The 50,892-nt window shown below is 41.2% G+C and overlaps 1 protein-coding gene across 1 annotated transcript; it reads right to left on the reverse strand.

Annotated features, from left to right (window-relative positions):
* Positions 1-5,480: 5,480 nt before the first annotated feature.
* Positions 5,481-49,284, reverse strand: LOC142348014 (uncharacterized). The gene is made up of 3 exons (XM_075399181.1): positions 49,146-49,284; positions 10,779-10,965; positions 5,481-5,850 (listed from the first exon to the last, which is right to left on the reverse strand). Exons 1-3 carry the CDS (start codon positions 49,201-49,203, stop codon positions 5,481-5,483), a joined length of 615 nt encoding a protein of 204 aa, XP_075255296.1. The 5' UTR covers positions 49,204-49,284.
* Between the last annotated feature and the right edge of the window lie 1,608 nt (positions 49,285-50,892).

Below are 50,892 nucleotides of genomic sequence, written 5' to 3' on the forward strand. Positions count from 1 at the left end.
GAATGCGGTGAATGCGGTGAAAAAAAATAATTCACCACATTTTACCGCATTTCTTACAAATTTTCACCGCGAAATTCACCGCATTTCTTACAAAAATTCACCGCATATGATTTCCAAAGTTTACTCAATCTGATTTAAATTCACAAGAAATTCAAAGATGTAAGTGACAGGTGGCGCAGTGGACTCAGAAGTGGAAGGCATGCAGCAGGGCAGAGGTTCGAACCCGTGTGGGGGACGATCCTTTTTTGTAAGAGTACTGAGAAAGCGGTGAAAATAAATAATTCACCGCGATTCACCGCATTCACCGCAAAAAGATGTAAGAAATACGCGGTGAAAATTATTTTTTTTTCACCGCATTTCACCGCATTTCTTACGAAAATTCAACGCCAAACCTCGACCCGGGAGACATAACCTTACGCCCCCGCACGCTTACCTGCTGAAACTTACTTCTAAAGATGCTCTACAACACATAACACCACAATCAGTACCGCCCATTTGCGGGTCGGACTCATACCCCGCAGTATCTTATGCTCGATCATTAATATCTCCTCGCATTCATCACCAAACGAGCTTTAAGTGAACAGTTATTAATGTTGGTCCATCTGGAATACCAACAATGTTCGGTGTCCTAACGCGAAATCTTTAGAAGCTCCTCAAAAGCTGGGTCAAATTAAACAAGATACTGCTCATAAAAATTGGTTTTTATTTAAGTTTCAAACCATTTAAAACTATTAACTGTGGGCCATCGACATACCCAAGATTTTCGGGTTTCACAACAATAAATCTTTAATAACTCGTAAATTAATGCGTCATTGAAACCGCTATTGGTCGTTATGATGGGATCTGCTTTATTGAAACCATAAATAACACACTAAAATTTCATCACTGGTTGAAAAAAATATCATCAACTGAGCTATGCGTACTTTGATACTTTTCGTTTGCCCAACCAAACAGCTTTGCCCGTTTTTTGGTACTACACTGCATAAACTAGAAATGCACAGTCGAAACTAATAAGAGTGGTTAGTATTGGCTCTCGCAACAATCGATAAACCAGAACTTATCGCCGAATTATGCAATTTCATAAACTTGCGCTCATCAAATTTGGTACACATTTCGACTACCCATTGAGTGGCCGAAATATTAATTGGAACCTATCCTATTCCCACCTCTCACAAGCATAGTGGGCATATAACCTTATGCCCCGCCAGGCGCACATGCTAATTTCCACTTAAAGATATGCTATACACCAACAGATTAATAGTAATTGTGGGGGGCAGTTATCTATCCTCTAAAAACATATGAAATTTGATTACTTTGGTTGAAAAAATATCATTAACTAAGCTATGCATACTTTGACATAATTCATATGCCTGGCCCAACTGCTATGCCCAATTTTTCCGACACTACACTATATGCACTGAGAACACACAATCGAAACTAACAGTGGTTATAATGGACTCTTGCTACAATCGGTGAAAACTCATGTCATCGCCGAGTTATAACCAATTTTGGAAACTTGCCACCACCCCATCGAACTTCGGTACTAATATCCACTACCCATTGAGTGGCTGGTACGTTTTAGGGCTCCTCCCAGTTTTAGCCCTCCCTTGACCGAAAATAACACTTAGCTATAATGAGAAAGACCTGTAATTGGAATCTATCTTTTCACCCCTCCCAATAGCATAGTGGGCACATAGTTTTTACGCCCTTGCAGGCTTGCTTACCAATTTTAACTTATATAGATAATCTACTAAAACACATATATTGTAATTGTGGGTCAGATAAAGACTGGGCCCGGGTCGAGGTTTTAGGCTAATTTTTGTAAGAAATGCGGTGAATGCGGTGAATTTTTGTAAGAAATGCGGTGATTGCGGTGAATGCGGTGAAAATAAATATTTCACCGCATTTCACCGCATTTCATACAAAAGTTCACCTCAAAATTCACCGCATTTCTTACAAAAAATCATCGCATCAACTTTTGTGGCAAAATAATGTAAGAAATGCGGTGAAAGCGGTGAATGCGGCGAAAAAAAATAATTCACCACATTTCACCGCATTTCTTACAGAATTTCACCGCGAAATTCACCGCACTTCTTACAAAAATTCACCGGGTATGATTTCCAAAGTTTACTTAATCTGATTTAAATTCACAAGAAAATTCAAAGCTTTAAGTGGAAGTTGGCGCAGTGGACTAAGCAGTGGAAGTCATGCAGGAGCGCAGACGTTCGAACCCGTGTGGGAACGATTCTTTTTTGTAAGAATACTGAGAACGCGGTGAAAATAAATAATTCACCGCGATTCACCGCATTCAACGCAAAAAGATGTAAGAAATACGCGGTGAAAATTATTTTTTTTTCACCGCATTTCATCGCATTTCTTACGAAAATTCACCGTCAAACCTCGACCCGGGGGGAATAGTAGAGCCTAATTATAAACCACAACAATTTCCGCCCATTTGGGAGTCCGACTCATTTCCCAAGGTACCCCATCATTAATCTCGATCATTAGTATCTCCCCAAGAAATTAATATCGTACTAACTTTCCAGTAGAAAATTTTTGAGGATGGATTATCTGGAATAACTAGGATTTTCCGGTGTCATAACGCGAAATATTTAGAAGCTCCCTAAAAACTGTGTAGAGATACCAAAAATTAAACGCAAATAGCTGATAGAAAACGGTTATGATCTAAGCTTTCAAACCATGTATAGCGCATTGAAATTGATTATGCGACCAATATGTTTGTTGAGATAGAAACCAGTGAGGATTGCGTACCTTGACCCACCTTGAGCATCTCTCCCGCTGTGTCTTGGTTAGAAAAGTTATCAATCCCAATTAAGCCCGTTGAATTCGCCAAATTTCTGATGGGAAGTTATTAGGTTCGTCGGTAATTGAATTGGAAAAGCAGGACCATTTTTTTCACTGTATTTCTTGACCGGATGTTTCCAAAAACATGACAACTGCACAAAAACAACTGTGATAACCAGCCTATGTTTCTATTTGGACCGTGTTGTTCTGGAAATAAGAAAAGATCTTGAATGATTTTGATGATATTTTCATTTCGGTGTTTTACGATAGCTAATTTTTTTTACAACTAATTGGAATTTTTTGTCCATGCCACCTTTGATTGCTTTTAAATGACATTAACCATGTAAAACCTTTCATCGGGAGAGAAAACACAAATCGGGAGAGCAATAAGTGTTAAAAATGTAATGTTTGCTCCTTTCATAAACATTAAGTTTTTAAATCACTATCCTCAAGACTTTGTGCAAATAAACAATTTTTTTGTCCTCTGGTTCTTGAATTAGTTTCTGTTTGTCAAACATCAACAAAAAAACTCCCTTCAAACGCAATCACAACGGTTTTTATTTCAATTCCTATTTTTTAAATGTTACTTTGGGAACAAACGTTGAAAAATGGTGATTTGTTGAAGTCTATAAACAAGTGATATTAAACTGTGTCAAAAACGCTTTTGAATATGAAATCATTTCATAGGTATTGACCAACACCCAATGAGCAAAAATAACTCCCATCACACCTTCATTCCTCTGAATAAACACAAAAAAATCATGCAGTAAAACCGCAGAACTATTATTTTCCATTCAATGTTATACGACTTTTGGTTCTCAGAAAACATATTTTAAATTTACTTGTCTTCTGATGTCCCTAATTGCTGAAAATTGAACCCCTACATGGCTAAAAAATTTTAACTGATATAAATGCGGGGAGTGATACGTAATCAGATTGTAATAGTTCAACTTTTCATTAACAGTAGGTTTTTAAATTATTCTTTCAAGATTTTGCGCAAAAAAAATTTTGTCCTCGGGTTCGTAAAACCATTTCTGCTGGACAAACATTAACAAAAATACCTTCGAAACTCATAGACAACGGTTTTCATTTCACTGCAATCAATTCTTAGTTACAGTTGTTTTCGAATCCACAATGTGCAAAAATAGATCCCAATAGAGCTCCATTCTTATCACAAAACTGGAAATTAATTCACTCAGCAAATCTAGTCCTTCTCTGAATCAAAAACAAAAAATCTTATCCTGCAAAATTTCAGTATTTTGACTACGATACTTCCTTTCTGTATGTCTATATTTTAGAATGAAATGTTTGCCGGTTTTTTTGTCATTATTTGGATGCTTGCTGCCGATTCAGTGTTATAGAGGCGTTTGTAACCAGAGCTCAGAACAAAAATAAGCGTTTATATTCAAAACCGTTAGCTACTACAACCAAAGCTAACGACTTTGGTTCCCATTTGGAGAATTTTTTTTGGATTCAAACATAAAAATTGTCGGTTTTTGTCGATTTTAATTCGCCAAAATCGATCAAAGCCCATCGTTTTGATCGTTTTTCGTCGGTAATAAACGTAAGAATCGTCGGTTTTTGATGTTCTAAAAACCTTACAAAAATGACAGTTCCTGTCATGATTCGAACCTTCAAAACCTATATTACTATCCACCTTCTCCTCCACAGCACCACCAGTCACTTAAGTCTACTCTACTTCTCTTGTATTTAAAACAAAATGAGACTGACAATACTGACAAAAAACGACGATAATCGATACTCCCTACATCAAATAACGACAATACCGACAAAAACTACGCAAATCGACACTTCTTACATCAATTACCGACAATACCGACAAAAAAGACAATAATTGACAGTTCCTACATAAAAAATCGATGAAATCAACAAATTAGACAAAAAAACGACTTTTCTTGCGTCGGTTTCGTCAATTTCCTCAACCCGGGTTGCAGCAATTTTGTTGAGTTCCGGTTACCTTTTCTTAACAATTTCTTGGCGTTTTTAACGACGTCCTGACCAATTTCTGTTAATTTTTCCGGCTATTTATGGCGAACTCAATCCAATTTTTGTCAATTCCTCGGTTATTTTTGACGATTTCCAGAAAATGTTTGTCAACTTCCCGACTACTTAAAAAACTTTCAGGCTCATCCTGGCGTTCTCCGGACCTCTTTTTGGCTTTTTTTCGGCCAAATCTGCGGTTTTCCAGGCCCATTTTGGACGTGCCAAGACTTGGATTTAGACTTGCCATGTCTTATCCAAGACATGAATTTAGACTAGCCAAGCCTGGACTTGAAATTAGACTTGCCAAATTTGGAAAAGATTTGGATTTGCACTCGCCAAGTCTTGGCCAAGACTTGGATTTAGACTTCCAAGTATAAAAAATGACAGAATCATGGTTCTGAATCAGTAAAGAAATAAGACTTGTAATTAGACTAGCCCCTTGCCCAGTTTTATAATTCCGCTCGAGCTCATTTCTTGCATTTTTTTCCGCTCAAATTCAGCTCATTCCGGTCAAAAAAGCAAGTGCTTTGAGCGGATTTTGCCCAACTGTCCGCTCAATGTCCGGTCATTTTTCGCAATTTTTCCGCCCATTCCTCGACTAGGGATTGCTGGAAGCGGTAACAGATCCGTGAAGCGGACACAGTTAAAAAGAGCAACTAGATAGTTTTGAATTATAAGTTCAGTTTGAACTCACACAACCCATAAGCATGGTATTCCTCTATTTTACGCTGATTACATTCAGTGTTCCACACTTCAGAATATACAGCGCTCGCTACGCATAGCTTCTTTTCTTCTTTATTTGGTTCCCACTCAGTGAACATAGTCGTATTCATTTCGATAAGATCGATTGAATTCCATTGGCTTATCCACTTAGACAACTTTCCAGTCCCGTTACAGTGTCGAGGCATCACATATCCCAACCATAACCAGGATCCCTTTGCTTCATCAAAACCCTCGATTATCTCCTCTCTATCCAGCCACTTCCGAACAGCATTCACCTCCTCAAGGCTTTTGGGAGTAAACACCTGCACTCGATGAGCCCTAGAAACGTAATCTTGTCTTTGAATTCCTGCCATTTAGTTTTTATTAATGAATGGCCTCCACGGCCAAAAATAACCCAAAATACAAGAAAAGTAGCGGCAAGAGCAACTTGAGTAGCAGAATAGAGATATGACGTTACTCAAGTTAACGCTCTATGAGATACTTAAGTGATTGAACCCATCATCTCAACACGTTGCCAATGTCGAAAAATTGAGTGTACATACTGTCATCGCTGGTAGATATCTCATTATGGTTTGGTTCGTGTCATCAGTAAACACATTTTGTATTTATAGCCAACATAATTATTTTTTAATATGTTTTGATGTGTTTGGACAATACCCACATATCAAATCGGCCAATTATCCAATTTACAACACACCCAAAACATACTGGAAAATTTCAAAAACTTGTTCGTTGGTTCAACTATAGTTTTTTTCCGACAGAATTTAACCTATTTTAGCTCTCGAAACGTCCCCTGATCAGACTAGTCTCCGTTCGAAACCTCCCTTTGATCAGACAAAAGTGCGGTCGAAACGTCGCTCTGATCAGGCAAAACTGCGTTCGAAACGTCCTTTGATCAAACTAAAAAGCTCTCGAAAACCTTTCCTGATCAGACTAGTGTGCACTTGAAAATCTCCCTGATTAAACTAGTGTGCGTTCGATATTGTCTCTCATAACACTAGTGTGTACTCGAAACTGCCTCTGATCAGACCGCCCAGACCGAAGTGATCTCTGATCAGACAAGTTCCTGACCATTGTCCAGACTAAACTGCGTTCGAAGCTTTTTCCGGACCATATAATTCAACTGGGAACGTGTGTGCACTCGAAGTTCGTCTGATCAGGGGTCACTTTGGTCTGGCTACCTCGACCTGGGAATCTTATCTTCGAATTGTTGACAATTAATTTTGTAATTTTTTGGCCTCAACTTCCAATTATAACCCAGGTTGAGCCAAATACAAGACCGAAGACAAAATGAGTACAGCAACATGAATTGTAGAAAAGCGATATGGTGATAGAGTAGAATAGTGTATCATAGAATAAGATAACGCTCTATAAAGAAAACTTTTTCGATTCCCTCGCTTAGCCAAACAACCGAGCTCAGAAATCCGACAGATCTCTGGCAGATAAGAGTGTCCCTTCCAGATCAGACTAGTGTGCGCTCGAAGACCTCCCTGATCAGACTAGTGTGCTTTGATATTGCCTGATCACAATAGTGTGTGCTCAGAACTGCCTCAGATCAGACCGTCCCAATCCGAAATGACCTCTGATCAGACAAGTTCTCGACCATTGTCCAGACTCAGGTGCATTCGAAACTTTTTCCAGACCCTGTAATTCGAGCGCACTGGGAAAATGTGTGCGCTCACAGTTCTTCTGATCAGGGATCACGTCGATCTGGTCACCTCGACCTGGAATCTTATATTGAAAATCGTTGCCAATTAACTTTGTAGGATTTCGGCCTCTGCTTCCAATCATAACCCAGAATAAGTAGAGCAACTTGAAGCGTAGAATAGCGATATGATGTTTGAGTAGAATAGCGTAGAATAGCTTAAGATAACCCTCTATAAAAAAACTCTGTTCCATTTCCTCAACTAGCCAAACAACCTGGCTCAAAAATGTAATAGTTAGATAACAGTGTCAGTTTTTGATCAGACTAGCTGGGCTCGAAAACTTCCCTGATCAGACTAGTGTGCATTCGATTTTGTCTCAGATAACACTAGTGTGTGCTCCAAACTGCCTCTGATCCGACCAACCCAGACCAAAATGATCTCTGATCAGACAAATTCCTGACCGTTGTCCAGACTAAACTGCGCTCGAAGCTTTTTCCGGACCATGTAATTCGAGCGCATTGGGAACATGTGTGCGCTCGAAGTTCGTCTGATCAGGGGTTACTCTGGTCTGGCTCGACCTCGACCTGGGAATCTCAGCCTCAAATTGTTGCCAATTAATTAGTTGTAATTTTTTGGCCTCTACTTCCAATCATAACCCGTAAGAAACGCGAAGAAATGCGGTGAAAAAGAATTTTTACATCTTTTTGCGGTGAATGTGGCGAATAGCAGTGATTATTTTTTTTTTCACAGCGCTCTGTGTTCTTACGAAAAAAAAATTCAATACAAGGTTTTGAACCAGTTACCTCCTGCATTCCTTCAACTTCTTATTTCACTGCGCCAGCTGCCACTTAATTTTTTGATTTTTCTCATGAATTTAAATCAGATTCAATAAAACTTGGAAAGCAAATGCGGTGAATTTTTGCAAGACATGCAATGCAGTTCGCAGCGATTTTTTGTACGAAATTCGATGAAGTGCGTTGAATTATTTTTTTCACCGCATTTCTTAATTTCGACACTAATGACCACTCGAAGGACTGATAATCAACTCAAACCAACAACTGCAGAAATTCTCAAACATTATTTTAGCCATGCGAGTTGATCTTGGTCATGGCATTTCAATTGGTACTTCAAATTCTACTGACCGCAACTGTCATCCTGGATCCAAAACTGACGATTGCCTAATGCTTGAAAAGCAGAAAGGAATGAATCAAGTTGTTGTCAAATCACTGTTTGAGGAATTCTTTCTAAATCAGGTTTGTTGTGGACCCAAAACACTATGAGCAAAACATAAAATTTGCTAAAAAAAGAGATGATGAAATTTACTTGACCAGTGAGTTAACAGTGTTCTTGCAGCTTTTTTCAGGAAACGAAACACTGCTCAATCCACATACAACATATCTTTTTTCGATTAAGAGAACTTGTAGTGACTATTATTTGGATTCGCTTAAAAAACCTTTTATTGAGAAACGAATGCTTAAATCTGTGACCATTTTTGTTGCAATGCCGAACCAGCTGTAATATGTTAACACGCTTGCTAAGTTGATTGAACTTTTTGATTACCTCTTTTTTATTATGAACATTGCCATCCATTTTTTAGAACCATATACGATAAAATAAATTTTTGAAACAATTGAGAAATCAGTTGTTCCCCTCAATTGAAAGAAAACTCATCAAAACAGCTATAAAGAACGTTTTCTCTAAATACATAAATATCAAATTTTTTCGATCCCCCAGTTTGAGGAATTTTCATGATTCCACCGTGAAAAATCGGACATAAAAGTGGACACGATTCTCCAACGTTGGAAATTTGGATTGAGAGGGGAATAGTGGACAGATTGGATTTTCCCTATTAGTTCACCCTTGAATCACCACAATTTCACCTTTATTTCACTTGAAAACCTTTCATTTGACAGAGCTGATATTACACTTTACGTCCACTTTATTTACACTATTGATCCACAGTTATTCGACCCAAAATTCATTATAAGTGGACTTTGCTTGATTTCATCAATAACTCCACTTTTGATTCACCATTTTCTCCAATCTTTTGTCACTTACCCAGGTTGAGGTGTGCGCTCGATAACGTGCTCGTCCAGAACATTTCGAGCGCACGCCTGTCCACCGTTCGCTCGAAATTAACAAGCATTTTAGGTCGCACGAGCGAACTTGAGTCTGATCACAAGCGGCTCGAACGCAGCTGGGTCTGATCATAGACTGTTCGTGCGCACTTGAGACTAATCATAGGTGATTCCGTCGCAACTGGTTCTGATCATAAACGGAAACGGTTTGATCGCATTCGAGTCTGTCCAAAAGAGGTTTGAGCGGACTTGAGTCTGGTCATAAGCAATCCGAGCGCAATTGTGCAAGGGACACCGTGATTCAACGTAACAAATGCAAGATGAGCAGCGAATGCGGAAAACTTTGTAAGAGAAGAGCTGAATGCGGTGAATTTACATAAATCAGGCGTTGAATGAATAAAAAAATTATCGCCTGGTAGCGGTGAGATTACAGAAATTCATGGCATAACCTGGTGGTGGAATTAAAAAGATTCACCTCTAAGAATAAAATGACAGAAAGATATAAGACTAGGGGTAATTTAAGGGGGTGAAATGACTTTAGGGATGTAAATCCAACAGTTTCCACATTACTATCCATTACCCTTCTTATGTTGCATTTTTCCCCTAAAGTTACCCCCTATTCATCCATCTTTTTGACAATTTTTTTTCTAAGCTGTGAATTTGTGATTTCGTCATTGGAGTACGCGATGAAGTTACAAAAAATCACAACATTCACCGCTAAAATATGTAATTTACCGCTATAAATCGCAAATCATACAAAAACTCAGCCCGCATGTTTTAAAGAAAGTAGAGTGAACTTGGTTTAAATTCAACACAAATATGTTAGAAGTTCGTGGCGCAGTTGAAGAGGAAGGGGCTGAATTTTAGGAGGTGAGAGGTCCTAACCCGTGTAAGGTCGGATATTTGTAGTAAACGGTAAAAATATTATTTTTGCGTGAAATGTAGTGAATTTTTTCGAGAAAATTACATTACACTCTAGCGGTGAAATTATACAATTTCACCGAATTTTGGAGCAAATTTATGAAAACAATTTGCGGTGAAAAAAAGGGATTTTCATCGCTTATCTTGCATATTTTTCCGACTTTTCCTCGACCCGGGCACACAAATTCCGGACCTATATGAATGCCTTTGTTCAGACAAATCAGACCAATTACCAGACACCCCAGACAACACAGTCAACCCAGACAACGAGTCATCATGTCCAGACAAGCCAAACCAACAGCTAGACAACCTGCATAACCCAGAAAACCCTGGATAAAATTCGGAACCCAAAAAAAGTAGTGGCCAGAACCAGTTGGCTCATGGACAGGGAGACAGGCGTACGATACCCAAAAAAAGAGATTGTCCAGACCGAATGAATTTTGGCTACCCTTCGCCAGACCAAACAGACTTTGGTCACCATTTTTCACTCTTTTCACCGATTTTTAATTACGGAAGCCCCGACGGGGGCTGAGAATTACAGTTATTGATTGACACCCGAACGCACGTTGCTTCTTTGCACGATTCAGTTCTATTTGGTTACCTTCCTTTCTCCTCGAAAGAGTTTTTGCAGATAGGAAGAACTTCATAGAAAGAGGCAAACTTCTCCTTCAACGCTCTAAAGCAACGCGTAGCTACGATGCCCCCTTCAGTTAGTATTTTTGAGCTAGCTGCGCTGACAAAGCCTTCGGGGCATTGAGCCAGAGATCCATATGCTGCAAAATTGATTGCTGAAACAAAAAAATTTCCTTCTAGGTAAGTAATCAAATGCACTTCTAGAAGCAATACAACTGTTACAGACATACAAAAATATTCAACTTTTTATACTTGCATTACTATTGTTAAAAAAAACTGGCGTATGAATAACAAAATAGTTCCTGACTCATATCACTTAGTAATGTAAGTAACGCCATATTAAAGGGAAAATAGGTCCTGTTATTATTTAGAAAAAGATACAGGACAAATATTAAAAAATCAAATAACAAAAACGGACAAAATTATATCCAAAATTCAATCTATTCCTTTTGAAAGAAACTTTACTAATACAGACAAATTATTATCGAAGGCCGTATACTAAACAAGTTAACTTGTATTACCCTACACAGAACCTGGGAGCAGTCATTAATGAGACTCAGAAACAAGTAGAAGAATGAACAAAAACGGTGAAGTTAATCATATGATCTTATTTTTAAAAAATAATTTCAAATAATGAAAACCATTAGATATCAAATGAGAACTCTAAATCATATAATTTTCAATCAAACCCCAAAGACACCCCACGGACACGGAGACTTGTCATTTACTAAGCATGTCATACGTCTATAAAGTTAGACGACAAATACCGGCAAAAAAGCAAATATTCGATTAAATTTTGCAATAAAAATGTGTCTGAGCATTTAGAACTTTGTTCAATTGAGGAAAAACTTTGATAACGTCCTTTTCGATACCTTCGAAGTCAAATAACGTGACCCAATAGCCGAATAATGAAACAAGCTAAAAATAGACGAGGGAAGAAAACAAATGGGCGAAATTGAAAAAAAAAACGCAATTGTACACTTTGAATAAAATTATGATCAAGCTCAAAAGAACTTTTGCTATGAACCGACTACAATATATAAGTTTTTTGTCCTCCAAATAAATAATAACAAAATAAATAACAAAAAAATATAGTTTTGTCATTATAAAGAATATGTTATACGTCTACAAAAAGTACTACACTCACAGAAAGAAATGAACAGTTGAATAAAATTTTGATAAGAAGGGGTGTTCAGCCCAATGAAACAATAAGCAATGAACCAAAAAACAAACAATTCAATTTCGTGTTTTTCAATAACAATAAGCTGACCAGTAATCAATTAATTTAGGTATCAAGTAGATAGAAAAGTGAAATAACAAAAAAATATGTCTATGCTTTTTAAATCATTTGATTTCAAAGCCATGAAATAATCTTGCTAGCAGCTTAAAAAAATACGTTTCTCTATTGAGCCACAGAAAACTTCCAAGACTTGCACTTATCCGGAATTTTTCATATGTCTGCAATTATAATGACAATTAGAGACAGAATATTAATTTGAATTTTGCTCGAAACCGTTGAGAATGTATAAAAACCCTAATCCAATCACTGAGAAAAGTGATATAATTTTGTTTAAAAGCGAGTACTGTGGTATCTGACTGTCATTTACTTGACAAGGGAAAACAAGGAAACCAAAAAATGAAATAAACCAAAAACTGAATTTTTTGCTGCAAATTGTAGTATCAAAACACTGAGACCACTATAAACCCGAAAAAAATATTATTTTTAAATCCTTTAGAGAGATAACTTGACTTTTTGTTGATGACTTTAACGTAAAAAAGAACAAAACGTTGACATAAAAAGAACAAAATTTTAAAGCTCAATAATTTGCTCTACATGTTGAAAAAAAAAAGATTTTTGAAAAATTAATGACCATAACTTTACTATGAGAAAAACTTGACCAATCTCTTTGAAACTCCTCGGGATACCATTTCAACTTGACAATAACATAGTTCGAGTGGAATTGGTCTGTAATTAACATTAAAAACGAGCAAAAAATCGAACATTCAAACAAAGACAGCAAAAGGTTACAGTTTGAATTATATATAGACTGTAATTGGCAAAGCATGCCTTGCCATTGCTCAGTTTCCAAAATGATCAAAACTTTGCCAAAATTGTTGATGAGGAAAAATTGCTAAGTAAGCAAGGAAGCGGAATAATTGAGTCAAGCACTTTTGTAATTATTGAGTTAAATTAGCAGAAAAGCCAGCAAGTTTTTAACTCAAAAACACCCACAAAGGAAAATTGAGGGAAACAAGTAGCCCTCATTGGATTTAAAATTATTGTGTCACCAATTTTGTAACAAACATGACTAAAATATTTTATTCTGGTCAAATTTTGATGAAAAAGGCTGCAATTTGAAAAATTAAGGGACAATGATAGCCAGAAAATTAAAATTAAACAGTTCAACAATCTTTGGAGGTAAAACCATTAGTACAATCGTTGACAATTTTAACATATGTTTCAGCAAAATGGGCAAAATTTGCGTGAAAACGCCAAAAAGCGAACAAAAACTACAAAAATCTGTCAAAAGTTCCCGAGAATTTGAAAATTGATAAACCCTTGGACAAAAAGAAAATCAAAAAAATCTTTTTATTTATACACTCTGACTGGACTGGTCTTCTAGTAATATCGCCCGCAGCACTCTGCATTGATTATATAAACCGGCGAATGGATTTAAGCAAAAAAAACATCTGAGTACCGGGTTCCCCCCGCACAGTATTGTAAAAATTTCAAATATTTCCAATTGCAAATATTTCCCACATCTTTGAGTTCACTGCTGTCTGTGCTATATTCCTGACCACATCCACTAGTTTTATATGACATAATAGGTGGTTTCAATTAATTGAACTGTTCACTTTCACACCATTGGAACTAATTTATCTTTTTTTGAACGCTGCAGGATAAACAAAACAAACTATTTTCTATATTTAATTTTGACGTAATTAAAAATCTTGAGTTTCCTGTAGCTTTTTTCCGTGAACGAACGGCATTTCTCTGTCTTGAAGCCATGTGCTCGCACCATGCATCTCGAGATTGATAGAAGATTTGAAGATTAGTTAGTCACACGAAACACACCTCTAAAATCACATTGCAACTGTAGTGTTTGAGGATATGCTTATCCTCAAACATTCTCTATCCCGCACTCTCGAAGCCTTACCATCAGGGATTCTGACCACTAATTGAATGAACGGTCGCACACTCCAAGAATTTTTTCAATATTTGATCTGTGCAGCAATTATTTAGTAGCTTGCCTGACGTCTTCAACTGGCATTGAGCTGCCAAGATCTTATCATCTGCTGTATCCAATGTCGGATTAATAACCTTTGACTCAAGTTTGCTTCCATATTGTTTTCTACTGTATGCCCCGCTTAAGTGACCGTTCTCGCAATCTTTGGCGTTTTGTCTGCCCTGTTGCTACTGGGGTCACTGTCAAATTGTCCAGGGATCCTACGCATGAAGCAATTTCCGTCCTTGGTTTCCCTCTTGAAATCAAGCTCACTGCTAGTGCAAATAAACTCTTCTGTCTAGTGTTATTCTTTTGAAATGTAATCGAAACTCTGGAAATTTTCTTTAATTCTGTGACTTTTTTGCCGGTGTGAAGTTTTCCTGAACAATCTCCTTAAACGTTTTCTTTAAGCATTGAAGACCAAGCTTTTCAAGAGGAAACCCGAGAAAAGCCCCTGTTCTTTGAATTCGGTTGCGCACCTGATGTCCATTGATAAAGTTGCTGTCTAGATACGCAGATTTGACGCCTTGCATTTAAACTAACTGTGCTACCAAAGTCACCACAGTCAACTTCTGCACCCTTTGAAACCTCTTCTTTAAACTAGCAAAAGCTTTTGAAAAAAAATTGAACATATAAACTTCTGGTTGTCAAAGAACAAACAGAGTTTAGTTTAAAATTCTTTTCTTATATGGCTCTTCTTCGGATTAGTTTTTGTGTGGTTTTCAGCAGTGTGTGGTTTTTCCGATTAATTGACTTAATTGGTCCATCTGTCAATTTTATTCTCATCTCCCTTTTCGTCTGATTAACTTTTGAGCTTGTTTGTTGGATTTCCGCTCAATTAGTTTTTGAGCATTGGTCATAAGAGTTAAACATGTATTTTTATATCTCTTTTATGAAAAAAAATAATTTTGAAAAATTCCAAATTTTCATGAAACCTTATTCACAATTGATTAAATTGTAAATTATTCTTTTGTGATTGACATTTCTTTCTCAAAAGATTGTTTTCTACTAATAGATAATGTAAAGTCAATGAGTTTTGGCTAGGCACATATAACATATTTTGTTCCAACCCACTTTAATAGTTTTTTTCAAATGGGTTTTGTCCGTCAATTTTGGTCAACCGATATATTCATTGCAAATGGTTGTAAGTAGCAATATTAGAAAACCGTCCGGCGTAGAATATATAAATCAAAGGATCTTTTTGAATTTTGTTTTTTCCACGAAGTTTTCTCCGCCTAATTTTTAAGCAAATTTTTGCCAATTTGCAGAAGAGAATTGTTATTGATAGTTTGTTGGTTTTAACTCTGAAAATGTAAAATTGTTGTTGAACTGATCTTATTTTAGGCGATAACTTTGGTTAAATTTTTCAAAATTTTGCTATTTTTTTTAGCAAAAATGGCAAAAAATGAGATCGATGTTGTTTAAAGTTGCCGGCACATTCTTCAACAAATCTCAAGAAGAATATTTTAATTGCGCTTCATTTCACAGTGTTCTTGAGTTAGAATTTCGCCGTTTTTTCGCAGTTACAACTCGATAATTATAAAAAATTCTCAATTAGTTTGGATATTTGTACTCTTTTTTTCGAAATATCCATATCTATACTATTCGAAACAACCATGCCTTCCTAAAGGATGAACAATGAGAGCAAGGCTAGTCCTGGTCTAAATGTTCAATCAGTTGCTGTCTTTTTTTTTCAAAATAATTGCGCATTTTTTTTTACTTTTTTCAAATAAAAAAAAACACGAAATCAACAACATTTTCGATGAAAGACAGGTACAATTGCGTTCTCAAGGGTTTCAAGGAAACCTATCTATTTTCTGCATTGGAAAGCTAATTGTCGTCTTGACTTTAAAATACTTGATTGATTCCAAAGCAGAAAGAATTAATGAATTATGCATCTTCTTCCTGTTTTTGGGTCACTTTGCAGCTAAAAGGCAACACATACAGATCACAACGTCTCTTCTTTTTTGTTGTTTAACGGTAAAAGCAACTATTCTTTTGTCAGATGATGGTTTTTTTGGTTCAAGTAACGGGTTTTCAGTTTTGTTTTGTCGCAATATTGACAAGTCAGATATTGCTTTTTAACATTTAAAGAGACAGCACAAGCGCAAGTATCATTTTTTCAGTGATTTGATTACAGTTGTAACGGCTTGGACACCATCCTCTAGCAGACTTTTTTGGAATTTCCTTTTTTGCTTTAATTGTTTAATTTGTAGTCGAATGAAAAAAGCTGGAAAGCTCCAGATCTAAACAGGATCTTAAAATTGATCAAGGAACCTGTGTCTTTATGTTAATTGATAGCGAAAGCTTTTCAAGACTTTGCAATCAAACGTTTTGAAAAAAGACCGTTTTAATTTTGCAGATTGCAATTAATTTCTGTCTGCTTGTCACCTACTCTCTATAATTACTGGTCGAATAGGGAAATAATTGTATTCAAAAACAATTGTTAAGATTTGTTATGATTTAGTGCGCTGGATATTTTTTTACGGCTTCGACAACCGTTTTTTAAACCAAAACTTTTGCAAAGTATTTTTTAGTTTAAAATTTGCTTTGTTTGTCGTTCTATTTTTAGACGAATGATAGATTCTCAATTTTAGAAGAAATGAGTGGTTTTCTTCGAGTTTTAACTGAACTCAATTACAGTTGTTACCTAATATTTTTGACATTGAAATTAATTGTTTTCGAAAAAAATCAAATAAAGTGTTTTTTAACCTTGACTTTTATTCTTTATATGCTTACTGATAACTAATCTCATCATTCGGATGTCACATAGCTCCTTTTTGGTTTTCTAAGTTTAGTCAAGTTTTATTTCTAATGGATAAATGTTTTGACGGCTTCGACCTGGTTTTCTACCAAAAACTAACTGAACGTTGGTTTTTCGCCTGTCTTTATGGCCTTTGTGGAATTTGAACATTTTCTAGATAATAAAAAGTCTGAATGTCTTCATATGTTGGTATAAATGAACATAAACCTAATTAATGTTTTCTGTTGATATCAATTGCTTTTCTATATTTGATACTATTTTATTTTGATAAAAATAAACCCATTCTTCAACTATGCCTTTTTTGTTTCCTTTGTCTGCTTGTTACTGATTCTCATTCATGACTGCTCCCACGTCTTTTTCTGGGAAATTAAAGATAAATTCCTTTGTTTTACGTTTTTTGACAACAATTTGACTCTTAGTTAATTAGGTTTTCCTTCAAAATGAAAACGATTGAATTTTGGATCTAAATTTTGATCGTTTTGTAATTTGAGTTTTTGATGTTTTCTTGACTCGTGCAGAATATATTTGAGGAGTGGTTTTATGATTTTTTTACCAACGGGAAAATTAGTTTGTTTAGTTAGGTTTTTTAAAACACTGTTACAATTTTTTTTCTTCGTTTTTTTTCGAGAAAACAGACGCACTGATTATTGGATGTAAATAACGTTTGTTTTCTGTATTTGATTTTGTTGTTGTCGAGTATCGTGGTCTTCATAATGGCAGGTCTTGTCCACCCTGTAATTTGGCATTTGTTATTTTTCCTAGCGATTTGAGTTGTAAGCATTTTTTGTTCATACACCATTTAATTTTGAACAGAACTGGAAAACTTGAATGTTTTCTATCTATTCCTCCTTTTGTTGACAATTGAGCCAAAGAAAGTATGAGCGCGGTCGGAACTCTACGTGAACGCACTTTACCGAGCCTCCTTGTGTTTAATCTGCTTTCATGGTGTACAACTTTGGGGTGAATTGAGTTGGAGTTGTAAGTATTTTACAATTAGACATAAAATTTCAAATAGATTGATTTCTAGACGGTTACTTCTAGTGGAGGCTCCCTCTTCTCGACAGAACAAGCGAGGATACTGGCAAAGTTATATTTATTGACTCCGGGTCGAGGTGTCACCGCTAAAAATCGCTAAAAGATGTAAGATTTGCGGTGAGTTTGAGTAAAATGTAGGACTTGCGCTCAATGCGTTGAATGCGGTGACAAAAAATATTTAAGCGGTCAAATAAATTTTTACCGCTTAAGCGGTGAAAGAAAATTTTTCACCGCTACCAGCAGAATGCGGCGAAAAACAATTTTTCACCGCTACCAGCAGAATGCGGTGGAAAAAAAATTTCACCGCTACCAGCAGAATGCGGTGAAAAAAAAATTTCCACCGCTACCAGCAGAATGCGGTGAAAAAAAATTTTTACCGCTAAAAATGCAAACCATACAAATATTCACCGCTAATATCAACGCTTATTTTAAATTCACATGTAATATGATTCAAAGATGTGACAGATGGCGTAGTGGAATAAGAAGTTGGTGAAAAGCAGGAGTTGAGAGGTTCGAACCCGTGTACGGGAGTTACTTTTTTGTAAGAAATCCGGTGAATGCGGTGAAAAAAAAATTTCACCGCTAAAAACCGCAAATCTTACAAAATTCACCGCTTAAAACCGCAAATCTTACAAAAATTCACTGCTTTCAACGCATTCAACGCTAAAAGATGCGGGCGCTTTGCGGTGAAAAAAGTTTTTTTCACCGCTATTCACCGCTAATCTTACATTTTTTTTGGCAAAACCTCGACCCGGGCTGTCGCGTGGAAGCACTTTGTCTACATTTATTGCACTTTTTGTAGGCTGCACCTTTTGTGGCAAGATTTGATTTGGATGTGAAGTCCTTCGGCGGTGTCTGCCTACTTGACAGCTATTAATGTTCAGGACTGTTCCCGTACTTTGAATTGGATCGTCTCTGAACACGGACTGGATTTAGTATAGGTATTCTGGAGTTTTCCCTTTGACCGGAGACAGTTGGCACAAAGCTGATGGTCAGTTTTACTGGTCTATGAGATTGGTTCCATTGGCCGAAGGTAGAGTGTGTTTGAGTAGATCTACATCAGGGGTGCACAGCTTTCCTGGAACACGGCGAAGAGAAGCTTGTATTCAATACTGCTGACTTTACCTGATGCTAGTTGCCTTCCTGTAAGACTAGAATTAAGTAACTACAAACGGTCATCCGTATGTTTGTTTGGCTTAATTGGAGCAAAGCAGGAGGCAGTTGATTTGATTACAAAGAACGAAACAAATTCTGTTATTGAAGGACAGAGGCTTTTTGGGGCGAGTCAACTTTGACTCCCGGTTGTTTGAAGCGTGAAAGACAGCATTGGTTACTTATTGAAGTCGAATCTGCTGCATGACCATGGAGACTCCAGGTGTGAAATGATCAAGTGTGGTTCGCCGAAGTGCAATGACCGCGTGTCGGACGACAGCACTTAATTACAATTTCAAGAGAGAGTTCTTTTGGCAGAACGCTCAATTAACAAGCTGTTGGTGTGAACTGGTGTCAACCGCAGAAGGCCGCAGTACAAAGACTAGACACATAAATACAGTTGTCTTTTCAAATGAATGGTAATCGTTCTGTCACTAGAGACTGCTTGACTGAGCTGAGGACAGCTCCTGTTGGCTTGATTAGGCTGGCTGCCCGTTTTGAGGACAACGACGAAAAACCGACAATCTTTTTGTAAGAAAGTGTCGTTTTCGTCGTTTTGTCGTCGTTTTCTTTGTTTTCATTAGTTTCCGTCGTTTAAGTCATCTTTTACGTGTAAGAAATGATCGTTTCTTTGTCGTTTTTTGTCATTTCTTACGTAGTTTTTTTTCAAATGAAATCTTCGTTTTTTTAATCGTTTTTGCGTCGTTTTTTGTCGTTTTTTACATCGTTTTTTTTTTCAAAAGAAATCGTCGTTTTTTGATCGTTTTTTCATCGTTTTTTGCCGTTTCTTACGTCTTTTTTTTCAAAAGAAATCCTTGTTTTTGATCGTTTTTCGTCGTTTAATTGCGTTCAGAAGTGCGCCCTAGTGCAAGAGAATTCTGGGAGAGCACTGGAGGGCCGCTGGGGAGTTTGATGACTCCGGTTGACCGATGCGCGCCGCTGTAGCATCAACTTTTTTTGCCTGACTAATTATTTTTGTTACAACAATTTTTTGTAAAAAACCAACAAAGAGCAATAACAGTGGAAAAGTGTTTTCCTTTAAATCTTTAGACCGGTGGACTGAATTTCTGACAAAGTTGTTGCATTTTGCTTTCACGATAGTTTAGCTCATGCTGATAATGTTAATGTTTTGAGCTGTGGTTAGAGCCATATTCGAGTTAATATGAGTTAGTGAAATATCAGTGAAAGTGAGAGGTTTTGGGGGCTGCCCAGGTGATGACATGAGTTCTCAATAGTAGAATATTAAATTGTTCAAAAATCACAATGTCGAGAAAAACAATTTCTTCCTCTATGCGTTTTTAATTGGACTGTGGGATTTTCCCCTGTCTGTCCCATTACTCTATAAATCCCAGTTACAGAGCGCTTCCCGGGTCGAGGTTTTGACAAAAAATAATGTAAGATTAGCGGTGAATAGCGGTGAAAAAAAAACTTTTTTCACCGCAAAGCGCCCGCATCTTTTAGCGTTGAATGCGCTGAAAGCGGTGAATTTTTGTAAGAATAGCGTTGAATTTTGCGGTGAAAAATTTTTTTTCACCGCATTCACCGGAATTCTTACAAAAAAGAAACTGCCGTACAAGGGTTCGAACCTCTACCTCATTCGTGTGACCAACTTCTCAATCCACTGCGCCATCTGTCACTTACTTCAATAATATTTCCTGTGAATATAAGATAAGCGTTGAAATTAGCGCGGTAAATTTTTGTAAGATTTGCGATTTTAGCGGTGAAAAATTTTTTTTCACCGCATTCTGCTGGTAGCGGTGAACAATTTTTTTTTCACCGCATTCTGGTGGTAGCGGTGAAAAAATTTTTTTCACCGCATCCTGCTTGTAGCGGTGAAAAATTTTCTTTCACCGCTTAAGCGCTGAAAAAAAATTTTTCACCGCTTAAAAGTTTTTTCTCACCGCATTCATCGCATTGAACGCAAATCTTACAATTTTACTCAAATTCACCGCAAATCTTACATCTTTTAGCGATTTTTATTGGTGACACCTCGACCCGGGTTGCCAATTACAGTATAAATCAACCCGGGTTGAATTTTTCCGCCCAAAGTGATGTAAGAGTGGGGCTGCAGTGGGAGGATTTTTTAGGAAAATGCAGCCCAAAAAGAATAAAGAGATTTCAGCTGCATTTTCCAAAAAAAATTCTCCCATTGCAGACCCTCTCTTACGTCATTTTACCCCCCTTAGCAGCCCACATCTTACATCATTTTACCCCCTCAGTTTTACATTGTTTTAGCGCCCATACCTGAAGACTGCCAGTCTTGAACACACAACCTCTGTACCCTCAGCTGCGTCGCCCTAACCTCCAGACCATCAATGCCTGTCCAACTCTTGACAGTCTATATATATGAGTAATAATTTTTAGAATTGCCACCTCAACACAAATTCTCCCCTCACTCTTACATCATTTTACCCCCTCAGAAGAAATTACCCCTTCACTCTTACAATTTTTTACCCCCCCCCCCCCCGGCAGCCCAACAGTTACATCATTTTACCCCCTCTGGACAAATTACCCCCTCACTCTTACGCCATTTTACCCAGCTTGGCAGCCCACATCTTACATCATTTTACCCCCTCTGGAAAAATTACCCCCTCACTCCTACACCATTTTACCTCCCTTGGCAGCCCAACTCTTACATCATTTTACACCTTCTGGACAAATTACCCCCCGACTCTTACACCATTTTACCCCCCTTGGCAGCCCTAATCTTACATCATTTTACCCCCTCTGGACAAACTATCCCCTCACTCTTACACCATTTTACCCCTTGGCAGCCCAACTCTTACCTCATTTTACACCCTCTGGACAAATTACCCCCTCACTCTTACACCATTTTACCCCCCTTGGCAGCCCAACTCTTACATCATTTTACACCCTCTGGACAAATTACCCCCTCACTCTTACACCATTTTACGCCCCTTGGCAGCCCAACTCTTACATCATTTTTCCCTCTTGACAAATTACCCCATCACTCTTACACTATTTTACCCCCATTGGCAGCCCAACTCTTACATCATTTTACATCCTCTGGACAAATTACCCCCTCACTCTTACACCATTTTACCTCCCTTGGCAGCCCAACTCATAAATCATTTTACACCCTCTGGACAAATTACCCCCCGACTCTTACACCAGTTGACCATCCTTGGCAGCCCAACTCTTACATCATTTTACCCCTCTTGACAAATTACCCCCTCACTCTTACACCATCTTACACCCCTTGGCAGCCTAAATCTTACATCATTTTAACCCCTCTGGACAAATTACCCCCTCACTCTTACATCACTTTACCCCACTTGGCAGACAAACTCTTACATCATTTCACCCCCTCTAGACAAATTACCCCCTCACTTTGACACAATTTTACCCCCCTTGGCAGCCCACATCTTACATCTTTTTACCCCCTCTTTACAAATTACCCCCTCACTCTTACCCCATTTTACCCCCTTGGCAGCCCAACTCTTACATCATTTTACCCCTCTTGACAAATTACCCCTCACTTTTACACCATTTTAAACCCATTGGAAGCCCAATGCAGCCCAAAAAGATGTAAGAGTTTTCAGCTGCACTTTCCAAAAAAGATCCTCCCATTGCAGCCCCACTCTTACGTCATTTTACCCCCCTTAGCAGCCCACATATTACATCATTTTACCCCCTCAGTTTTACATTGTTTTAGCGCCCATACCTGAAGACTGCCAGTCTTGAACCCACAACATCTGTACCCTCAGCTGCGTCGCCCTAACCTCCAGACCGTCAGTGCTTGTCCAACTCTTGACAGTCTATATATATGAATAATAATTGTTAGAATTGCCACCTCAGCACAAATTGCCCCCTCACTCTTACAACATTTTACCCCCTCAGAAGAAATTAACCCCTCACTCTTACACCATTTTATCTCCCCCCTGGCAGCCCAAATTTTACATCATTTTACCCCCTCTGGACAAATTACCCCCTCACTCTTACACCATTTTACCCCCCTTGGCAGCCCACATCTTACATGATTTTACCCCCTGTGGACAAATTACACCCTCACTCTTACACCACTTTACCCCCCTTGGCAGCCCAACTCTTACATCATTTTACCCCCTCTAGACAATTTACCCCCCGACTCTTTCACCATTTCACCGCCCTTGGCAGCCCAAACCTTACATCATTTTACACCTTCTGGACAAATTACCCCCCGACTCTTACATCATTTTATCCCCCTTGGCAGCCCAACTCTTACATCATTTTACCCCCTCTGGACAAATTACCCCATCACTCTTAGACCATTTTACCACCCTTGGCAGCCCAACTCTTACATCATTTTACACTCTCTGGACAAACTACCCCCTCACTTTTACACCATTTTAACCCCCTTGGCAGCCCAACTCTTACATCATTTTACCCCCTCTGGACAAATTAAACCCTCACTCTTACACCATTTTACCCCCCTTGGCAGCCCAACTCCTACATCATTTTACACCCTCTGAACAAATTACCCCCTCACTCTTACACCAATTTACCCCCTTGGCAGCCCAACTTTTACATCATTTTACACTCTCTGGACAAACTACCCCCTCACTTTTACACCATTTTACCCCCCTTGGCAGCCCAACTCTTACATCATTTTACCCCCTCTAGACAATTTACCCCCCGACTCTTTCACCATTTCACCGCCCTTGGCAGCCCAAACCTTACATCATTTTACACCTTCTGGACAAATTACCCCCCGACTCTTACATCATTTTACCCCCCTTGGCAGCCCAACTCTTACATCATTTTACCCCCTCTGGACAAATTACCCCATCACTCTTAGACCATTTTACCACCCTTGGCAGCCCAACTCTTACATCATTTTACACTCTCTGGACAAACTACCCCCTCACTTTTACACCATTTTAACACCCTTGGCAGCCCAACTCTTACATCATTTTACCCCCTCTGGACAAATTAAACCCTCACTCTTACACCATTTTACCCCCCTTGGCAGCCCAACTCTTACATCATTTTACACCCTCTGAACAAATTACCCCCTCACTCTTACACCAATTTACCCCCTTGGCAGCCCAACTCTTACATCATTTTACCCCCTCTTGACAAATTACTCCCTCACTCTTACACCATTTTACACCCCTTGGCAGCCTAAATCTTACATCATTTTAAAACTCTAGACAAATTACCCCCTCATCTTGACACAATTTTACCCCCCTTGGCAGCCCACATCTTACATCATTTTACCCCCTCTGGACAAATTACCCCCTCACTCTTACATCATTTTACCCCCTCAGAAGAAATTACCCCCTCACTCTTACACCATTTTACCCCCTTTCAGCCCAACTCTTACATCATTTTACCCCCTCTTTACAAATTACCCCCTCACTCTTACCCCATTTTACCCCCTTTGGCAGCCCAACTCTTACATAATTTTACCCCCTCTGGACAAATTACCCCCTCACACTTACACCATTTTAACCACCTTGGCAGCGCAACTCTTACATCATTTTACCCCTCTTGACAAATTACCCCCTCACTCTTACACCATTTTAAACCCCTTGGAAAACAAATGCAGCCCAAAAGGATGTAAGAGTTTTCAGCTGCACTTTCCAAAAAAGATCCTCCCATTGCAGCCCAACTCTTACGTCATTTTACCCCCCTTAGCAGCCCACATCTTACATCATTTTACCCCCTCAGTTTTACATTGTTTTAGCGCCCATACCTGAAGACTGCCAGTCTTGAACCCACAACATCTGTACCCTCAGCTGCGTCGCCCGAACCTCCAGACCATCAATGCTTGTCCAACTCTTGACAGTCTATATATATGAATAATAATTGTTAGAATTGCCACCTCAGCACAAATTGCCCCCTCACTTTTACATCATTTTACCTCCCCCCTGGCAGCCCAACCTTTACATCATTTTACCCCCTCTGGACAAATTACCCCCTCACTCTTACACCATTTTACCCCCCTTGGCAGCCCACATCTTACATCATTTTACCCCCTGTTGACAAATTACCCCCTCACTCTTACACCACTTTACCTCCCTTGGCAGCCCAACTCTTACATCATTTTACCCCCTCTAGACAATTTACCCCCCGACTCTTACACCATTTTACCCCCCTTGGCAGCCCAACTCTTACATCATTTTACCCCCTCTGGACAAATTACCCCCTCACTCTTACACCATCTTACCCCCTTGGCAGCCCAAATCTAACATCATTTTATTCCCTCTGGACAAACTACCCCCTCACTCTTACACCATTTTACACCCCTTGGCAGCCAAAATCTTACATCATTTTAACCCCTCTAGACAAATTACCCCCTCACCTTGACACAATTTTACCCCCCTTGACCGCCCACATCTTACATCATTTTACCCCCTCTGGACAAATTACCCCCTCACTCTTACATCATTTTACCCCCTCAGAAGAAATTACCCCCTCACTCTTACACCATTTTACCCCCTGTCAGCCCAACTCTTACATCATTTTACCCCCTGTTGACAAATTACCCCCTCACTCTTACACCACTTTACCCCCCTTGGCAGCCCAACTCTTACATCATTTTACCCCCTCTAGACAATTTACCCCCCGACTCATACACCATTTTACCCCCCTTGGCAGCCCAACTCTTACATCATTTTACACCTTCTGGACAAATTACCCCCCCAACTCTTACACCATTTTACCCCCCTTGGCAGCCCAACTCTTACATCATTTTACCCCCTCTGGACAATTTACCCCCTCACTCTTACACCATCTTACCCCCCTTGGCAGCCCAAATCTAACATCATTTTATTCCCTCTGGACAAACTACCCCCTCACTCTTACACCATTTTACCCCCCTTGGCAGCCCAACTCTTACATCATTTTACCCCCTCTGGACAAATTACCCCCGACTCCTACACCATTTTACCCCCATTGGCAGCCCAACTCTTACATCATTTTACCCCCTCTGGACAAATTACCCCCTCACTCTTACACCATCTTACCCCCCTTGGCAGCCCAAATCTAACATCATTTTATTCCCTCTGGACAAACCACCCCCTCACTCTTACACCATTTTACACCCCTTGGCAGCCAAAATCTTACATCATTTTAACCCCTCTAGACAAATTACCCCCTCACCTTGACACAATTTTACCCCCCTTGGCAGCCCACATCTTACATCATTTTACCCCCTCTGGACAAATTACCCCCTCTCTCTTACATCATTTTACCCCCTCTTTACAAATTACCCCCTCACTCTTACCCCATTTTACCCCCTTTGGCAGCCCAACTCTTACATAATTTTACCCCCCCCCCCCCCTCTGTACAAATTACCCCCTCACACTTACACCATTTTAACCACCTTGGCAGCCCAACTCTTACATCATTTTACCACTCTTGACAAATTACCCCCTCACTCTCACACCATTTTAAACCCCTTGGAAGACAAATGCAGCCCAAAAAGATGTAAGAGTTTTCAGCTGCACTTTCCAAAAAAGATCCTCCCATTGCAGCCCCACTCTTACGTCATTTTACCCCCCTTAGCAGCCCACATCTTACATTATTTTACCCCCTCAGTTTTACATTGTTTTAGCGCCCATACCTGAAGACTGCCAGTCTTGAACCCACAACATATGTACCCTCAGCTGCGTCGCCCTAACCTCCAGACCATCAATGCTTGTCCAACTCTTGACAGTCTATATATATATGAATAATAATTGTTAGAATTGCCACCTCAGCACAAATTGCCCCCTCACTTTTACATCATTTTACCTCCCCCCTGGCAGCCCAACTTTTACATCATTTTACCCCCTCTGGACAAATTACCCCCTCACTCTTACACCATTTTACCCCCCTTGACAGCCCACATCTTACATCACTTTACCCCCTGTTGACAAATTACCCCCTCACTCTTACACCACTTTAAACCCCTTGGCAGCCCAACTCTTACATCATTTTACCCCCTCTAGACAATTTACCCCCCGACTCATACACCATTTTACCCCCCTTGGCAGCCCAACTCTTACATCATTTTACACCTTCTGGACAAAATACCCCCCGACTCTTACACCATTTTACCCCCCTTGGCAGCCCAACTCTTACATCATTTTACCCCCTCTGGACAATTTACCACCTCACTCTTACACCATCTTACCCCCCTTGGCAGCCCAAATCTAACATTATTTTATTCCCTCTGGACAAACTACCCCCTCACTCTTACACCATTTTACCCCCCTTGGCAGCCCAACTCTTACATCATTTTACCCCCTCTGGACAAATTACCCCTCACTCTTACACCATCTTACCCCCCTTGGCAGCCCAAATCTAACATCATTTTATTCCCTCTGGACAAACTACCCCCTCACTCTTACACCATTTTACACCCCTTGGCAGCCAAAATCTTACATCATTTTAACCCCTCTAGACAAATTACCCCCTCACCTTGACACAATTTTACCCCCCTTGACAGCCCACATCTTACATCATTTTACCCCCTCTGGACAAATAACCCCCTCACTCTTACATCATTTTACCCCCTCAGAAGAAATTACCCCCTCACTCTTACACCATTTTACCCCCTGTCAGCCCAACTCTTACATCATTTTACCCCCTCTAGACAATTTACCCCCCGACTCATACACCATTTTACCCCCCTTGGCAGCCCAACTCTTACATCATTTTACACCTTCTGGACAAATTACCCCCCCGACTCTTACACCATTTTACCCCCCTTGGCAGCCCAACTCTTACATCATTTTACCCCCTCTGGACAATTTACCCCCTCACTCTTGCACCATCTTACCCCCCTTGGCAGCCCAAATCTAACATCATTTTATTCCCTCTGGACAAACTACCCCCTCACTCTTACACCATTTTACCCCCCTTGGCAGCCCAACTCTTACATCATTTTACCCCCTCTGGACAAATTACCCCCCGACTCCTACACCATTTTACCCCCATTGGCAGCCCAACTCTTACATCATTTTACCCCCTCTGGACAAATTACCCCCTCACTCTTACACCATCTTACCCCCCTTGGCAGCCCAAATCTAACATCATTTTATTCCCTCTGGACAAACTACCCCCTCACTCTTACACCATTTTACACCCCTTGGCAGCCAAAATCTTACATCATTTTAACCCCTCTAGACAAATTACCCCCTCACCTTGACACAATTTTACCCCCCTTGGCAGCCCACATCTTACATCATTTTACCCCCTCTGGACAAATTACCCCCTCACTCTTACATCATTTTACCCCCTCTTTACAAATTACCCCCTCACTCTTACCCCATTTTACCCCCTTTGGCAGCCCAACTCTTATATAATTTTACCCCCCCCCCTCTGGACAAATTACCCCCTCACACTTACACCATTTTAACCACCTTGGCAGCCCAACTCTTACATCATTTTACCCCTCTTGACAAATTACTCCCTCACTCTCACACCGTTTTAAACCCCTTGGAAGACAAATGCAGCCCAAAAAGATGTAAGTGTTTTCAGCTGCACTTTCCAAAAAAGATCCTCCCATTGCAGCCCCACTCTTACGTCATTTTACCCCCCTTAGCAGCCCACATCTTACATTATTTTACCCCCTCAGTTTTACATTGTTTTAGCGCCCATACCTGAAGACTGCCAGTCTTGAACCCACAACATCTGTACCCTCAGCTGCGTCGCCCTAACCTCCAGACCATCAATGCTTGTCCCACTCTTGACAGTCTATATATATATGAATAATAATTGTTAGAATTGCCACCTCAGCACAAATTGCCCCCTCAGTTTTACATCATTTTACCTCCCCCCTGGCAGCCCAACTTTTACATCATTTTACCCACTCTGGACAAATTACCCCCTCACTCTTACACCATTTTACCCCCCTTGGCAGCCCACATCTTACATCATTTTACCCCCTGTTGACAAATTACCCCCTCACTCTTACACCACTTTACCCCCCTTGGCAGCCCAACTCTTACATCATTTTACCCCCTCTAGACAATTTACCCCCCGACTCATACACCATTTTACCCCCCTTGGCAGACCAACTCTTACATCATTTTACACCTTCTGGACAATATACCCCCCGACTCTTACACCATTTTACCCCCCTTGGCAGCCCAACTCTTACATCATTTTACCCCCTCTGGACAAATTACCCCCTCACTCTTACACCATCTTACCCCCCTTGGCAGCCCAAATCTAACATCATTTTATTCCCTGTGGACAAACTACCCCCTCAATCTTACACCATTTTACCCCCCTTGGCAGCCCAACTCTTACATCATTTTACCCGCACTGGACAAATTACCCCCTCACTCTTACACCCTTTTACCCCCCTTGGCAGCCCAACTCTTACATCATTTTACACTCTCTGGACAAACTACCCCCTCACACTTACACCATTTTACCCCCTTGGCAGCCCAACTCTTACATCATTTTACCCCCTCTGGACAAATTAGCCCCTCACTCTTACACCATTTTACCCCCCCCCCCCTTGGCAGCCCAACTCTTACATCATTTTACACCCTCTGGACAAATTACCCCCTCACTCTTACACCATTTTACCCCCCTTGGCAGACCAACTCTTACATCATTTTACACCTTCTGGACAATATACCCCCCGACTCTTACACCACTTTACCCCCCTTGGCAGCCCAACTCTTACATCATTTTACCCCCTCTGGACAAATTACCCCCTCACTCTTACACCATCTTACCCCCCTTGGCAGCCCAAATCTAACATCATTTTATTCCCTCTGGACAAACTACCCCCTCACTCTTACACCATTTTACCCCCCTTGGCAGCCCAACTCTTACATCATTTTACCCCTCTGGACAAATTACCCCCTCACTCTTACACCATTTTACCCCCCTTGGCAGCCCAACTCTTACATCATTTTACACTCTCTGGACAAACTACCCCTTCACACTTACACCATTTTACCCCCTTGGCAGCCCAACTCTTACATCATTTTACCCCCTCTGGACAAATTAGCCCCTCACTCTTACACCATTTTACCCCCCCCCCCCCTTGGCAGCCCAACTCTTACATCATTTTACACCCTCTGGACAAATTACCCCCTCACTCTTACACCATTTTAACCCCCTTGGCAGCCCAAATCTTACTTCATTTTACACCCTCTGGACAATTTACCCCCCGACTCTTTCACCTTTTTACCCACTTGGCAGCCCAACTCTTACATCATTTTACACCTTCTGGACAAATTACCCCCCGACTCTTACACCATTTTACCCCCCTTGGCAGCCCAACTCTTACATCATTTTACCCCCTCTGGACAAATTACCCCCTCACTCTTACACCATTTTACCCCCCTTGGCAGCCCAACTCTTACATCATTTTACCCCCTCTGGACAAATTACCCCCTCACTCTTACAACATTTTACCCACCTTGGCAGCCCAACTCTTACATCATTTTACACCCTCTGGACAAATTACCCCCCGACTCATACATCAGTTGACCATACTTGGCAGCCCAACTCTTACATCATTTTACACCCTCTGGACAAATTACCCCCGACTCTTACACCAGTTTACCCCCCTTGGCAGCCCAACTCTTACATCATTTTACCCCCTCTTTACAAAATTACCCCCTCACTCTTACACCAATTTACCCCCCTTGGCAGCCCAACTCTTACATCATTTTACCCCCTCTGGACAAATTAACCCCTCACTCTTACACCTTTTTACCCCCCTTGGCAGCCCAACTCTTACATCATTTTACCCCTCTTGACAAATTACCACCTCACTCTTACACCAGTTTACCTTTCTTGGCAGCCCAACTCTTACATCATTTTACACCCTCTGGACAAATTACCCCCCGACTCATACATCAGTTGACCATACTTGGCAGCCCAACTCTTACATCATTTTACCCCCTCTTGACAAATTACCCCCTCATTCTTACACCATTTTACACCCCTTGGCAGCCTAAATCTTACATCATTTTAACCCCTCTGGACATATTACCCCCTCACTCTTACACCACTTTACCCCACTTGGCAGCCCAATTCTTACATCATTTTAACCCCTCTCGACAAATTACCCCCTCACTCTGACACAATTTTGCCCCCCTTGGCGGCCCACATCTTACATCATTTTATCCCCTCTGGACAAATTACCCCCTCACTCTTACACCATTTTACCCCCCTTGGCAGCCCAACTCTTACATCATATTACGCCCTCTGGACAAACTACCCCCTCACTCTTACACCATTTTACCCCCCTTGGCAGCCCAACTCTTACATCATTTTACCCCCTCTGGACAAATTACCCCCTCACTCTTACACCATTTTACCCCCCTTGGCAGCCTAACTCTTACATCATTTTACACCCTCTGGACAAATTACCCCCTCACTCTTACACCATTTTACCCCCCTTGGCAGCCCAACTCTTACATCATTTTACACCCTCTGGACAAATTATCCCCCGACTCTTACACCAGTTTAACCCCCTTGGCAGCCCAACTCTTACATCATTTTACCCCCTCTTTACAAAATTACCCCCTCACTCTTACACCACTTTACCCCCCTTGGCAGCCCAACTCTTACATCATTTTACACCCTCTGGACAAATTACCCCCGACTCTTACACCAGTTGACCATACTTGGCAGCCCAACTCTTACATCATTTTACACCCTCTTGACAAATTACCCCCCGACTCTTACACCAGTTGACCATACTTGGCAGCCCAACTCTTACATCATTTTAACCCCTCTTGACAAATTACCCCCTCACTCTTACACCATTTTACACCCCTTGGCAGCCTAAATCTTACATCATTTTAACCCCTCTGGACTTATGACTCCCTCACTCCTACACCACTTTACCATACTTGGCAGCCCAATTCTTACATCATTTTACCCCCTCTCGACAAATTACCCCCTCACTCTGACACAATTTTGCCCCCCTTGGCAGCCCACATCTTACATCATTTTATCCCCTCTGGACAAATTACCCCCTCACTCTTACACCATTTTACCCCCTTGGCAGCCTAACTCTTACATCATTTTACACCCTCTGGACAAATTACCCCCTCACTCTTACACCATTTTACCCCCCTTGGCAGCCCAACTCTTACATCATTTTACACCCTCTGGACAAATTATCCCCCGACTCTTACACCAGTTTAACCCCCTTGGCAGCCCAACTCTTACATCATTTTACCCCCTCTTTACAAAATTACCCCCTCACTCTTACACCACTTTACCCCCCTTGGCAGCCCAACTCTTACATCATTTTACCCCCTCTGGACAAATTACCCCCTCACTCTTACACCATTTTACCCCCCTTGGCAGCCCAACTCTTACATCATTTTACACCCTCTGGACAGATTACCCCCTCACTCTTACACCATTTCACCCCCTTGGCAGCCCAACTCTTACATCATTTTACACCCTCTGGACAAATTACCCCCGACTCTTACACCAGTTGACCATACTTGGCAGCCCAACTCTTACATCAATTTACACCCTCTTGACAAATTACCCCCTGACTCTTACACCAGTTGACCATACTTGGCAGCCCAACTCTTACATCATTTTAACCCCCCTTGACAAATTACCCCCTCACTCTTACACCATTTTACACCCCTTGGCAGCCCACATCTTACATCATTTTATCCCCTCTGGACAAATTACCCCCTCACTCTTACACCATTTTACCCCCCTTGGCAGCCCAACTCTTACATCATTTTACCCCCTCTGGACAGACTACCCCCTCACTCTTACACCATTTTACCCCCCTTGGCAGCCCAACTCTTACATCATTTTACCCCCTCTGGACAAATTACCCCCTCACTCTTACACCATTTTAACCCCCTTGGCAGCCCAACTCTTACATCATTTTACACCCTCTGGACAAATTACCCCCTCACTCTTACACCATTTCACCCCCTTGGCAGCCCAACTCTTACATCATTTTACACCCTCTGGACAAATTACCCCCCGACTCTTACACCAGTTTACTCCCCTTGGCAGCCCAACTCTTACATCATTTTACACTCTCCGGACAAATTACCCCCCGACTCTTACACCGTTTTACCCCCCTTGGCAGCCCAACTCTTACATCATTTTACCCCCCCCCCCTTGACAAATTACCCCCTCACTCTTACACCATTTTACACCCCTTGGCAGCCCAATTCTTACATCATTTTACCCCCTCTAGAGAAATTACCCCCTCACTCTGACACAATTTTACCCCCCTTGGCAGCCCAACTCTTACATCATTTTACCCCCTCTGGACAAATTACCCCCTCACTCTTACACCATTTTACACCCCTTGGCAGCCCAACTCTTACATCATTTTACACCCTCTGGACAAATTACCCCCTCACTCTGACACCATTTTACCCACCTTGGCAGCCCGACTCTTACATCATTTTACCCCCCCCCCCCCCCTTGACAAATTACCCCCTCACTCTTACACCATTTTACACCCCTTGGCAGCCTAAATCTTACATCATTTTAACCCCTCTGGACAAATTACCCCCTCACTCTTACACCATTTTACACCCCTTGGCAGCCCAACTCTTACATCATTTTACACCCTCTGGCCAAATTACCCCCTGACTCTTACACCACTTTACCCCACTTGGCAGCCCAATTCTTACATCATTTTACCCCCTCTAGAGAAATTACCCCCTCACTCTGACACAATTTTACCCCCCTTGGCAGCCCAACTCTTACATCATTTTACCCCCTCTGGACAAATTACCCCCTCACTCTTACACCATTTTACACCCCTTGGCAGCCCAACTCTTACATCATTTTACACCCTCTGGACAAATTACCCCCTCACTCTGACACCATTTTACCCCCCTTGGCAGCCCGACTCTTACATCATTTTACCCCCTCTGAACAATTTACCCCCCGACTCTTACACCATTTTACCCCCCTTGGCAGCCCAACTCTTACATCATTTTACACTCTCCGGACAAATTACCCCCCGACTCTTACACCGTCTTACCCCCCTTGGCAGCCCAACTCACACATCATTTTACCCCCCCCTTGACAAATTACCCCCTCACTCTTACACCATTTTAAACCCCTTGGCAGCCTAAATCTTACATCATTTTAACCCCTCTGGACAAATTACACCCTCACTCTTACACCATTTTACACCCCTTGGCAGCCCAACTCTTACATCATTTTACACCCTCTGGCCAAATTACCCCCTGACTCTTACACCACTTTACCCCACTTGGCAGCCCAATTCTTACATCATTTTACCCCCTCTAGACAAATTACCCCCTCACTCTGACACAATTTTACCCCCCTTGGCAGCCCAACTCTTACATCATTTTACCCCCTCTGGACAAATTACCCTCTCACTCTTACACCATTTTACACCCCTTGGCAGCCCAACTCTTACATCATTTTACACCCTCTGGACAAATTACCCCCCGACTCTTACACCAGTTTACTCCCCTTGGCAGCCCAACTCTTACCTCATTTTACACTCTCCGGACAAGTTACCCCCCGACTCTTGCACCGTTTTACCCTCCTTGGCAGCCCAACTCTTACATCATTTTACCACCCCCCCCCCCCTTGACAAATTACCCCCTCACTCTTACACCATTTTACACCCCTTGGCAGCCCAATTCTTACATCATTTTACCCCCTCTAGACAAATTACCCCCTCACTCTGACACAATTTTACCCCCCTTGGCAGCCCAACTCTTACATCATTTTACCCCCTCTGGACAAATTACCCTCTCACTCTTACACAATTTTACACCCCTTGGCAGCCCAACTCCTACATCCTTTTACACCCTCTGGACAAATTACCCCCCGACTCTTACACCAGTTTACTCCCCTTGGCAGCCCAACTCTTACATCATTTTACACTCTCCGGACAAATTACCCCCCGACTCTTACACCGTTTTACCCTCCTTGGCAGCCCAACTCTTACATCATTTTACCCCCCCCCCCCTTGACAAATTACCCCCTCACTCTTACACCATTTTACACCCCTTGGCAGCCCAATTCTTACATCATTTTACCCCCTCTAGACAAATTACCCCCTCACTCTGACACAATTTTACCCCCCTTGGCAGCCCAACTCTTACATCATTTTACCCCCTCTGGACAAATTACCCCCTCACTCTTTTACCGTTTTACACCCCTTGGCAGCCCAACTCTTACATCATTTTACACCCTCTGGACAAATTACCCCCTCACTCTTACACCATTTTACCCCCCTTGGCAGCCCGACTCTTACATCATTTTACCCCCTCTGAACAATTTACCCCCCGACTCTTACACCGTTTTACCCCCCTTGGCAGCCCAACTCTTACATCATTTTACCCCCCCCCTTGACAAATTACCCCCTCACTCTTACACCATTTTACACCCCTTGGCAGCCTAAATCTTACATCATTTTACACCCTCTGGACAAATTACCCCCCGACTCTTACACCAGTTTACTCCCCTTGGCAGCCCAACTCTTACATCATTTTACACTCTCCGGTCAAATTACCCCCCGACTCTTACACCGTTTTACCCTCCTTGGCAGCCCAACTCTTACATCATTTTACCCCCCCCCCCCCCCCCCCTTGACAAATTACCCCCTCACTCTTACACCATTTTACACCCCTTGGCAGCCCAATTCTTACATCATTTTACCCCCTCTAGACAAATTACCCCCTCACTCTGACACAATTTTACCCCCCTTGGCCGCCCAACTCTTACATCATTTTACCCCCTCTGGACAAATTACCCCCTCACTCTTACACCATTTTACACCCCTTGGCAGCCCAACTCTTACATCATTTTACACCCTCTGGACAAATTACCCCCTCACTCTTACACCATTTTACCCCCCTTGGCAGCCCGACTCTTACATCATTTTACCCCTCTGAACAATTTACCCCCCGACTCTTACACAATTTTACCCCCCTTGGCAGCCCAACTCTTACATCATTTTACCCCCCCCCCCCCTTGACAAATTACCCCCTCACTCTTACACCATTCTACACCCCTTGGCAGCCTAAATCTTACATCATTTTAACCCCTCTGGACAAATTACCCCCTCACTCTTACACCATTTTACACCCCTTGGCAGCCCAACTCTTACATCATTTTACACCCTCTGGACAAATTACCCCCTGACTCTTACACCACTTTACCCCACTTGGCAGTCCAATTCTTACATCATTTTACCCCCTCTAGACAAATTACCCCCTCACTCTGACACAATTTTACCCCCCTTGGCAGCCCAACTCTTACATCATTTTACCCCCTCTGGACAAATTACCCTCTCACTCTTACACCATTTTACACCCCTTGGCAGCCCAACTCTTACATCATTTTACACCCTCTGGACAAATTACCCCCTCACTCTTACACCATTTTACCCCCCTTGGCAGCCCGACTCTTACATCATTTTACCCCCTCTGAACAATTTACCCCCCGACTCTTACACCATTTTACCCCCCTTGGCAGCCCAACTCTTACATCATTTTACCCCCCCCCCCTGACAAATTACCCCCTCACTCTTACACCATTTTACACCCCTTGGCAGCCCAACTCTTACATCATTTTACACCCTCTGGACAAATTACCCCCTGACTCTTACACCACTTTACCCCACTTGGCAGCCCAATTCTTACATCATTTTACCCCCTCTAGACAAATTACCCCCTCACTCTGACACAATTTTACCCCCCTTGGCAGCCCAACTCTTACATCATTTTACCCCCTCTGGACAAATTACCCCCTCACTCTTACACCATTTTACACCCCTTGGCAGCCCAACTCTTACATCATTTTACACCCTCTGGACAAATTACCCCCTCACTCTTACACCATTTTAACCCCCTTGGCAGCCCGACTCTTACATCATTTTACCCCCTCTGAACAATTTACCCCCCGACTCTTACACCATTTTACCCCCCTTGGCAGCCCAACTCTTACATCATTTTACACTCTCCGGACAAATTAACCCCCGACTCTTACACCGTTTTACCCCCCTTGTCAGCCCAACTCTTACATCATTTTACCCCCCCCCCTTGACAAATTACCCCCTCACTCTTACACCATTTTACACCCCTTGGCAGCCTAAATCTTATATCATTTTAACCCCTCTGGACAAATTACCCCCTCACTCTTACACCATTTTACACCCCTTGGCAGCCCAACTCTTACATCATTTTACACCCTCTGGACAAATTACCCCCTGACTCTTACACCACTTTACCCCACTTGGCAGCCCAATTCTTACATCATTTTACCCCCTCTAGAAAAATTACCCCCTCACTCTGACACAATTTTACCCCCCTTGGCAGCCCGACTCTTACATCATTTTACCCCCTCTGAACAATTTACCCCCCGACTCTTACACCATTTTACCCCCCTTGGCAGCCCAACTCTTACATCATTTTACACTCTCCGGACAAATTAACCCCCGACTCTTACACCGTTTTACCCCCCTTGTCAGCCCAACTCTTACATCATTTTACCCCCCCCCCCCCTTGACAAATTACCCCCTCACTCTTACACCATTTTACACCCCTTGGCAGCCTAAATCTTATATCATTTTAACCCCTCTGGACAAATTACCCCCTCACTCTTACACCATTTTACACCCCTTGGCAGCCCAACTCTTACATCATTTTACACCCTCTGGACAAATTACCCCCTGACTCTTACACCACTTTACCCCACTTGGCAGCCCAACTCTTACATCATTTTACCCCCTCTAGAAAAATTACCCCCTCACTCTGACACAATTTTACCCCCCTTGGCAGCCCAACTTTTACATCATTTTACCCCCTCTGGACAAATTACCCCCTCACTTTTACACCATTTTACACCCCTTGGCAGCCCAACTCTTACATCATTTTAAACCCTCTGGACAAATTACCCCCTCACTCTTACACCATTTTACCCCCCTTGGCAGCCCGACTCTTACATCATTTTACCCCCTCTGAACAATTTACCCCCCGACTCTTACACCATTTTACCCCACTTGGCAGCCCAACTCTTACATCATTTTACCCCCCCCCCCCTTGACAAATTACCCCCTCACTCTTACACCATTTTACCTCCCTTGGCAGCCTAAATCTTACATCATTTTAACCCCTCTGGACAAATTACCCCCTCACTCTTACACCATTTTACACCCCTTGGCAGCCCAACTCTTACATCATTTTACCCCCCCCCCCCCCTTGACAAATTACCCCCTCACTCTTACACCATTTTACCTCCCTTGGCAGCCTAAATCTTACATCATTTTAACCCCTCTGGACAAATTACCCCCTCACTCTTACACCATTTTACACCCCTTGGCAGCCCAACTCTTACATCTTATTACACCCTCTGGACAAATTACCCCCTGACTCTTACACCACTTTACCCCACTTGGCAGCCCAATTCTTACATCATTTTACCCCCTCTAGACAAATTACCCCCTCACTCTGACACAATTTTACCCCCCTTGGCAGCCCAACTCTTACATCATTTTACCCCCTCTGGACAAATTACCCCCTCACTCTTACACCATTTTACACCCCTTGGCAGCCCAACTCTTACATCATTTTACACCCTCTGGACAAATTACCCCCTCACTCTTACACCATTTTACCCCCCTTGGCAGCCCGACTCGTACATCATTTTACCCCCTCTGAACAATTTACCCCCCGACTCTTACACCATTTTACCCCCCTTGGCAGCCCAACTCTTACATCATTTTACCCCCCCCCCCCCTTGACAAATTACCCCCTCACTCTTGCACCATTTTACACCCCTTGGCAGCCTAAATCTTACATAATTTTAACCCCTCTGGACAAATTACCCCCTCACTCTTACACCATTTTACACCACTTGGCAGCCCGACTCTTACATCATTTTACCCCCTCTGAACAATTTACCCCCCGACTCTTACACCATTTTACCCCCCTTGGCAGCCCAACTCTTACATCATTTTACCCCCCCCCCCCCCCCCTTGACAAATTACCCCCTCACTCTTACACCATTTTACACCCCTTGGCAGCCTAAATCTTACATAATTTTAACCCCTCTGGACAAGTTACCCCCTCACTCTTACACCATTTTACACCACTTGGCAGCCCGACTCTTACATCATTTTACCCCCTCTGAACAATTTACCCCCCGACTCTTACACCATTTTACCCCCCTTGGCAGCCCAACTCTTACATCATTTTACCCCCCCCCCTTCCCCCCTTGACAAATTACCCCCTCACTCTTACACCATTTTACACCCCTTGGCAGCCTAAATATTACATAATTTTACACCCTCTGGACAAATTACCCCCCGACTCTGACACAATTTTACCCCCCCTGGCAGCCCAACTCTTACATCATTTTACCCCCTCTGGACAAATTACCCCCTCACTCTTACACCATTTTACACCCCTTGGCAGCCCAACTCTTACATCATTTTACGCCCTCTGGACAAATTACCCCCTCACTCTTACACCATTTTACCCCCCTTGGCAGCCCAACTCTTACATCATTTTAAACCCTCTGAACAAATTACCCCCCGACTCTTACACCAGTTTACCCCCCTTGGCAGCCCAACTCTTACATCATTTTACGCCCTCTTTACAAAATTACCCCCTAACTCTTACACCACTTTACCCCCCTTGGCAGCCCAACTCTTACATCATTTTACCCCTCTTGACAAATTACCCCCTCACTCTTACACCAGTTTACCTCCCTTGGCAGCCCAACTCTTACATCATTTTACACCCTCTGGACAAATTACCCCCCGACTCTTACACCAGTTGACCATACTTGGCAGCCCAACTCTTACATCATTTTACCCCCTCTTGACAATTTACCCCCTCACTCTTACACCATTTTACACCCCTTGGCAGCCTAAATCTTACATGATATTAACCCCTCTGGACATATTACCCCCTCACTCTTACACCACTTTACCCCACTTGGCAGCCCATTTCTTACATCATTTTACCCCCTCTCGAATAATTACCCCCTCACTCTGAAACAACTTTGCCCCCCTGGCAGCGCAAATCTTACATCATTTTACCCCCTCTAGACAAATTACCCCCTCACTCTTACATCATTTTACCCCCTCGGAAGAAATTAACCCCTCACTCTTACACCATTGTACCCACTGGCAGCCCAACTCTTCCATCATTTTACCCCCTCTGGACAAATTACCCCCTCACTCTTACACCATTTTAACCCCCTTGGCAGCCCACATCTTATATCTTTTTACCCCCTCTGGACAAATTACCCCCTCACTCTTACACCATTTTACCCCCCCCCCCCCCTTGACAGCCGACTCTTACATCATTTTACCCCCTCTGAACAATTTACCCCACGACTCTTACACCATTTTAACCCCCTTGGCAGCCCAACTCTTACATCATTTTACACTCTCTGGACAAATTACCCCCCGACTCTTACACCGTTTTACCCCCCTTGGCAGCCCAACTCTTACATCATTTTACCTCCTCTTGACAAATTACCCCCTCACTCTTACTCCATTTTACACCCCTTGGCAGCCTAAATTTTACATCATTTTAACCCCTCTGGACAAATTACCCCCTGACTCTTACACCACTTTACCCCACTTGGCAGCCCAATTCTTACATCATTTTACCCCCTCTAGACAAATTACCCCCTCACTCTGACACAATTTTACCCCCCTTGGCAACCCATATCTTACATCATTTTACCCCCTCTGGACAAATTACCCCCTCACTTTTACATCGCTTTACCCCCTCAGAAGAAATTACCCCCTCACTCTTACACCACTTTACCCCCTGGCAGCCCAACTCTTCCATCATTTTACCCCCTCTGGACAAATTACCCCCTCCCTCTTACACCATTTTAACCCCCTTGGCAGCCCACATCTCATATCTTTTTACCCCCTCTGGACAAATTACCCCCTCACTCTTACACCAATTTACCCCCCTTGGCAGCCCGACTCTTACACCATTTTAACCCTTCTGGACAAATTACCCCCTCACTCTTACACCATTTTAACCCCCTTGGCAGCCCACATCTTATATCTTTTTACCCCCTCTGGACAAATTACCCCCTCACTCTTACACCATTTTACCCCCCTTGGCAGCCCGACTCTTACATCATTTTACGCCCTCAGAAGAAATTACCCCCTCACTCTTACACCACTTTACCCCCTGGCAGCCCAACTCTTCCATCATTTTACCCCCTCTGGACAAATTACCCCCTCCCTCTTACACCATTTTAACCCCCTTGGCAGCCCACATCTCATATCTTTTTACCCCCTCTGGACAAATTACCCCCTCACTCTTACACCAATTTACCCCCCTTGGCAGCCCGACTCTTACATCATTTTACCCCCTCTGGACAAATTACCCCCTCACTCTTACACCATTTTAACCCCCTTGGCAGCCCACATCTTATATCTTTTTACCCCCTCTGGACAAATTACCCCCTCACTCTTACACCATTTTACCCCCCCCCTCGCCCCTGGCAGCCCAACTCTTCCATCATTTTACCCCTCTGGACAATTTACCCCCTCACTCTTACACCATTTTAACCCCCTTGGCAGCCCACATCTTATATCTTTTTACCCCCTCTGGACAAATTACCCCCTCACTCTTACACCAATTTACCCCCCTTGGCAGCCCGACTCTTACATCATTTTACCCCCTCTGGACAAATTACCCCCTCACTCTTACACCATTTTAACCCCCTTGGCAGACCAACTCTTACATCATTTTACACTCTCTGGACAAATTACCACCCGACTCTTACACCGTTTTACCCCCCCCCCCTTGGCAGCCCAACTGTTACATCATTTTACCCCCTCTTGACAAATTACCCCCTCACTCTTACACCATTTTACACACCTTGGTAGCCTAAATCTTATGTCATTTTAACCCCTCTGGACAAATTACCCCCTGACTCTTACACCACTTTACCCTACTTGGCAGCCCAACTCTTACATCATTTTACCCCCTCTAGACAAATTACACCTCACTCTGACACAATTTTACCCCCCTTGGCAGCCCACATCTTACATCATTTTACCCCCTCTGGACAAATTACCCCCTCAATTTTACATCATTTTACCCCCTCAGAAGAAATTACCCCCTCACTCTTACGCCATTTTACCACCTGGCAGCCCAACTCTTCCATCATTTTTCCCCCTCTGGACAAATTAACCCCTCACTCTTACACCATTTTAACCCCCTTGGCAGCCCACATGTTACATCTTTTTACCCCCTCTGGACAAATTACCCCCTCACTTTTAGACCATTTTACCCCCCTTGGCAGCCCAACTCTTCCATCTTTTTACCCCTCTGGACAAATTACCCCCTCACTCTTACACCATTTTAACCACCTTGGCAGCCCACATCTTATATCTTTTTACCCCCTCTGGACAAATTACCCCCTCACTCTTACACCAATTTTCCCCCCTTTGGCAGCCCGACTCTTACATCATTTTACCCCCTCTGGACAAATTACCCCCTCACTCTTACACCATTTTAACCCCCTTGGCAGCCCACATCTTATATCTTTTTACCCCCTCTGGACAAATTACCCCCTCACTCTTACACCATTTCACCCCCCCTGGCAGCCCAACTCTTCCATCATTTTACCCCCTCTGGACAAATTACCCCCTCACTCTTACACCATTTTAACCCCCTTGGCAGCCCACATCTTATATCTTTTTACTCCCTCTGAACAATTTACCCCCCGACTCTTACACCATATTAACCCCCTTGGCAGACCAACTCTTACATCATTTTACACTCTCTGGACAAATTACCACCCGACTCTTACACCGTTCTACCCCCCTTTGGCACCCCAACTCTTACATCATTTTACCTCCTCTTGACAAATTACCCCCTCACTCTTACACCATTTTACAGCCCTTGGTAGCCTAAATCTTATATCATTTTAACCCCTCTGGAAAAATTACCCCCTGACTCTTACACCACTTTACCCTACTTGGCAGCCCAACTCTTACATCATTTTACCCCCTCTAGACAAATTACACCTCACTCTGACACAATTTTACCCCCCTTGGCAGCCTACATCTTACATCATTTTAACCCCTCTGGACAAATTACCCCCTCACTTTTACATCATTTTACCCCCTCAGAAGAAATCACCCCCTCACTCTTACACCATTTTACCACCTGGCAGCCCAACTCTTCCATCATTTTTCCCCCTCTGGACAAATTAACCCCTCACTCTTACACCATTTTAACCCCCTTGGCAGCCCACATGTTACATCTTTTTACCCCCTCTGGACAAATTACCCCCTCACTCTTAGACCATTTTACCCCCCTTGGCAGCCCGACTCTTACATCTTTTTACCCCCTCTGAACAATTTACCCCCCGACTCTTACACCATTTTACCCCCCTTGGCAGCCCAACTCTTGCATCATTTTACACTCTCTGGACAAATTAACCCCCGACTCTCACACAAATTTATCCCCCTTGGCAGCCCAACTCTTACATCATTTTACCCCCTCTGGACAAATTACCCCCTCACTCTTACACCATTTTACCCCCCTTGGCAGCCCAAATCTTTCATCATTTTACCCCATCTGGAAAAATTACCCCCTCACTCTTACACTGTTTTACCCCCCTTGGCAGCCCAACTCCTGCATCATTTTACACCCTCTGGACAAATTACGCCCTCCTTCTGACACCATTTTACCTTCCCATTGCAGCCCATTGCAGCCCACTATTACATGGCAATTTCGGTCGGGGGGTAATTCCTTAAAAGTCCACCCATTGCTGCCCATTGCAGCCCATTCTTAGATGACAATTTCAGTCAGGGTTGTAATTCCTGAAAAGTCCTCCCATTGCAGCCCATTGCAGCCCACTCTTATATGTCATTTTCAGTCAGGGGGGGTAATTCCTGAAAAGTCCTCCCATTGCAGCCCATTGCAGCCCACTCTTACATGGCAATTTTTGTCAGGGGGGTAATTCCTGAAAAGTCCTCCCATTGAAGCCCATTGCAGCCCACACTTACATGTCAATTTCAGTCAGGGGGTGATTCCTGAAAAGTGCTCCCATTGCAGCCCATTGAAGCCCACTCTTACATGGCAATTTTTTGTCAGGGGGTGATTCCTGAAAAGTGCTCCCATTGCAGCCCATTGAAGCCCACTCTTACATGGCAATTTTTGTCAGGGGGGTGGGGGGGGGGGTAATTCCTGAAAAGTCCTCCCATTGCAGCCCAACTCTTACATCATTTTACAACCTCTGAACAAATTACCCCCACACTCTGACACAATTTTACCCCCCTTGGCAGCCCACATCCTACATCATTTTACCCCCTCTGGACAAATTAACCCCTCAATTTTACATCATTTTACCCCCTCAGAAGAAATTACCCCCTCACTCTTACACCATTTTACCACCTGGCAGCCCAACTCTTCCATCATTTTTCCCCCTCTGGACAAATTAACCCCTCACTCTTACACCATTTTAACCCCCTTGGCAGCCCACATGTTATATCTTTTCCCCCCTCTGGACAAATTACCCCCTCACTCTTACACCATTTTACCCCCCTTGGCAGCCCGACTCTTACATCTTTTTACCCCCTCTGAACAATTTACCCCCCGACTCATACACCATTTTACCCCCCCCCCCCCCCCTTGGCAGCCCAACTCTTGCATCATTTTACACTCTCTGGACAAATTAACTCCCGACTCTTACACAATTTTATCCCCCTTGGCAGCCCAACTCTTACTTCATTTTACCCCCTCTGGACAAATTACCCCCTCACTCTTACACCATTTTACCCCCCTTGGCAGCCCAAATCTTTCATCATTTTACCCCATCTGGAGAAATTACCCCCTCACTCTTACACTGTTTTACCCCCCTTGGCAGCCCAACTCTTGCATCATTTTACCCCCTCTGGACAAATTACCCCCTCACTCTTACACCATTTTACCCCCCTTGGCAGACCAACTCTTACATCATTTTACACCCTCTGGACAAATTACCCCCACACTCTTACATCAATTTACCCCCCATAGACAAATTACCCCCCCCCCCACTCTTACAACAAAATGGGAGGATTTTAGGGAGGACATTCGACCCGGGAATATGCAACAATACTGCATTGCGTCAAGGAGGAGCAAGTACTATGCACCTACCAAGTTGCGAGGGAGGGCACGAAAACAGCCGAACTGAAAATAATTACATCCAGAGTATGAGTTACAGCGATAAAATTAGGCAGTCATGGTCAATTTGTGTGTTCCATTTCTAGTGAAGGTGGGGGTTCGTTATCAAAGAGCACCAAACGATAAAGGCGATCTTCATCGCTAAGGATGAAAGGATGAGCCATTACCTATGTTTAAAGTTTTGGTAGCTCATATTTGGATTAAATGTTAAGTATGAAACATTGTAGCTCATATTTGTATTTTATTCGAGGCTCAGCAGAAGCTCAATTCAGGGATGAATTTTTTTGCGCTTAATATTAAGATCAAATCGGGATTTCTACCTTCCACTTCGTGGGAGCGAAAATTAAACTTGAGCGCTAAAGTAGAGTAAATATTATTTTTAATGCCACTTTGTATCACTATGTAGTCCACGAGAATTATTTTGTAGTGGAATACTTCCCGGTCGAGGTTTGGCGATGAGTTTTTGTAAGAAAGGCGGTGAAATTGCGGTGAACAAAAAATTTCACCGCGTATTTTTTACATCCTTTTGCGTTGATTGCGGTGAATTGCGGTGAATTATATATTTTCACAGCGCTCTCAGTATTTTTTACAAAAAACAAGCTGATTTAAACGTGTTCGAACCACTTACTTCCTGCATGCCTTCAACTTCTTTTTCCACTGCGCCAACTGTCTTTTATATCTATGAATTTTCTTTTGAATTTAAATCAGATTCAGTAGAGGTTGGAAAGCAAATGCGGTGAAGTTCGCGGAGAATTTTTGTAAGAAATGCGGTGAATTATTTTTGTTCACCGCACTCACCCCATTTTTTACATCAATTTGCCACAAATTCGATGCGGTAAATTTTTGTCAGAAAAGCCGTGAAATGTTCCTTGCAAAGATTATTGTTCCGATCCCATTTGGGGGGAGGAACTAGATACTCAAATGGGTTTTTTTTGTTCAGTCAATTTTGGCCGATCGATATATTCATCGTACAGAAATGTTAGTGGTATCATTAAAAAGCGCGTCCAGCGGATAATTCAAAATTATAAAGATTTTTTTGAATTTCAATTTTTTCGAGGAGTTATTGAGATTTAAAATTTTTGTGTGAACACGTGATATTTGGCATGATTTTGTTCACTTTTAGTGGAATTTTCGTTCAAATTAAGACTTTTTCTATAAAAATAGAAATTTAACATTAGATTGACGCCAAAAAATGAATCAATTTTATGTTCATAATACAAGAAAGCCGATAAAAAGACTAGTTCTGGTCTCATAGGGAAGTTTACTATCAAAAAATTCGAATTCTAATTGATTTCCTTTTTTAGAAGCCGTTTCATATTTTTTTGATATTTTTCCAGTCACCTAGAAGCTAGTCACTTTTCATATCGAGGTTCCGCTAATGACGAACCTCATTTACAGTCAAATGAAGCCCAATGAACAAAAAAATTCGGTTTCAAGCAATCGCTTATGTTTTTTTGGCTTCCACTCTTGAGTTTTCGTAATTTTAATTGAATTTTTCTTTTTTTTAGGCTTTACAAATTTTTTGGAGTCCCATGGCATATACTCGTTTATTATAAGTGCAACGTTTCGTAATGAGTTTTAAGTGAACCCATATAGTGCATTAAATGGACAGCTAATGACTGTTAAGACTTTGAAATTAATTTTTCTGAATTTTTTTCAACATTAACCAATCATAAATTAAAGTTCGTGAAATGTAAGTCATCCTCAGTAGTTACAGGACACCTTTCCCTCCTAATGCGACCAAAACCAATCTGGTTAGCAGTTTTATCTTCTAACTCTTGGTCTTATGGCTTCAATGTCACAAGGTTTTAAAAAAATTCAAAATTTTCGGATGTTTTTGTACTATTGGTTCCTTTTGGAATGTTATCACATTATCTTAATATTGATAGCTGCAATTGGCTTAGAAAAGACGTTTTATGGATCTTGGAGAAAGTTGTCAGAGAAATACGTATGGTTTAAATGGCTTCCACACTTTCCTCTCACACTTTTATACTGAATGTTATGGTTTTTGCCTATACTTATTGTTGTTCTCATAGTGTTTGGACTTATTGTGATGTTTTATTGATTGCCTATGCTTAACAAATATCCTTGTCCTCCCAAAGAGTCGTAACTGAGCGTATTTATTGACATCCGTTGAAACCTATAGAAATTAATGGCTGGCGAGGCTTAAAAAACATTTTTCCGAAATTTTTTTGAACATTAACTAATCGTAGAAATAATTTCGTGAACTGTAAGTCAGTCTCTGCAGTGTCAAGATGTTTTCCTATTCTAATTCAACTAAAATTTAACTATATAGCGGTTTTATGACTTCGATGCACGAGTTTTCATAACTTTATTTTCAACTTTGGGATATTTTGCTAATGTTGTTTCCTTTTGAAATCTTGTCGCACTATCTTGGTATTGATAGCTCCAATTGGTTTAGAAAAGACGTTGAATGAATTATTGATAATGATTTAAGAGAAAATCTTATGGTTTAAATGGCTCCGAATTTTTCTTCCCGCACTTTTTGGATTTGGATTTTGGATTTCACACTACTGAATTTTTGGATTTTGCCTGTATTTGTTGCTGTTTTCATAGTCAGTGACTTGTTGTGATGTCATATTGATGACTTATGAATGACAAACATCGTTGTCGTACTATTGAGGCATAACTTTGCGTAATTATCGGCTTCCGTTGAAATCTATTCAATTTATTGGCGTTGATACTACGGATTTCTTCAAAAATTTCGTGTTTTTAATGTATTTGTTCATATTTTTCGGATTTTTTTGAGGTCAAATGTTTTAAAAAGAAGAAAGCCATTGCTGCTAACAATTTCATTGAAAATAGAAAAGGTGAAGATTTCGTATTTTAGTGGCTTTTCGCTCGACACTTTTCTCACTCATTTTTTTTGAATTTGCTGTTTTTGCCTTTTTTTGTCCTTTATTTAGCCGTAAATTGCTGACCGATCTCCTTAGCTCGTGTTTTATTATTGAATGAGTGATGTTACCCGAGTCAGTCAGTTTATAGCGAATAGTCATAAAGTTTATGATATTATACATTTTCAAAAATATAACAGTTTTTCAGTTTTTGTTCTTTTCGTCATCTTGTAACTTATTCTCATCATTGAGAGGTCCCAAACAATTTCTTGTATTTCAACAACTAACATGAATACTGATAATTTATCTTAACTAATGTTTTGATTGTTGGACAATTTGCGTTTTCAAAAATTTTTTAAGTGATATATCTGTTCTTTTTTCTCTTCTTTTAGCACATTCGGGTAATAACAGATCTCAATGATTTTCAAATGTGCCCCGAGGGAGTTCTATTATTTTTCAGTATATTTTTAGCTGAATTAGTATAAAAGTGAAACTGAAGTAAAAATACATATTAATCAGATAATAGCTAATGGTTTTAAAGGCTTCAACAGTTTGTGTTTTCGCAAATTGTTTGTAATTTTGTGAATTCTTTAGTACGTTCCCATCCGTGGCTTAGTCTAACCAACGATAGGTCCCATTGGTCTTATATTGACTTTTTACTGAATTTTTCAAAAATTATTTGATAAAAGCTAATTATTTTCATGACGTTTGAATTTATTTGGTTTAAATATATATCGCCTCATTTATTCTTCTCTTTGTCGACTTGTTACCTTGTCTCATTAAGGAAATTTTCCATCTGCTGTATAGTTAGGAAAAAATAAGTTTGTGTAGTTAAGTTTTTATCTGATTGCATTTTGATGTCGTTACTAGGTGCTTTTAAAATTAGATATTGAGTTTTCGCCTTGAAATTTGTTTTTGCATATTTTGTTGTTTGTTTTTTTTTTCTCGAAGTCTTTTTAATGGCACATCTCGTGATTGTTGTTATGATGAATGGCATTATGTAATTCAATTATTAGTTACGTTTTGTAACGAGTTTTTTAAAGTCAAACATCTATTTTGTTATCTCTTCATTTGGTTGACAATTATGTCAAAAATGTAGATGAGCTCGGGTCGGAACGCACATTTACGAACCTCCTTGTTGTACTAGTAAATTAGTTATGGTTTTTCGGACATCTTAAATGTGAGTCGTCTTACCCAATATGAAGGCAACAGTGAAGGTGAAGAGAAATCTCATCGAAAATTCAAAAACCATCAGGAGAGTGTCACAAAATCAATATAGCCAAAATAATATTGTAGTGAAATTTATCAGTGAGAAAGTTTTTGTCACCACCCTTGCCTCTTTTTTTCTCGAACGGCGGTATGACCACGAAATAGGTCAATGAAATTGGCAAAATATGAAAATGGTGCCAGACAAAGGGTATATATTTCTTCGGATACATCAAAGCAAACATACTTTTCAACCTGATGTTTGCCGCTTCATTCTGCTGCTTAAAGTGCTTTTGCCTCAAAACGTTCTTTGTAAAGATAATTGACCAACAACAGTCTTAATTAAGTTATCTTCATCAGTTTTTTACGACTCGAAGAGGAATATTGGAGAAGTCCTTTTTTTAAATCAATTTTATTGAAGTATATATGGTAGCGGGAAATGAAACACGTGAAAAAATTTGGAGTGATGTTGTTGCTGAACAAAATGAAGAGTGGAGTGAAAATATAGTGGTTTTTTGTTCATATCGCTGTTTTCTAGAGATCGAGAAATGGAATTGTGAAAAAAAAATTCTGTAAGCGAGTAAAATTATTTGTTCACGTGCCGCATTTTAGAGCAGTTTTTTTGTTTTGAGGTTTGTTTATGAATTTGCTTTAATTTTAAGCTGGTTTCGGTAGTGGTTTGAAGGTTTCTGGAAATTCATGTGAATTTCATGCTAAATCGCAGGTTTTTCATGTATTTCGCTGATTTTCGTGCTAATTTTTGCGTTTTTTGACGATTTATTTGTTTTACTGGCTCAAGTGGGTATCGAAAGGACCCCTTCTACTTGAGGAAATATTTGATAACAATTGGTTACCGTTTTGTGGATATGATTTTTTTTTGTTCAGAAATATGACAAAAATGGCAAAAATTGGAACAATGTTTTTTGGTATTTTTTTGCAGTTTTTCAATTTTTTTCTGTTTTCTAGACAAGTTTCTTAGCCTATTATGGGTTGCCTATTGTTTTGCAAGCATCTGGATGCCTTTTTGACTGAAAGGACTTTTTCTTTGGATTTATATGTTCTTTGTAGAATTACGAAACTTATTATCTTTTTTCCAGTTTTTTAGTGCAAGTTGTTTCTAAGAGCTTTTTTTCATTATTTGGCTTCAAGTGTTTTTAAAAACTCTCATAAGTGGTTTCTAATAGGTACTAGTTTTTTCGATTAAGTAATTTTGTCAGCGATATTTTTTTCGGGATCTCAATTTATAACAAAATTTGATCAAATTTTTTCGTCAGATATTTTAACAGATTTGATTTTCTTTTTCTTTACTTTTTTGTTTTATTATTTTGTTTCAAGATAATTATAGAAAAGTAATAACAGTTTTTTAGAAAAGTACTTGGAGGCACGTTTTATCTGATGAATAATTCGATGGTGTTTAAAGGGATTTCCACTTCGAGTGGTTTCGGGTAATCCTTCTGGCTATGTTTTTAACTTTGGAAACCATGCAGAAGTCAAAACTCCAGCAAATACTTTCTAGTTATCGCAGTCAGTTTCCAGTAGTTATCCTGTAAGACCTATCACGAAGGCTATCCTTTTCATCATGTGGCAAAAACATTATTTTTTTTATTTTGTAATGGAGGGCATTTTGAGTAACATTGGAGTAACTTTGTACTCTCTCTCTCTCTCTCCTCTCTCTCTCTCTCTCTCTCTCTCTCTCTCTCTCTCTCTCTCTCTCTCTCTCACACACACACACACA

Source organism: Convolutriloba macropyga, chromosome 10 (genome assembly GCF_964194025.1).
Source record: "Convolutriloba macropyga chromosome 10, txConMacr16.3, whole genome shotgun sequence".
NCBI classification, from domain to species: domain Eukaryota; kingdom Metazoa; phylum Xenacoelomorpha; order Acoela; family Convolutidae; genus Convolutriloba; species Convolutriloba macropyga.

Coding starts and splice junctions, on each gene's coding strand:
- LOC142348014 (XM_075399181.1), bottom strand. CDS start 49,203: ATGGTTTTTGAATTTTCGATGAGATTTCTCTTCACCTTCACTGTTGCC. Junction 10,966..49,145: donor CACTGTTGCCTTCATATTGG/GTAAGACGACTC, acceptor TTTTTGTTTCAG/CAATCAATTTTGCAGCATAT. Junction 5,851..10,778: donor TCTTTCGAGGAGAAAGGAAG/GTAACCAAATAG, acceptor TTACGTTTCTAG/GGCTCATCGAGTGCAGGTGT.